General features: G+C 49.8%; 2 long non-coding RNA genes across 2 annotated transcripts; one reads left to right on the top strand and one right to left on the bottom strand.

The window, feature by feature from the left end:
• Positions 1-2,828: 2,828 nt before the first annotated feature.
• Positions 2,829-34,250, bottom strand: LOC128097319 (uncharacterized). The gene is made up of 3 exons (XR_008213838.1): positions 33,807-34,250; positions 5,579-5,813; positions 2,829-5,090 (listed from the first exon to the last, which is right to left on the bottom strand). It is a non-coding gene; the product is annotated as an uncharacterized LOC128097319 (long non-coding RNA).
• A 12,479-nt stretch (positions 34,251-46,729) lies between these two features.
• Positions 46,730-49,898, top strand: LOC128096867 (uncharacterized). The gene is made up of 3 exons (XR_008213761.1): positions 46,730-47,074; positions 47,502-48,409; positions 48,544-49,898. It is a non-coding gene; the product is annotated as an uncharacterized LOC128096867 (long non-coding RNA).
• The last annotated feature ends 11,050 nt before the right edge of the window (positions 49,899-60,948 follow it).

Genomic DNA, 60,948 nt, shown 5'->3' with positions numbered 1-60,948 from the left:
TTTGGAGTTTAGAATGACCCCACAGGGCTGGAGAGACGGCTCAGTGGACAAAGTGCTTGCTGTGCAAGCATGGGGACCTGAATTCAAATCCTCAGCACCCATGTGAAAAGTCAAGCTTGACAGTGCATCTGTCACCCCAGCTCTGAGGCTACACAGAGACAGGAGGGTCCAGCTCAGCGGTTCTCAACCTCCCTAATGCTGCGACCCTTTAGTACAGTTCCTCATGTTGTGGTGACCCCAACCATAAAGTTATTTCATTGCTACTTCATAACTGCTTTTGCTACTGTTGTGAATCATAATGAAATATCTGATAATCGACCCCCAAAGGTGTCTCGAACCACAGGTTGAGAACCACTGGTCTGACTAAATCTGTGAGCTCCAGGTTCAGTGAGAGACGCTGTCTCAAAAAATAAGGTGGAAGACTCCTGATGTCAGTTCCACATGCACACACATGTACGTGCCCCTGCTTATACATATGCACACATACTAGTTTGTAAACACACACGCACACACACACAACCTTAGGGAATGCTAAAAGTGGACCATTCTGATCTCTACTCATGTTGACTCCCAGGTCTGGGAGGCCAAGTTTTCTGCAGACTGACTCTTGGTTGTTCTAGAAAGCCTGTCCTGGGCAAGGTGGCCCCTTCCTCCTACACTTATGAGGGCATGCTCTGTGGCCTCCCGAAGGGCGCCTCTGCAGAGGGGCACCAAAACAGCTAGGCTGGCCTCTCCAGGGCCACATCACTCCTGTTTTCTCCGTAAACATTGCTCTGTCCAAGACCGACGAGGACACCTGACCCGGCCGAGGTTACCCCGGTCTTTAGAGCTCTGTCGGCTGCCAGCTTATTTTTACGAGCTGTTTAATCTGCTCACTGTCCTCTGTTCCCAGTAGATGAGGACACGCATTCCAGGATGGCCTCGAATGATAACAGCAGCTGTCTAGACAGAGGCTGGCCCCGACACCACCATAAATAAAAGTAGCTTTGTGCTCCAGGCTCTCGCCTGAGCCCAGGGAGGGGTGAGCAGGCCCCCAGCGGGCTGGCTGCCACAGGGCTCACCCAGCTGCCGTCTGCCCCTGCCCCACACCCTGGGAGTCTCATAGAGTGCTTAAGCCCCACACGATGGCAGAAAATGGCCTGCTGGCCCTGGAGTGCCCTTGGAGCGATGAGGCGCTGAACATTGACGCTATCTCAGCTCTGTCTGTCCGTGTGGTCTGAGGGCTGCTTAGACAGGGAACACAGGCAGTCATTTGCTGATGTGACCTTGGTCTCCAGAGTTCCCATTCTGCTCCCCAGACCCAGACCTCCAACTAGTCCGGTCAACCCAGGGGCAGCGGGAAGTTTCAGTTCCCAGCCCTCACCCTTTATTATCCACCTGCTCCACGGAGCCCTTGCTTCCTGCGTGTGGCATTCATTCGCTGTTTTGTTTTCTTCTGAATGCTAGCTGAGACCTGTTAGCACAGAGCCAGGCGAGGCTGGACTCAGGTCTGAGAGGAGCTGGCAAGTAGAGAGACCTTAGGATGCCCTGTGAGTTCAGAGAGCTGGGCACTGCTGACCCATGGATCAGGTGTGCCAAGAGTGTTCTGCAGCATCCACAAGTGTGTTCAGGCCAGCATGGAGGTATGCACACAAGTCCACTATTCCAGGTTCGGTCACAGTTCCAGGTCCCCAAATCATCCTCACGCCCCCATGTAGATTAGTCAATGTCTTCACTGAGAACAGCATCCTCCTGGGCAAGGTGCCTTTGTATACAACCTACCCTGTGCTGCTTCTCCCCCCGCCCCGCCCCCCCCCCCCCCCCCCCCCCCCGCCAGGGGAATTAAGTCTCTGGAATAAAATATTGGCTCTTCTCTAGGTCAGTGGCATGTTCGTTTGACTCCTCCTATGAGATAGGGGAGCGATGGGGCACAGTGGGAGATTTACGGAGAACAAAGACTGTTCTTAAACAGAATCTGGCTATTGGGGATGGCTGGAGGTGGGACGGAGACCGTGGGCTAGATTCCACAAAGACAGCGTCAGTGAGACTCAGTATGTGGTACACATGCCTATGCCCTGCTGTGGGAATTCTATCTGTTCAACCAATGGGATTGGGGTGACAAGCCCTAGGGCGTGGTCTTCTCTGCGTAGGTGACTGCTTAAGAACTGAGGATCGGTGTCACGTGCTCTCTTGGGTGGTCAGAGCAGGAGCAAGTGGCGGAGAACATGGCTTGGTTGGTCCCCATCGCCCTTGGGCAGCACGGCAGGACAACAGCAGCTGGATCAGCAGCAGCGTCTACTTCATTTTATATTCCTGAGTGTGTGATCCCCATTTCATCCCTTAATAAATAAGTCTTCTTCCCAGTCATCTGTGGGTCTCTCATTAGATCTGGTACCGAATGTGTGGATTTCTCATTATAATGCCCTGTGCATGGGATGGACCTTGTTTTCATTACTAATGACTTGGGGACTAGATCTAGGTGCTCAGGTGCCAAACACACCTTCTTGGGAGCACAGCTTCCCCCAGGGGTTTGGCAAACCCATGCTGACCTCCCGATCCTGAGCTCATAGGTCTCCACAAAACACAGGTCCTCAGAGAGTGGGGCCCCAGGACAGCAGAAGGCGCAGCACGCAGACAGAGCACAAGTGCAATGTACTACTGGGCCTTCCCAGCAACAGCCAGCACAGACCTGTTTTAAATCTTTGTCGACCTATTTGATCTAAATGAATGGCGTCTTACAGCCGAAGTGTCCAGTAAGGAATTCCAAAATCACACCAAGCAGAAAAAGCAACTTTCTAAACAACGTTTATTCTTCTCTCATACATTACATCCCTTATTTTCCCTCCCTTCACTCCTCAGCCCCTCCCCGACTCCCCTCTCTCCCAGTCAGCTCCTGTTTCCCTGTCTTTATCCCACCCTCACACCCACAGAGGGTCCAAAATCAGGAGAGATTTCGCTGACCTGGGGATAAAGTAGCAGTGAGTGAGAGGAAGGCTGTGAGATTCTCCAGATAACCATGATAGACTCCAGCCACCAGGCCAGGAGCTCCCTTCCTCACCCATGTACCCAAGCAACTTTGGTCCACCCCATCCTCAAGGCACGCCGCCATTCTGGCTACAGGAAAGAGAACCAGAGGCTCCTGAGAGGCCAGGGCAAGTCAGGCAAGGGTGACCGTGCTCTGACCCTTTGGACACTGGTTCATATACCTGACTCTTAAAGGTAGAGAAGAGAGTCCGGGAGAGATGGTAGGTGGGGATGGGGCTGGCTGGGAACAAATGAATGCTGTGGGGTCCATGCGAAAGGGCGTGAGGGCAGCAAGGAAATCGGCCACTTCCCAGGAACAGGGGACGAGGGGAAAGACAGAAGATGGGGACTAGAGAGGACCAGGGCAGGACGGGCCCTGTGTCTTATCACCTGTCACCTCACTCACCTGACAAACACATCTCACAGGAGCAGAAGGGACGTGCGAGGAAGGGAGCAGGGAATTTCCTCTGTTTCTGTTGTGAGATACGGTCTCATGGAGTCCAGGATAGTAATCTCTAGCTCACTATGTGACAGAGGATGACCTCGATCCCTGACTCTCCTGCCGCCTCCTCACAAGGGTTAGAAGGACGAACAGGCACCACCATGCTGGGTTCTTGTAGTGCTAAAGTTGACCTGGGACATGATGCATGCCTGGCCAGCACTCTACCAACTGAGGGGCATCTCTAGCCCAAGGATTTACACGTTACATGTATAGGAGTTTTATAACGGAACATGAACAAACATCTGTGTGACAAGCAGCAGGAAAGGCCAGCGAGAACTTAAGGCTGTGTCTGTGCCCCCAAGCCTGTTGGAAAGCACCAGGGTGCTCTATCTGAACCCCACTGTGATTCTGGAAGATTGGACTCCCATCTTATTTTACAGGGGAGGAAACTGAGGCACAGGGGCAGGGGAGTCTTGACCCAAGTGTGCCTCACAGCTGGCAAGAACCGAGTCAGGATTCCAGACAGAGATGGCTCTGATTCTCCATCGTCTTGGCCTCTCTGTGTCCTTCACCGCCTGGCAGTGAGCTGGCACCAGGCTTGTTTATTCAGTGCGTGGCCGGGAGAGCTCCGAGCCCTCCCCGCCTTGCTCAGAGCAGAGCTTCACACGGCAGCTTACCAAACAAGGGTCTGTTGAGGATACGGAGGAAACAAGGGGAGCATTGGACCGGCCACCATGCCTTCAGGGGCCTCTGGCTGGGCTGGACCAAGGGAGACATCCAAAGTCAGGAGCCAGGGGATGTGAAATGGGGACATGACCCATCCTGACCATCTTTGGAGCCTATCAAAGTCTCCTCTCAAAAAGGAACAGGAAACCAAGGTCCAGGATGGAAAAGGGCAGTGATGTGTGAGGATGACGTAGATCCTTCCTGTTATGGTATTAGACCCTTGGTGAGCTCAGGATGCCAGTCAGGTCTGCTCAGAGTCTAAGCCACCATCCCTGTGGGAGGGTTTGTGGTGTTGAGATACCTGGGGTGTCTTAAATCTGACACAGGACATCAAAGAGCACCTTGCCCCCTCCCCACAGCCTCTGACCACCCTCTCCTTTAGCCTCTCTGGCCAGGGAGGACCCTACAGTATAGAAGATGAAACCCAATGGCCTATGTTCTCTCAACACTACAGTTGACCCAAGAAGCTTCCCTTCCCCAGTGGGACCTATGCAGCCTAGCTCCACCCACTTTCCCCTCAAGTCTCATTGGCACTCAAGTTTCACTTTGGGGAAGCTAACTGCCCAGCATATGACCCTATGCACAAGCATCTCCCCTAAGACAATTGTCAACGCCATTGAGAAAGAAGCCTGCTTCCCAGGGGAAGCCTAGTTGGATGGATCCCCTTGACCAGCCTTCTGGGAGCCATCTCAGACCCACCCAGTAGAGCTGCTGAGAGTGTCTGGAAAAGCATCGGAGTACTGGAAACAGGGAGGTGTGCCAGCTTTAGGCCATCATTTGCATGCCTGAATCCACAGGCACCCCAAGCCAGGCCTCCTCAGAACTCTCCAAGCTTCTTTTGCTGAAACTGGTGGGAGCTGGGCCTCTGTCACCCACAGCTGCGTCTCCATACCATAAGCAGGGGGCTTTCCCTGGGAACCTGAAAAAAGAGGGGAAAGGTTGTTGTCTGAGGCAGTGAGGCCCATCAGGAGCACAGCCCTGAGGCAGACCTTGGCCAGGCTCAGCCTCCTGATTTTAGGCAGTGACTCAGACCAACGCCTTTGGGTTACTGAGATAGCCTCCACCCCTGCCAGGTCCCCAGTTCCTGTTCAGTGGGAAGGGGAACAGAAGGAGACTACTGTAGATATGCTTAGTACTGACACTGTGTCTTGGTGTCCCAACAGGAGACAGATAGCACCTCAGAGAAGGTTTGCTCACGTGGAATGTGTAGGACCGGGGAGCCTCAGAGAAAAAAGTGGGGGGTGAGGGCACCTGGGGTGGGGACCAATAAGTGAAGCCCAGGACAGCAGCCACTCTACAGGTAGCGGCAGCTCTCAGTCATGGACACCGGCAGCTCACAGGGTCTGGCAGAGGTCTAAACTGAACCCCAACTGTCATGCCCACCCTGACCTCAGAATGTGAACTCACTTAAAAGCGGGCGCTCTCTCTCCACACGGAGCAAGGTAAGTACCACCAGGTGAAGTCATCACTCAGTGACTGGTGTCCCCACTGGAAGACAACATGGCAGATATGCAGAGCTGAAGGAGGCAACGATGGCAGAGATGTTTCTCCAAGCCAAGGAAGACAAGCCACCCGAAGTGGGGAGAGGTCCAGACAGATGCTCCCAGAGCCTGGGGAGGGCCCTGGGCTTGGACACTTGGAACTGTGAGAGAGTGCATGTGTATTGTTAGCTCCAGGAAATCATCACAGGCCCCCTTCCATCTGGCCTGCCTTGAGTCTAGCCCTAAGGCAGAGGGCATGAAAGTCTCTTGGTATGACCTACAGAATGCAGCCTCCAGACAGGAAGGAAGGGAAAGGGGGAGCCAGGCCCTGGAGGGTAAGAGGGAGACTAGAGCAGACAGCTGCTCTCACAGGGGCAGCTGACTCAGACAGCAAGACCTGCCTCACTGGGGTGAGCAGCCGCTCACCCACCGTGATTCCAGTGGCCATGCTGCCGACGATGACTGTGATCATGTTAACACCGTGGTCTGTTTTCTCGTGGATGCCTACCATGTGGGCATCAACTAGACCTCTTCAGAGAGCCCCACGTGCCTGCTCTGCATCAGAGGAAGTCATGAAGAAGGAACAGAGTCCCTGTAGCCGGGGGGACATCACAGGACACTTGGATTCACTGATCCATTGCGTGTGTGTGTGTGTGTGTGTGTGTGTGTGTGTGTGTGTGCGCGTGTGTGTTCTTCAGTGTAAGTACACTCATGGGAAGCCACAGGTAAACCTCGGCAGCTGTCCCTTAGACCAACATCCACTTTGCTTTTTTGACACAGGGCCTTTCACCAGCCTGGAACTCAACAATTCAGCGAGGTTGGCTGAGCAGCCGTTCCCAGGGACCCATGTGTCTCCACCACCTCCCAACAACACTAGAATTAGAAGTGTGAAGGGTGCACACCACCCCTTACTTTCTTCTTGGATTCTGAGACTTGAACTCAGGGTTCCCCTACTTGTAAGACAAGCACTGTACCGACTGAGCCCTCTCTCCAGCCCTGCGTGGGTATTCGTGTCTAGTTGGACATCTGCAAGAGGAATGTGGAATTAAGCACAAGGCCAGGGTCTGGGCATCTATTTGGACTGAACAGAGGGACAGACAGATGCAGCGAAGGCCAGGTAGGTCCAGCACTGGAGATGGAAGCAAACTAAAGTCCCAGGGGCGGCAGGGAAGTGTCTGCCTCTGGGTCCCTTGACACACACCCTGGGTAGTCAGATGACAGTGTGTGGGACTGTTTCCATCACAGCGGTAAGTGTCCTCCACTTTCTGGAGTCCAGAAGTGGGTGTCACACCCTCAGTCTGTGTTCAGTCGGTTGTTAGCCCGGTTCCCCTGGTATTTTAGTTCATCCGTGTGCCCATATGTTCCCAGTCTATTTTGACAAGTTTTGAACTGTTCGTTTCTTACTTCTAGGAGGTAGCTATGAGTCAGTGCTTCATGGTTGCTGCTGGACGGGGAGTCACCTCCACACGCACAGGATGCAGAGTTCTCCTGTCTGCATTTGCGCTGAAAACGGAACCAAGTTCTGGTGTAAAACGGGGTCACCTGAAAGCCACAGAGGGGTCCCAGAAGAACCTAGGGGCTTCTGACAGGAGGGGAAGGCACACCAGGCAATCCCTGCGAGTTTCCTGTGACAAGGGACCAATGTGACAAGTGACCACAGACACACTGACGTGTGACTTCACAGCTCTGGAGGCCAGACGTGATAGAAGCAGGTTTCAGGAGAGCTGACTCCTCCAGAACCTCAGGGAAGACTGTTTATATTAATTTCCTAGCTTCAAGCAATGCCTCTGTTCCTGGCTCACTCGCAGCCTCCTGCTCCATCTTCAGAGCCATAGGTGGTAGCAGCTCTGTGTCTCTTCCTGGTTCTATGTGAGTGTGTCATCTCTTCCTGTTTCTGTCTGTCTGTCTGTCTGTCTCTCCCTTTCTCTGACATTTCCTGTCTCTGTGTCTCTATCTCTCCACCTCTGACTCTGTCTCTGAAGCTCCCTCCTGTCTCTTTGTGAGGATTCTTTTGCTATCACCACACCTGCCTGGGTAATTCAGGTTGATCTCACCACTTGGAAGTCCTTAATGCCGTCTTCAAAGCCCCTTTGTCCTGTCAAATCGTGAAGATGACCTAAACATCTTCATGCGGCTGTGATTCTGCCCACCACACCACCTCTACCTAGCATCAGAACCAGCCACACATGCTTATGCCGCAGTTTTCCCTTACTCAGGGTCAGTTATCAGGCCTCCTCCCAGGGCCGCTGATGAGTCAGCCTCTTGTAGTTGAGGATGCTCCAGCTGACCTTCAACCTGGGCACATGGGTGTCTGCAGCCAGTCCAATGGCAAACAGAGAACCCTCCCCAAAAGTCAACAGGAGTTTTGGGGCAGAGGCCCAGTAGCCAAACACAAAGGGACCTTGTCATTGTAGACCACTCGCTGTCTTAGCATCCTGGGAAGTCTCCAGAAGGTAGAGGAGGGAGGCCAGGAATGCAGGCACTTCTTAAAGCTGGAACCCCCCCCCAAAAAAAAAAAAAAACTGTTTTTTCTCTTAGGGCCCCAGAAGGAGTCAGCCCTATTTACACCTGCTTCAATCACTGTCTGCAAAGGAGATAAAAGGCCACCACTGTCCTTAGCGACGCCTGTGAGGGCTCTAAGGAGTAAATTCCAGCTGGACCCAGTAAAGGCTTTTAAGGTTAAAAGAAAGAAAGAAAAAAGTCTGATGTCCCGATTCATGCCTGTAATCCCAGCATTCTTTTTTTTTTAAATTTATTTATTATGTATACAGAAGAGGGCGCCAGATCTCATCACAGATGGTTGTGAGCCACCATGTGGGTGCTGGGAATTGAACTCAGGACCTCTGAAAGAACAGTCAGTGCTCTTAACCTCTGAGCCATCTCTCCAGCCCAGTCCCAGCATTCTTGGGAGGTGGAAGTAGGAAGGATTTTGGCTACGTAGCAAATTCAAGGTCATCCTGAGCTACATGAAGGCCTGTGTCAAAAGACTAAAGAAAAAAGAAAGGAATAAAGGAAGGGGAGACAACTGAAGAGAGAAAACACAGGTAAATTCTTTGTGGTAGGAGAATGGTGGTCCCTGGGCAGAGCTGGCATCCGTGGGGTTGACCACACCCTGGGAACCTGGCCTTGAGGGTTATCGAAGTAGTGCTGGACTTCCCATGGAAGAGGCACCAGTGGACAAGAGGCTAGGCTTACCGACAGGTCCTGGAATGTTCTCAGCAACTGCTCAGAAGAGGACAGTAAGGAAAGGGCAGTGTTGGCGTCCCCAAGGCTAACCTCACAAAAGCCCAGGACCTCGCTGAGCCCTGTGGAACTGGGCTCCAGTGGATAGAAGCCTCCCCTAAGTGGACCTGTGGACTGGTTGTCATCAGTCAGGCTTCTCCCTGGGACGGATTCCAGAGCCCCATGCTCTCTCCAGACCTCGAATCCTAGCCAGACGAGAAATGGTTCTCAATTAAGCCAGGGGGGCTCAAAGCACCCTTGAACACAGTGCACAAGCCAGGGCCCTCCGATAACTACACTGTTGGCACAGGGCCCCTGGCTGAGGCCTGCCAGGCACACCCTTGGATAAGCCAGGTTTTTCCTGAGTGGAAGTAAGGTTCAGATCCATGTGCCCTGCAGGCTTGAGCAACTGGGCAGGCCATCCGGGTCCCACAGAAAAGGTGGGGAATTCTGGCTACCAGCCGGGGAGGGGACAACAGAGAATTCTGAGAAGCTTCCAGGCTTCATCTCCACCCTCCAGAGTCACACGGGAATGTCTGAGACCAGGAGGCAGGTGGGTGGGGGTAGGGAGCCTTTCCACAGCCCCTTTCAGGGTCATGGTCGGGGCACCACATAGGGAGAGCAGGCCAGACCTGTGAACAACTGCTGTGGAGAAGCAGGCAGAGGATACAGCTGCAGCCTCAGGCTAGACACCACTTCCTCCCCTCAGCCCGCCCTCCTTCCCAGAGATGCAGCCCACCAAAGATCTCATGTTCTGGAAACACTGGCTGATCCCATCCCTGAGTATGGGGGGGGAGGATCTGAGGTTCCTGTTTCCAGCTGATCCAGGGAGGCCCACGGCCTTGACTCACACGCTCCCTTCATTCCCCACCCCTCCCCCTTCCACTGTCCTGTCTCCACCTGCAGCTTCTAGGGTGCAACTTCTCCCCTCATTCTAACCCCCAAAGTCCAGCACCGGTGCCAGCATACACAGGGCTCAGTAAACACCCGCCGTCTCTCCTCAGCATCCCCACCCTGAAGTCCGCTGCATGTCACTTTGCCCAGCAGACTGTGCAGCACACTGCAGATGAGGAGCTAGATCATTGGCAGCAACTGGTAGAAACTACTGAGCATGGCAGGACCACTTCATACTGGGGCCCTCCCTCCACCCCAGGGATGTACTGATGACAACTTGACTGTGACTGACACCTGATGCCATCCCCAGCCCCACTCCTGAGGAGGAGGCTAGCCATCATCCTCACTGGGTCTGGAAGAGCATCCCCAGCTGCTTCAAATAAGTGGAGCTGTGTGTTGCTGGCTGCCCACTGGTAGCTCCGTCCAGCTTGCAGGTGGAGGCCTCAGTCTGTTTCAGCTAATAGCCCTTCTCTGGGCTTCTGGTTTAGGGACATGCATCTTCCAAGCTCTGTAAAGAAAAGCCCTCTTTCCTGAGGCTACCCCACGGGACTGGGCCTGGAGGAAACTACTGCACACGCATCTTGGGGCTTGAGAGAGTGGTTTTCCGCACACTGGCCTTGAAGTTGTGGGGGGCATCCAAGATGTCAAGGTGCCCAGCGACCTCCATCTCTGCCTGAGCAGAAGCTGGAACAGGAAGCATTATGCCAAGTGCTCCCCTCACACCAGGGATTGAAGACCCAGCAGCTGGGGTTCCTTAGAGATTCCAAATGAGTCCTCAGCCAGCTCAGCCATGGGGGTGCTCTCCAAGTAGAAAGCTTGGTCCACACTGGGCCAGAAGTTGGTGTATGTACTGGAATCAACCTGGTCCACTTGGCCAGAGACAACACAGGTCCAGACCACACCAGCCTTGAGGAGTCCAGTAGGAAAAAGTTGGCTTCACTGTCTCAGGCTCCAGGGTTAAAGCCTCCTGCCAGAGCCGGCTCCAGAGGGATTCGGGTAGCTCTGATCCAATGGCCCGGAAAACATCTCTGAACACAGCTTTGTGCAAAGTGCACAGTGGGTGCCCTGCCCTATGGGATCCTGAGGCAGACAGGTAAAATCAGGTCAACATGACATGTCTGAGCTGACGTAGCAGAAGTCAAGGAAAATGGCTGGCGGTCTGCTACCCACAAGAGGGTCCCTGGGGCTGTCCAGATGACTCTGACTTTGCAGGGAATAATAAGCAAGGATGTTGAGGAGCTCAGAGGCAGCAGCCAGGTCCTGGCCCTTGGGGGTCCTTCCATTCCACGGTGTCCTCCTGGTACTTGGTGTGCCAGGCCTGGGAGTACCAGGCTTGCTTGGGAAGCCCCGGGCTCTGTGCCTTGGAAGACTCAGCTGCACCTGCCTGGCCTCGAGCCACAGGAAGTGCTTGCCTATGAGGTTCCTACAGGCAGCATCTCCCAGAAGCACAGAGGAAAGAGCTCGCGTGGTTTATGGCCACTGAAGTCAGGCTAGGTTCTGGAGGGTGCGAGCCAATCCTGCTGGTTCTGATTAGAGGACTGGGCTGCTCAAATGGCCGAAGGGGCTAGGGGCTATGGGAGGTTTGCAGAGCAGATGGCAGTGTATCGTAGTGTCTCCCAGCAACAGGGGGACAGTAATAAGGAAAGGGGTACCCCAGGAGCTAGGGAGCCCAGCAGCTAGTTTCACTGCGAGGCCTGTGAATAGCCTGGCCGGGGCACCTGTCCTGGGCTGAACCTGGGTGGCTCACTCGTGCTGTCTTGTCCCTCAGGGAGTACATATGGAACCTGTATTTTGACTGAAACCTGAATGGAAACTGCTGGCTCCCAGCCAGGGCTGGTACTGCTAGGATCCCAAGGTCCTGAGGCCGGAGCCTGGCTGTGCACCTCACCTGAGCATCCTGAAACCAACCAAAAGCAGAGAAGTGAACCTAAAATCTAGATTAAGCAATGCCTTGTCCCCAGTCGGTCCCCAGACTAAAAATAACCACAGTCCACGAACGGAACGCAGCCCGGGGTACAGTGGGATCTCAGTATATGTGTTTAACTGATGAAGACCCAAACTAAGGAACAGCTGGCAGGCAGTGTCCTGTGGGCACCTGTGCATGTGCTGTGCTATCCCCGGCCCCAGGGCTTCCAGGCTCCGGTCCTGGTGCAAGGCACAGGGATGCGGGTGGGGTGGCAGGCACGGGTCAGACAGTGTGTGTCTGGCCTTTGAATGCTTTTCCCGGCAGTTCCTCTGATTCACAGCTGTCCCAGGAACAGTCATGGCTGTGTCAATAAATATTGGTGACACCAAGTGACCTCTCCGTCTCGCAGGGCTGCTTGGGCCTTCCTGCCCCTCCAAAAGCCTGTCCCGGCCATTGTTATTCTAGTCAGCGTGTGAGTCTCTAAGCCATGAGAGGTCCTGAGGGAGAGAATGACCCCTGCAGGCTGATAACCCAGAAAGCTGTGGCTGCGTCCTAGATTGGGGTCCCGTTTTAAGAAGAAGCTCCAGCCCTCTGAGAGTTCACATCTCTGGGTACATGAGGATGAATGACGTCAGGGGGTCCTGACTCAGAAAGGGCTAGAAAGACACCCAATGTTGACCCTGCCCTGTCCCCACAGCCCACCTCAGGGACCCTGTTCCTCCATGTTAGTGAAGGGACAGATGCATGTTGGGAACTAACACAAATACCAAGCTGGGACAAGCGGTCTCCCTCCCCACTTCAATCTCTCCACAGCGCACACTGAGCGAATCCCCTTCTGGGGATGACAGGTTTTTAGTGTGAGAGGAAAAGAAATTTCGAGCGTACAGGGTCCATCCCACTCCAAAAACATTATTATTTCAGCTTTCTCGGGGACAGGCACTCTGGGAGTGTGACAAGCCTGAGCCCATGTCCTCTCTCCTAACGGGAGCTCGCAGCAAGAGGGAAAGATGTACCAGGGCAGGTATGGGGCTCTGGTGGGGAAGCTCAGGGGGCTGCCAGGGTAGCTAACGAAGACTAAAGGGACAAGTAACCAAGTCCCAGGGGTGGGGGGCTCTTGGCAAAACTGGGGGTAACAGCTAGTTCTCGGAGCTGTTGGAGAAATTAATTGTGGGGAGCATGTTAACTGGTATTCCTGAAACAAGGTCACATTTCTGGCTGTGAAAATAGACTCTGGGACATGCAAGAGACTGCTCTGGGTCCTCCAAGGTACTCGCTACGGGTCAAAGAGGGAGGGGTGGCTGACTCTGCAAATGTCTTTGGAATGCTTAGGAGTCTACGGATGGGGACGTGCCTGGCTAAGTCCCAAGTCACTGTGCAAAGCTGAGAAGGATTCACTGGGCTTTTTGGAGCTGAACCAGGGAAAGGGCGGAGAGGCTGACTGCAAACGGCCAGCAGCAACGGTAGTTCACTTCTCTAGAGCATGGTGGTCAGGTCTTCAGAGGTAGAATCTACAGGTATAAGGGATGGCATGGGAGGGGAGAGAATGTCTGGCTTCTGATGTAGACCCAGGGGAACAGAAATGGCGCTGGTATGAACAGAAGACTCCGGGCCAGTGAGATGGCTCAGTGGTTAAAGGTGCTTGCCACCAAGTCCGACACCCACGTGGAAGAAAGGGAGAGCTGAGTCCCTAAGTTGTCCTCTGACCTCCACACACGCCACGACATGGATGTGCCATCTCCACACATAATAAAATACAAATTAAATTGTTTTTATAATTTAAAATTATAAATAATTTATAAATTTAAATTGTTTTTAAAAACTCACTTTCAAAATATCTATGGCAATGGGACATCTCAGAGCTCCAGGAATTTGGAGGTGCATTGGTCCAAAGAACCGTGGAGTCTGAGTTCTGTCCTCAGGCATGGCTGTGGGGGCACAATGTCCTTCAGCAATGCCAGCTAAACATGCTGGATATTCCAGATGTGGAGCTCAGTGAGGACAGAGGTTATATCCTTTCTTCATCCTGATCTTATTTCCCAGTCCCATCTCTGCTCCATGGGATAGATGAGGACACTGTCCCTTTCCACAGGCCCTTGTGTGAGTCAGAATCCACAGACATCCCCAGAGGCCCTCCACCTCCTCTCCCAGGTAAGAAAGAAACAGATATCCCAGAATTCAGCTGAAGGGAAGCCACAACTTGGGCTTGCTACATTCCCAATTATCTTGTTTATTTATCATGAGGGTCATCAGGATGGCTTAGACAGGTAGGGGTGAGTTGAGCCTACCTCAGGGGTTCTGGGGATCTGCTCCCTTACTGGCTACCTGCAGCTAAACCTGTTCTGAGGTCACCTGTTCACTCAGCACATAATTATTAAGCTGCTGTGTTCCAGGCACCATCTTAGATGCCAGAGAGATAAGCACAAACAATACAAGGAGTATAGTAATAGTAATGCAAATAACCGTGCAGGAATGCATAAATATAGGCTGGTTCCTTGAGCCCTCGGCAGTACATCCAGCACTACACCAGAGGCCCTGTGTCTCCTGTAACCTAAATAGCCAGCTGTATGGAATATCATTATCCTCAGTTGAGTTAGGACAATAGGGACTCAGAGAAAGGATCCGAGTGCCTGTCCAAGGTTGTGATTTACAGGTATCAAGGTCAGGATATGAACTTTGACCTGGAGCCTGTGATCCTTCAATCTTGGTCTGCTTCCTCCTGGGGCCTCAACTTCCTTTGCTTGGTGGCAGTTAAGAATCTTGGTCAAGTCCAGTTCCGTCCTTGGGAGCTTGAATCTTGGACTCACTCCTTCTGTTGGTTCTAACCCTGGACCTCTCCTTTCATGCCAGAATCAGCCAGTGGTAGCAGCAGCCAGTCCATTCCGGGTGTACAGGAGAGAGGAGCCACAGCCTGAAGCCCAGTTCAGGCTGGCTAAGGAATAGAGTTACCTCGTTCTGCACAGGACATGCATGCATACATTAAAAAAGGAAGCAAGTCCTTGGGTGTGTCTGTAGGAGTGATACATTATCCCCCTAGCATCTGCCTTCCCTTCTTCCTACTCTCTCTCTCTCTCTCTCTCTCTCTCTCTCTCTCTCTCTCTCTCTCTCTCTCTCTCTCTCATTCACATGAAGTTCAAATTTAGGGGTGTTGAGATAACAGTTGCACAGGCTTTTGATGGGGATGCCAGGGCTTGAGCACAGACTGTGCTGTAGACACTAGGAGAGAACCCATTGCTCTGTTAGCTGTCAGTCATTCTTGCTGCTGTAACAAAATACCTAAGAAAATCAAAAGAGGAAAACAAAGATTGTGGCTCACAGTTTCGGGGGCTTCAGATGTTACGCACATTTTTATTTATGATGTATTCAAGTCTTTCACTTTACTTTATAGAGTGTTTTGTCTGCATGTATGACGGTGTACCACATACAGGAAATACCTGTGGAGTTAGAAGAGTGTGCATCAGTTCCCAGGGAACTGGAGTTTTGGATGGCTGTGAGCTACCATGTGAATGCTCAGACTTGAACCCGGGGCCTCTGGAAGACCAGCTGGTACTCTTAACGGCTGAGTGAGCTTTCCAGCCCTAACCCCCTTTCCTGGACAGGGCCTCTTACTGGTCTGAGATTCTCTGAGTAGGGTTTCCTGCTTAGCTAGCAAGCTCTAGGGCTCTGCCTTTCTTCCCCGCCTCAGCACTGGAGTTACCAGGGATGCCAAACACCTTCTGTTTGTTTGTTTGTTTGTTGTTAACATGGGCTCTAGGATGAAAGGTTTGAGAGGCAAACACAGCCTACGTGTCACTCCCTAGGCTCATTTCTTAGTCTTTAACCACATATTGTATTTTATCTTTGTTTTGGCTTGAGTTTTGGTTTTTCAAGACAGGGTTTCTCTGTGTAGTTGTGGTGCCTGTCCTGGATCTTGCTGTGTAGACCAGGCTGGCCTCAAACTCACAGAGATCCACCTGGCTCTGCGGCCCAAGGATCATGAGTTCGAGACCAGCCTGGGCCAGAATTAAGGTTTGGTTATCATATAAACATTGTCTTTGTATTTCAGCGTATTGGCCTTCTTCAAGAAGCTGATCCTAGGAAATTTCCACACCTCTAGCTCTACATTGATTTTCTATTGTCTTAGCCTCATCTCTATACCAAGTATGCCATTATTGCCTTCCTGTTCTGCCTTTTCATTGGCTCTAAGCCCAGCCACATCACTGCTTGTCTATACAGACCTCCAGGTCTCTATGGTTGGTACTGGGATTAAAGGCGTGTGTCACGATGCTTGGCTGTGTCCTTGAAGACACAGAGACTCTGCCTGCCATGTGATCGGATTAAGGGCGTGTGCTACCATTGCCTGACTTCTGTTTATAGCTCGCTATGACCTCTGATCTCCAGGCAAACTTTATTAACATACAAATAAAATATCACATTTCAGTACAAATAAAATATCACCACAGCCGCCCAGATAACCACATAGTTTAAAGTCCCTCTTGTGTGAAGATTCCAGGATGATCACAGCTTAAGAAGCTAGGACAGGGAGGCCGTTATCCTGTCTACCACCCTGGTTGTGGATGTGAGTGCCAATGAGTTGGGGATCATAAGGATGTTGAAGGAATCTAAGACACCTTATTATCATGTCTAGATATAAGAACTCAGCTTGAAAGGCTGGAGGGATGGCTCAGTGGTTAAGATCACTTGCTGCTCTTGCAGAGGACCTGGGTTCAGTTTCTAGCACCCACCTGGTGGCTCACAACCACCAGTAAGTCCAGTTCTGGGGGATCTGACTTCCTCTTCTTACCTCTGCAGGTACAAGGCTGGAAGGAATGGAGGGATTCTACCAGCTTGTTTCAGGAAAGCTCGGAACTGAGTCAACCTCAGCTTCTGAGACATAAAGATCCCAGAGTTCACATGATGTCTTCAGGCCTCCATTTTCCTGCACAGCAAGAGGGCCATCTAAAGTCGGAAGCTTCTTTCTCAGGAAAAAAAAAAAAAATGCAGCTGCTCAGCAACCTGGTGGAAAAGGGTCCTGGGAGTGTTCTGTGAGCCAGCCTGCACCATGAGCTTGTTAACTAAGGCAGCCCTTGCAGTCAGAGCTACAGCTATGTCTGCTGTTAGCTATTTCTGAATGGGCGTGAGAAAAGAGAGGAAACTGGGCCCTGGTTATTCTCATGGAAGTATCGATGCCCGTTGGCTGAGCCCCATCCATACAAGCGTTAGCCCCACATTTATCCTTCCAGCACACCCCATTCCCTTGTCTCTGAGGAGACTGAGCAGGCCTTCTGTCCCTGAGATCACAGGGATCTAACTATAACAAATGGCTGGGCCCTTGCTTTCTCACCTGCCTTCTCCTTGTCAAGCAACTATTGCATGGTGTTGCTAGAGTTTTCCTGCCTGGCCCACAGTCAGGACAAATCTCTCTCACCTGCCAGTCCCACAGCTGCTCAGACCCAACCAAGTAAACACAGAGACTTATATTGGTTACAAACTGTATGGCTGTGGCAGGCTTCTTGCTAACTGTTCTTACAGCTTAAATTAATCCATTTCCATTAATCTATACCTTGCCACGTGGCTTGTGGCTTACCGGTACTTTACATCTTCCTTGTCCTGATGGCGGCTGGCAGTGTCTCCCTGACTCAGCCTTCCACTTACCAGTTTTTTCTCCTCCTTGTCCCGCCTACACTTCCTGCCTGGCCACTGACCAATCAGTGATTTATTCATTGACCAATCAGCAACACATTTGACATACAGAACATCCCACAGCAGCATGGCTTCAGTTTTGTAGGACCATGGCGTCTGAAGGCCCTCATGACCTTAACCATGACTTTTATAAAGTTCCATCTCAACTTAAAACCAAGGCTTGTTGGGAATGAGGGGGTACAGCCGAGGAAACCCACTTAACTTCCCCAGGCCAGAGCCAGTGCATTCTCTCTCTCTCTCTCTCTCTCTCTCTCTCTCTCTCTCTCTCTCCCTCCCTCCCTCTCCTTCCTCATCTCCCTCTCCTCCCCACCACATACACACAATAAAAGGAAATACAATAAAGGTGATGTTTTAAATTAAAAATAGCAATTAAGACATATTGTATACACAATGGTTCCTAGGAGATGCTCTTTTTTGGAGGGGGTGGATTTAGGCTCTTAGAGAAGAGAGTAAGTACTCCTTCCCATCACTGAATAACAAAAACTGAGCATATTTTTGTGCCATCCCCTGGGGACTTAGGGCAGAGAGGGACTAGCCTGTGGATGCTGTGAGTGGCTCCTCAGATGGCCATCCCAGAGCTCCCAGCTCCACCCACCCACTTCTGGCCTGGTCGCCAGGCCGGCCTCCCCTACCCATGTCCTCACCCTGACCCAGCAAGGAGGGCCTGACCAGCCTGACCTGTTTTGCCTTCTAAGTGAAAAAGCCACCTCTGGACAGACCCCGGTGACTCCTGATTCATGCTCACCTCTGACCAAAAAAGAAACAGCTGCGGCTACAGAGAACTGCTGGGGGTGGGGTGGGCAGGAGGCAGGGTACAGGCAGGCAGGGACACAGAAAGTCTGAATCACAGCACTGTACTGGGGGCAGAGGCAGTCATGGGAGCCGAGGGGGATGAAACCAGAGAAAGGGAGTCACTGTTGCAGCCTGAGGACAGGCCAGCAGAAACAGGTCTGGGGAGTCCCCTTCCCCACTTCTCCAACCTCAGAATGAGTAGTAGCATTTCCTAGGAATCAAAGGGAGATATCCCAGGACCTTGAGGGGAGCTGCCTTGGCCTGGAGGGGTGAATGAGTCAGTCACCGTGTAGAGCCCCTGGTACCAGCATATTCTCAGTCCCAACAGAGCCCTGTGACATTGTCCCCACCTGGACAGGGCAGGCACCAGCAGGCCCATCACACACCCTAGGCCCAAACCTGCTTTTCTTTTCTTTTGTCTTTCTTTTTTTCTTTTTAAATAAAATCTCACTTTGTAGCCCAGGCTAGTCTTACAGCAATTCTCTTGCCTGCCTTGGGATCACAGGTATGAGCCACCAAAGCCAGCCTAATCTGTTGATTGCCCGACCCAGTGAGTCCAGATAATAAAGCTTTCAGGGGAGCCGACAGGTACCCAAACCACTGGGTAGAAAAGTCACTGGTTAGAGTCTGCCGAGTCTGGAGTAGTTAATAAACGGATTGCACAGAAATTGCAGAAGAGGCAGGAGCAGAACCTGAGGCTAGGCCGGGGAAGCTGAGCTTGAGGACAGCTTCCTGGCCCAGGGTCCTGAGGTGGTGGGCCCACGTTGGCCAGGAGCCTGAGTTAACAGCAGACCCTATCCCAGAAGCCTGGACCAGCAACCAGACTTCCCAGGCTGCAGGGAACTCCCAGGGAATGGGAACCTCAGAGCCAGGCAGAGTGCCTCCAAGATTCCTTGGGATTTTTCTTCCCTAGTCAAAAGAGTCTCTATTTTTAGTCGTGGAAATAGACACGCAGAAAGGGCTGGATGGAAACACACAAAATGTGAACATGTTTGTGTTCTTCTTTTCCTTGTTTGTATTGTTTTTACTAAAAATAGGACATTCGAGATAAAAAAATATTTTTAAAGTATAATTCATCTTGATAGAAGTTATTCTTACTTGGGATTTGAAAAAGTGAAAAAGAGAGCTTATCAGCTCCCAGGGTCAGTTAATCAGGCTGCTTTGCCGGTCTGCTTTGTTTTCACCCTCTCCTCCGCAGAGTCTTGGAGAGAGAGTGGTCCTTTCAACAGTGCGGTCGTGTTTTCTGTGACTGCAAGATTTTCTGTTACCAGAGCCATTTTCTTACAGTGTCTACCTAGGGAGATGGGGAGCTGGCCCAGCGGGGAAAGTGCTGGCATTGCAACCGTGAGGGCCTGATTCTGGACCCTCAGCACCCACCCACATGAGAAGCGGTGAGGTACTGTACACCTGCCACTTAGGGCTCAGGACCCGGAGATGAGGATCCCTGGGGCTCGCTGGCAGGCTGGTCTTGCTGAATTGGTGAACTCCAAGTTCACTGAGAAACCCTGTCCCAAAAACTAAGGAGGGGCTGGAAAGATGGCTCCGTGATTTAGAACATGTGCTGCTCTCTCAGAGGCCCCAGGTTTAATTCCCAGAATCCACGTGGTGGCTCACAGCCATCCATAATTCCAGTCCCAGAGGATCTGATGCCCTTTTCTGGCATCTGTGGGCAGTCAGGCACACACATGCTCATATACATAAAACATTTTTTTAAAGAAAATGAAGTCATGCGACCTAAAGCATAGGGTGGGTACTGGCAAGACAGCTTAATGGAAAGCCAGCTGCAGCCCCCCCTCGGTCCTCCTCCTTCGCTCCCTCGACCTTCTGCTTTCTCCCAGGGGACAGTGCAGTGCAAAGGCCCTGGCCAAAAGCAACTTGCTGTGTCCTTGATTTCCAGGAGCCAAAGGAATGCCTACTGTTTAGAATCTACCCAGCCAGTGGGATGCTACTACAGCAGCAGAAACAGACTAAGACACAGAGTTAGTTTAAACCCAAAGTCCCCATCTTGTGAGCACAGTGGCGCATGCCTGTAATCCCAGCATTTGGGAGGCTGGGACAGGAAGATCATGTAGTCCAGGCCAGCCCGGATCATACTTCGAGAGCCCATCTAAAACAGCAATAACAACATAAGTCCCCATTTTTAATCCTGCCCAGTGTTATTAAAAGAAATGTGGGGGCTATCAAGATGGCTGAGCAGGTAAGGCACTTGCAAGCCTGGGGACCCGAGTGCAAGCCCCAGAACCCATGTAAAAGGGAGACGGGAAGAGCGCACTCTACGAAGTTGCCCTCCGACATTCGTAAGAGTGCTGTGACTCTCATCCAGGGTGGGCATCTAAGGCCCATCCAGAGCATGACAGCCGAGCTGCATTGCCAACTTGACTGCATTTAGAATCTCGCAGGGGACTCACACTGGCCATGTCTATGAGGGCATATCCAAAGAAGTTTCAACTAAAGAGGAAGGACCCATCCTTAGAGTGGGCAGTGTCATCCCATGGGCTGGGGCCTAGTGAATAAAACTGAGAAAGCGGACTGAGCGCCAGGCTGATCTCTCTCTGGTTCCTGACTACCCGTTCAGTGTGAGCAGCTCCCTTCCCCCGTCTGCCGCTGCCACCTCTTCTGTGTCAAGACGGCCTGTTCCCTCCAACTATGAACCATATAAACCTTCCTTAAACTGCTTGTGTGAGGGGGAGGTACGTGTGGAGGTGCACGTATGTTTGCACGTGTAGAGGTTAACCTCCGGTGTGGTTCCTCGGGCACACTCCCCTTGGGGTCTGTTTTGCCTTGTTTGAGACACAGTTCTTGTTTGGCCTGGAGCTCACTGACTGGACTCTCCTGACTAAGCAGAGGGCCTCAGTGGCCCATGGGCCTTTGCCTCCCAGTGCTGGCATTACAAGCACGCACCACCGTGTCCAGAGCCTTGGCTGTTGTTCTGAAATAAGGGCATATGGAAGCCAGGCCTTGGTGTTTGCACAACGAGAGCTTTACGGACTCGGCCGTCTTTCCGCCCTTCAGTTGCTTTTTTTTTTTTTTGGTTTTGGTTTTTGTTTTGTTTTGTTTTGTTTTTGAGACAGGGGTTTCTCTGTGTAGGAGCCCTGGCTGTCCTGGAACTCACTCTGTAGACCAGGCTGGCCTCGAACTCACAGAGATCCTCCTGGAGTGCTGGGATCAAAGGCATGCACCACCTCCGCCCCGCCCTTCAGTTTCTTTTGTCTGGGATTTTATCACAGCCATCAGACAAGCAACTAAGAACCCAGGAAGGAGGTCAGCAGTGACAGGGTGGGCCATGGCTCCAGAGGGTAGCAGGCAGCCTCTGAGGAAAATGGCCCACCTTTCTTCACTGAGTTCCCAGCCTCCAACTCCAGCCTGACTGGGCCTTCTGTGCACAAATGGGAAGCCCTGTCCCAGCAGCCATGATGCCCAGAGCCTCCTGCACTGCCCACAGTGTTTAAAATTCACTTTGCTGGGCTGAGGGTATAGCTGAGTGGTCCACTGCAGAGCCCTGGCTTTGATCCCACATCCAAAGCAAGACAGTCTTGCTCAAGCTAGTTCGTCTACCTTGTAGCTGGGTATTATAAATTCAGTGCCACAAAAAGAGAAATATAAGTGCACCCCTCTCCACTTTGAATAGGCAGGAAATCTGAGTTTGGGGACAGAGAGTCCTGAGTTTGAGGCCCAGCCACGCCTCTTGACAAGTGGTTTTAACCCCTCCGAGCCTGATTTTCCTTATGTATGTCATGGGGATTATCCGACAGCTAACTCCTAGGAATGAGAAAATTGAGCCCAAGCTTGTCAAACTAATTATGAGATGGGCACTCCAAGAGTCTCATGGCAGAAGAATCAGGGGCTTTTGGCACCGCCAGGTGCCACAGTTGACAGCGTAGGGACTAGACATTACCCAGGCCGGCATGCTTCTAAGCGACTCGGGGAAGGAAGAGATTATGTCAAGAGCTTCAGATCTTTAAGCCGGAGGTTGAGTGGGGAGCTGAGGATCCTCACCAAGACAACCTACCCCCCTCCCCTTTTTTTCTTGTTGGTTTGGGTTTTTTCTTTCTTTTCTTTTTTTTTTTTTTAATGAAACAGTTTTGTTGATATCACTTCAGGTCAGTTTCACCAAGGGACTGGGCTGTCAACCCTGGGTGAAGGACCATGGTGACTGGCTGATTTTCAAGGCTGGCAGAGGGGGAGGTCACATCCAGCTACTGCAAGAAGAATTCTGCTCCTCCCGCTTCCAAGGGAGGTGTTCTCTTCCTTCCCTCATCCCCGTCTCCTCCAAGACATTCAGGCAGCAGATATGTGGGTGGCCCGACCTCACAGGACTGTCTGAGAGTGGTAGAGGAATAGCCATGTTTCTCTTGTATTTCCCCATTCCTACCTCTGCCTGGCAGAATTAGGCATGTGTTCTAATTTGCCTCTACTGCTATGATAAAACGCTTTGACCAAAAGCAACTTGGGGAGGAAAGGGTTTATTTCATCTTACACTTCCAGGTCACAGTCCATCACTGGGAGAAGTTAAGACTGGACCTAACCATAGGACTACATGCTATCCCATACCACATTGCCTCTGACTGGGTAACTCACTCACAGTTAAGGAACCACAGCAGAAACCATGCAGGACACTGCTTTCTACTTGGCTCACTCACAGGCTCATACTTAACCAGCTTTCTTATACAGCCCACGACCACCTGCCTAGGGAATGGTGCTTCCCACGGTGGGCTGGGCCCTTCTGCATCAATTAATAATAAACACAGTCCCCCACAAGCAAGTCCACAGGTCAATCCTCAATGGAGGCTTTCTTTCCAGATGACTCTAGGTTGTGTTAAGTAGACAATACTAACTAAGACATCATGATAAAGGCTAACCCCAACCTATACACCCTGGATCTTTTGTTTATATATTGTTGACATAAAATATTGCTTTGAAGGAAACAAGATGGTTCATTCTGAGATAAATATGCATGACCAGGGCCAGGGAATACAAACTTTATCACCCTGCATGGTATATATCACCACAGAAAAGCAGCATGGACTTTTATGATCAAAAGTAAAGAAAGTAGATGGGGTTATCAGGCTACTATAGAATGCAGGAACTCCCTTTGTAGATGTTAGCTTTGCCTTGTTGGTAAGTGAACCCAGAGTCTTATGCATGCTAACATGTTAGTCACATGCTAACATGCTAATCACATGCTGTGCCATCGAACCATCTTTCCAACCCTCTTTTTTCCTTCTTAAACATTGTTTTAATTTTGAGACAGAGTCTTACTAAGTTTTCTAGGATGAGATTGAACTTGGGGCCCTCCTGCTTCAGCCTCTTGAGAAAGGATTGCAGGTCTGTGCCTCCCGGCTCAGGTGCTACCTTTAGGTCATTTTCAGCTGCAGGGTTGGTGGAAACTGGACATCTGTCAGGCTTAGCAAAGCCTTCCGAGAGTAGTCAGGACACAACAGGTCAAACGCAGAGGTGACAGTACATGTCTGTTGTCCTGGCTGGTCTGTGTCAACTTGACACAAGCTGGAGTCATCAGAGAGGACAGGCTCTCAACTGAAAAAAATGCCTCCGTAAGATCGGGCTGTAGGCAGGCCTTTAGAACGTTTTCTTAATTAGTGATGGATATGGGAGGGCTCAGTCCATAGTGGGTGGTGCCATCCTGGGTCAGTGGTCCTGGGTTCTATGAGAAAGCCACGATGAGAAGGCCAATAAGCAGCACCCCTCCATGGCCTCTGCATCAGCTCCTGCCTCCAGATTCCTGCCCTGCTTGAGTTTCTGCCCTCACCGCTTTTGAGGATGAACTGTTTTGTGGAACTGTGAGTGAAATGAACCCTTTCCTCCAGCAGTTGCTTTTGGTCGTGGTGTCTCCTGACAGCAATGGTAACGAACTAACCAGCTATTAGAAAGGACTGGAGTTGGCCCGACCTACTTCAGCTGTTTATCTGCAGCATTCCATCTCCCCATAATCTTGATGTTCTAGCCAAGGTCAAATGTGGGCTCTTAAATATAAAAAAAGCTTTGTCACAGAACTTCAGCTCATAATAAACACAAACATGTTTTTCTTTTATCATTATCATTATTATTGCTACAGGGTCTTGCTATATCACCCAGGCTGGTCATACACTTTCAGACTGAAGTCCTTCTACCTTGGCCTCCCAAGTAGCTGGGAGTACAGGCAGGCACTACTACATATAGATGGCCTTGATATCCATATTCAAGGGTTTGTTTATTATTTCATTTGTATATATGCATGCCTGGTTGTGTGGACATATACGTGCATGCAGCTGCCCAAAGAGACCAGAGTAGGGCATCAGAACTAGAACTGAAGTCACAGTTGGTTGTGAGCCACCCAACTGGGTCTTGGGGACTGAACCTGTGTCCTTTTCTAAGAGCAATAAAGATCCCAAGCACTAAATCATCTCCCCAGCCCCAGATTTTATTCGAGACAGGGATTCTCCATGTAGTTTTGGTGCCTGTCCTGGATCTTGCTCTGTAGACCAGGCTGGCCTCAAACTCACAGAGATCTGCCTGGCTCTGACTCACGAGTGCTGGGATTAAAGGCATGCGCCACCACTGCCCGGCTCAGATTTCATATTTGTAAAAGATGTGGACATCTGTGAAGCCAACACAAGGCCAACATCAAATCTATTTGCTGTTCCCTTTGAGGGCAACCTGTTTATTTTAGTCATGGTATTTTAATTGGCATGGGGCAGGAATTCACATCTAGGTAAAAAGGGGGAATATTGGGTTGTATAACTGTAAAACACAGGGAATAGTCCTGCCTCAGGGGTATCTGGGTCCAGGAATCCAAGTGATGCCATGAATGACCCCTACACACACACACACACACACACACACACACACACACACACACACACACACCTTCCCTCTAAAGCCAGCAAGATGGCTACCAGCAGCCCTCGGCCACCATCCTGTCTAGATGGCAAGGCTAAAGGAAAAAACCAGTTCTGACAGCCAGAAGAGTCTAACAGGACACCTTTGGTTATATCCCTACCTTGGATGAGGGAGAATACCCACCATAATGTGCTTATATCTCCCCAACCCCATGCTCACTGGTGGCTGGTACAGGGATTATTCGTGGTGGGATGTGGTGGTATTGTGTTCCCCAAAATATTGTGTACCTTAATAAACTTATCTGGGGTCAGAGAACAGAACAGCCACTAGATACAGAGGCTAGAAAATGGTGGCACTCACGCCTTTAATCCTAGCATTCCAGAGACAGAAATCCCTCTGGATCTCTGTGAGTTCAAGGCCGCTTTGGAAACAGCCAGGCATGGTGACTCACGCCTTTAATCCCAGAAAGCAGCCTTTAATCCCAGGGAGTGGTGGTAGAAAGCAGAAAGGTTTATAAGGTGTGAGGACCAGAAACTAGAAGCATTTGACTGGTTAAGCATTTTGGCTGGTTAAGCATTCAGGCTTCTAGCAGCAGTTCAGCTGAGAGCCATTGGGATGAGGACACAGAGGCTTCCAGTCTGAGGAATTGGCAAGGTGAGATAGCTGGAGCTTGTTCTGTATCTCTGATCTTCCAGTTCACCCCATTACCTGGCTCAGGTTTGATTTTATTAATAAGACTCTCTAAGATTCCTGCTACAGTGGGAGGTTTGGAATTTGACAGAGCCATCTGGGAACTCACAGACTTTGAGTGAGCTCATCCCAAACCAACAGAGTGGGAAGAGCCTATTCTCTCACCAAGAGATGGAGGCTGGACAGGAAGAAAGAAAGATGGAGGCTGGACAGGAGGAGAAAGATGGAGGATGGACAGGAGGAGAAAGATGGAGGATGGACAGGAGGAGAAAGATGGAGGCCGGACAGGAGGAGAAAGATGGAGGGTGGACAGGAGGAGAAAGATGGAGGCTGGACAGGAGGAGAAAGATGGAGGGTGGACAGGAGGAGAAAGATGGAGGCTGGACAGGAGGAGAAAGATGGAGGCTGGACAGGAAGAAAGAAAGATGGAGGCTGGACAGGAGGAGAAAGAAAGATGGAGGCTGGACAGGAGGAGAAAGATGGAGGATGGACAGGAGGAGAAAGAAAGATGGAGGCTGGACAGGAGGAGAAAGATGGAGGCTGGACAGGAGGAGAAAGATGGAGGCTGGACAGGAGGAGAAAGATGGAGGCTGGACAGGAGGAGAAAGATGGAGGATGGACAGGAGGAGAAAGATGGAGGATGGACAGGAGGAGAAAGATGGAGGCTGGACAGGAGGAGAGGTGCTCGGGTCTGCTGAGTGTGAACCTGCCTACAGAGGCTCTTAAAATGAATCTGGGGGCTAGGATGACGGCTCACTGAGTAAAACGTCTCCCTTGCAAAGGTGTGGACCTGAGTTTAGATCCCAGCACCATGTAGAAAGTGGGACGAAGCACTGGGTACCTGTAACCCCAATGCAGTGGAGGTGGAGATGGGGTTCACAGTTTCATCTCCTTTGCTGTGGTAAAAAACCCTGAACCAAAAACAACAGAAACAGCTTGGTGGAAAACAGGAGAGATGACTTGCTGATAAAGAAGATTTGCTGTTCTCACAGGGGACCTGGGGTTCAGTTTCAGCACCGACATGGCTGACAGTAATCTATAATTCAAGCTGGGCATGGTGACACACATCTTTGATCCTAGCACTGGGAAGGCAGAGGCTGGCAGGTCTCTGAGTTCAAGGCCAGCCTGGTCTACAGAGTGAGTTCCAGTACAGCCAGGGTTACACAGTGAGACTGAGCTGGCTCTGTCTCTGCTCTGTCTCTATCTATCTATATATCTATAGATATAGATATAGATAGATAGGTATTTCATATATGATCTCAACTCCAGAGAACCTAATGTCTCCTTGTCCCCTTTTCGGCCTCTCAAGGCCCCAGGCTCATGTGTGGTACACATACATACATACATACATACAGGCAAACATATAATAAAAACAAATCTTTTTAAAAATGAGGGGAGGAAAGGTTTATTTTGCTCACAATCCCAGGGTCCAGTCCATCATCACACCCACAGTCAAGGTGGGCGGGTCGGAGTCAAGAGCAACGACAGATGGGCACACGAGTGCCCGCCTCTGAGCTCACCGTCTCCACTGGTACGCAGTCCGTCCGGGACCCAAACTCGGGATAAGATGCCGCCCACAGCGGACTGGGCCTTCCCTGTTAGTCACCAGTCAAGACAGTCCTCCCCAGATCAGCTGATTTAGACAGTCCTCACTGACCCTCTTCCTGGATTGCTTCTAGACTGTGTCCAGTTGATAAGCCTAACTTACAATTTCAGGAAGTAGATGACTCCTGAGAGCTGTCCTCGTGTGCAACACACACACTATAGTTAAACAGAAAAACTATCATACAAAGGGACTTACTGGCAGTCAGTCTAGCAAACTGATGAGCTCCAAGTTCAAAGTTCAGTGAGAAAGCCTATCTCAAAAAAAAAAAATGGAGAGTGATGGGACTTTAGCCTCTGGCCTTCATGAATATGTGTGTGCATGTGTGCACACATACATGCACATGTATCACATATACATGAACACATGTCTAACATACATGAACATATATCATACACACACGAACATGTATCTCTCTATCTCTCTCTCTCACACACACACACCCACACACACACCCACACACACACACACACACACACACACACACACACACAAATTCTGCCATGATCTCTTCCCATTCCCAAATCCCAAGGAGACAGATCCACCCAAGGTTGAACCAACTACAAAGACAATCTAGCCAATATGGAACCTAAGAGTGGCCCATATTTTCCTCTCCCTGACAGTCCACCTCCCCTCCCACGCCTTAATTCTCGCCCTCAACCTCTACCAGTCTCATTCTATGGAAAAATCAAGAGCTTCCTGTGCCAGGCTGCTTGCCTCAGAGCCTTCCAGCAAGCCAGCCCAGGCTTTTCAGCTTGTTCAGCTATTTTAAAACAACCCTTCGCAAGCAGCCCAGAAGTGGGGGTTGCGGCTTGATTCGAGGTTAAACAAATAAGTTCCATTTCTCCACTGACAATCTAGGAATGAAAGATTTCTTAAGACAAATTCCCAAGCTATGTGCTCCATTTAAAAAAAAACATGCTGCCCCAAATTGCAGGGTTCCAGTCCAGCCTTCTCCATTTTCGAAGATATCTAGATTGGTTTTGGCTGAGCTCTGTATAGAGCACGGGACCAATGGCAGTGGTGGGCGGCCAGGCACAAGACTTTGGGCTCTGTGTAGCCCCGAGCTGGGCTTTCTCGGCAGGCAACCTCCTAGCCCAGACCCACAGGAGCTCAGAGGGCCTGGTGCATTTCTTGGCATGCTGAGAAATGTTCATCCCTTCCTTGGAAGGCCTAGGCGAGGTGACCAGGTGTTTGGCTGGCTTTGGGGACTGCTTGAAACAGAGTGCCTTTCTCCTCATGTCTTGAGGGTAGGCAAGAAAAATGTGGAGGAGGGAAGGAGAGGAGGAAGAGGATGCAACAAACACATGTTAAAATAAGTAAAATGTCAGAATCTCCTGGAATGTAGAATGCAGGAACTACCCAAAGGTAGAGTTTTCCTTTTCTCTCTAAGAACCAACAATCCTTGTGCTGGAAATCTAGACCAAGAGTTTTTAGCTAGCTGTGGTGACATGTACCTGTAATTCTAACACCTGGGAGGCTGAAGCAGGAGGATTTCAAAGTGGAGGCCAGCCTACACTACATAGCAAGTTCCAGGTCAGCCTGGGCCACAGCCGAACTGTCCTCCTCACTCCTGGAACTATCTTGAGAGTAGAAAAGATGATGCCCAGGGAAAGTTCACGTCCCCCTGTGTGTGCCTGCTGTGGTTTGCGAAGAGTCTGGCCAATAAAGTATGGGAGATGTGTGTTCTCAAACGCCCCATCTGCCTGCGACTGCCTTTTCTCAGCCACTGCCCCTGCAGAGGGTTTTCCAGAAAGGATAGCTTCCAGGACTAGGGTGATAGCCAGGTCAGCAAAGTGCTTGTCCTGCAAGCCTGAGGACCTGAGTTCAATCCCCAGAACCCACAGCAAAAGCCAGGCACACGCCTGGAGTCTGAGCACTGGAGAGGTGAGGACGGAGATCCCTGGGGCTTGCTGGTTAACCAGGCTAGTGTAATGGGTGAGCCCTCAATAGTCAGAGAACCTATCTCAAAAAAAACAGACCGAGGCTGGAGAGATGGCTCAGTGGTTAAGAGCACTGTGCTCTTGCCAGGGACCCAGCTCCTCTTCCCAGCATACACATGGTGGCTCGCAACTGCCTATAACTCCAGTACCAGGGGATCCAACACCCTTTTCTGGCCTCTGCAGACATGCACATGCACACACATACATGTACTGGCTCCCTCAGGGAGGCTGTGGAGGAAAACTGTCTGCTGACCCAATGGAACTTATAACGGGGCGGGGGTCTGTTAATGTGTCTAGCCACCCAGCCCCAGGGGCTGTTTGTTACTGCAGAATTGCCTTACATTCTCTGACTGATTCAGCTTGTGGCACACTCTGGGATGTCTGCCACATCATTCACTGGGAGAGAGATCGGCTTACACGAAAAATAAACAATCCACTTCCTTTTCCTCTGGCCAACAGCCTTCACCCCAAGAGTGGTTTCCAGCTCACACCTAGGAGCCCCAGTGATTTCTGGAACACCTCTGAGGCTTGGGCCCAATCCTGTGTCTTCCTTTGTGTTTCCTTGCAGCAGTGAACATTAAACAGTGCAGAGAATATGAGACAGGCGGAAGGGACCTAGTTTATCTTTTTGAAATAGGGCTTCATGCATCCCAGGCGGGCCTCAAACTCACTATGTGGCCAATTGAGGCAATTAATTGTCATTTATCCTTTACCGTGTGCTCACATATTCCCATGTTACTGTGTCTGGATGCTTTGGACACATCATTTAATCTTCCCAGCTTCCCTACCATTTGCTTATTATTTTACTAAAAGGAAGAGCAGAGGCAGAAGACGTGAACTCACCCAACACTGCACAGGTAAATGTCAGAGACGACACTGAGGCAGTATCCTAATGTCGTGGATACCTCATCTCATTGAGAGGGGTACAGGAGAAGAACAGGCCTACAGGGCCTGCTGGAGGAGGGGCCCTTGGCAAGGGACTCTGCCACTGGGTTCCAACGTTTACTGAACAGTAGCTGTAGTAACTAAAGACAATCACTGGTGATTAGTAAGGACACTGAGCCACACTCACCCCATCCTAACCTCCCTCCACAGCCAGAGGAGGTCACTGGGAGCTTCCTATAGAGCCCAGAGACCCAGAATGGCACGACGACACCCCCACAGACAATAGTACTCTTGCTGGATATCCTGTGCCACAGGCAGGTGTCCTGCAACCATCATGCCAGCTGTTGCCTGCCCCACCGCTTGCTCTGTAGCCTCTCCCTAGATAAACTGCAGCGTTGCTAGGAGAGGGTGGGAGCCAGCACTGCTGAGCAGCTGCTATGGGCACAATGTGTCAAGCAAATACTTGCACCACGTCTCAAGAGACCTTGGCACCCCCTAGGAAGCAGTATCGATTGCACAGATTAAGAGTCAGGCCCGTGGCTCTCAATGGCTTGCACTCAGGAGACCAACAGCACAGCACCACCTCGAACCCTTGTCTCTTAAAATCCAAAGCTGCAAACGAACTGTGGTGCTAAGCCGGGGCATTTGGAGCTGACTCTGAGACACAGATGTCCTATCTTCATCTATTCCTCCAGATGTTGAGTGGTTTGGTTTATTACTTGTAACTTAGTGGGGTGTGTATGTATGTGAGTGTGTGTGTGTGTGTGTGTGTGTGTGTGTGTGTGTGTGTGTATGTAGTGTATGCACGTGTGTGTGGGTGTGTGTGTGTAGTGTATGCAGATGTGTGTGGTATGCACGTGTGTGCTTGCTTGTGTGGGTGCATATGGAGGCCAGAGGTTGACACTGAGACGTCTTTCCTCAATTGCTTCTCCATCGTATTTCATTCATTGAGATAGTCTCTCAGTGAACCTGAAACTCACTGTTTCAGCTAGACTGAGTAGCCAGTGAGCTTCTAGGATCCTCCCCCTTACACACACCATCGGCCCAGTGGTGGAGTTAGAGGTGCACACCATCATGCCCAGCCTTTATGTGAGTTCTGGGAGCAAAAACCCGGGTTCCCATTCGTGTGCTGCCAGAATTTCCCTCACTAAGTTCTCCCAGCCCCTCTTCTAGTACAGAAACAGGGTCTTGCTGCTTGAAACCTGGTCTCAAATTCCTGGGTTCTAGCAATCCTCCTGCCTCAGCCTTCTGAGTACTGGGACCACAGGCATATACTACCATGCCTGCCTGCAATGGTTGAGTGTTTTTCGAGTGTCTGCTCCATTCCAGGCTCTGGCCTGGAGTCTGAAGCAACCTGGCCTTGACCTCCTTCTATTCACCAGGAATGGCCCTCCAAATTAATGGCGTGCTTAGAGTGTTTTCCATTGTCCCCAGGTCCTAAGAGGGCCAGCCAGCAGCCTGTGGCTTCTCCTCGGGGCAGGGGGATTGGAGGTCTTTCTGGGAGAGTCCAGGTCTGAGTGTTTCAGGAAATCTCTGATCTGCCAGATTTCTGTGTAACTGATCAGTCAGAGATGGGGGAAGGTTTCCCGTCAGCCCGGCTTTTGTCTCTCACATGAGCCCGAGACAGACAAACCACAGCCACAGACTCAACCAGCTGTGGAAGCATCGAACAGGAAACCCAGAACATCTGGTGCTCCACTTCCTCTGAAGGTTGCGCACGTCTGGGTGCCTGTGTGTGGTTGCCTGTGTCCGCGTCTGCTTTCTCTCCCGCTGTTGGTTAGTGGGACTCAGATGCAGACAGAGTTGGAAACCACAGGCCTTGTGGTGACAAGGAGTCAGACACGGGCTCCCAGACCCTGACAGCACATGGCTGCTCCTCAGAGAGGATCCCAGGCAGGACCCAACCCAGGCTCCAGGCCACCCTCCAACTCCCAGCCATAGTCAGCTGCAAGTCACCGTGCAAGCAAAGGGAAGGCATTCTTTCGCTTCTGGACTTAGGTGGTTTTTCAAGCCACCACTGTCTGGAGATGAGGCGGGAGGCGCTCTGCCTAAACAGAACTTGGCCTCCTGTGCAGACTCACAAAATGCAGTGTCTGGATAAAGCTGCTTTTACGGTAATTTGGGAATCTGTGGGTGACCACTGGAGCCCTGTGCTGAACAGGGGACTGATTTCCCTTTAGTGATGGCGGCCACCTGTAAGGACTGGGTTTGTTGGGGCCCACACCCCCTTCCTTTTTTTTTGAGATGGTGTTTTTTGGTAGTTGGTTTTTTTTTATTATTATTCTTTTTTTTTTTTTTTTTTTGAGACAGGGCCTTATTATGTAGCTCTGGCTGGCCTGCATCTTGCTATGTAAAGCAGGCTGGCCTTGAATGTACAACACTTTCCATTTTTTGAAGGAAATACATATAAGGAAATGGAAAAGTTCCCAGTAACCTTAGGAGGTAGACATTATGGAAATGTTTAAAAATCATGAAATTGACATACAGAGAGGGTCTTAGCTCACCCAGGACCACACAGCAAGTAAGAAGTAGAAGGTATTTTGCTTATATATTATAGCTTCTGATTTTGCACTTTTATGGGATTTCTGTGTGTGTGGATGTGTGCGTCTCTGCATCTGTATGTGTTTCTTGTGCTTTTTTTTTTTTTTTTTTTTTTTGGTTTTTCGAGACAGGGTTTCTCTGTGTAGCTTTGCGCCTTTCCTGGGACTCACGTGGTAGCCCAGGCTGGCCTCGAATTCACAGAGATCCGCCTGGCTCTGCCTCCCGAGTGCTGGGATTAAAGGCGTGCGTCACCACCGCCCAGCTTCTTGTGCTTTTTGTGTGTGTGTGTGTGTGTGTTGTCCCTATTCTGGTCTGTTTGTTTTAATTCTATTTTATTTTTATGTACCTGGTTGGTTTCTTTTTTCTAATGAGAGAAAAAAAAAGGGTATGAATTTGGGTGGATGGGTAGGATCTGGAAGGGGCCGGAGGAGGGGAAGTGAGATCAGAATATATTGTATGAAAAATAATCTATTTTCAATTTAAAAAAAAGAAGAAGTAGGGCTAAGATTCAAATGCAAGTCAGTTCCTAGCTCCCTGCCAGGTCCTGGATGACACTTTTTCGGCTCAGTAGAAATAAACTGCCCAGCACACAGCTGGTGCTCAATAAATATTTCTTGACTTACTCAACCAACTGCGCTATCATTTGTGACAGAGACAGTGCCACCGAACAGGAGACACACACACAGCACTCTCTGCACAAATGCACAACACAGAATGGATGCTCTTTTGTTACTGGCACTGTCAGAGTCAGAGCCTGGGTCCTGGCAGCCCTGACAGTCTAGACTCAGCATCCTGTTCTCAATAAGCCACTTACAGAAACAAATAATAGTGAAAAGCAGAAAAAGGAGATTCATTCAACGTGGCCACATCGGCAAGAGGAACAAAGAGGTCCTGTGACCCTCTAAGTCCATCTTGAGGGTTCAAACGTGAGGTTTCTGTTTAAACAAGAGGCGAGAGGTATGCATAACTAAGCAGTCCCCAAGAAAGTGTGGTCCCACCCGTGATCCTCTCCAGTCTCTTCCGCAAGGCCATCTGCGAGGCGTTAGAGCTGTGTGGACTCTCTCTCTGGGAGACAATGGCCCCCTCTGGCCGGCACCAGTGTCTCTTTAGAATATCCTCATTCCTGCCAGGACCACTACATAGCCAAGGTTCTCAGTGTTACCTGTGACTCTAGAAAGCCTGGCGGTGGCTCTCCTCAGCCCACACGTTAGGAAGCACGTTAGGAAGACGGCCTGCAAAAGAAAGCTTGCTGGCAACAGTGATTTGTGAATTCATCCAGCAGTCAGACGGGCTAGGCATGATGGAGGCGCGCCAAGAGATGGAAGCGATAAGATGAGCAGAGCACTCATCAGTTAATCGGGTATCGCCCGCAGGCGGCTCAAAGCAAGCCAGAGAGAGGCTGCAGCATCTTGGGTGATTTCTGCAGCTAAGATTAAAGGAGTCAGCTCCCCTCAGCAGACGCGCTCGCCCTAGACTGCGAACTGAAGCTCAGCGCGCACCGACCTGAGGCGGCACATGCGCAGTGTCCCGGGCCATGTTCTTTCACACCTGCGGAGTCCCGCTCCTGAGGATAAGCTTAAGTCACCCAAGCGGCGTGGGGTGATGGCATCATCGGGAAGCGCCAGGAGCAAAGTCGTTGCCGTGGAGATGACGCAAGCGTCTAACCCCGCCCCCGTGACAGGAAAGCTGAAGATTCAAAAAGCCCGCTGGAGCTTCTAGGGCCCCGATTCTCAACCTGTGGGTCTTGATCCCTTGAAGGGGAATCGAGCATCAGATATCCTAGTATAAAATATATACATTATGATTCATAACAGTAGCAAAATTACAGTTATGAAGTAGCGACAAAAATAATATTATAGTTGGGGACCCCCACAACATGAGGAACTGTGTTAAAGGGTCGCAGCATCAGGAAGGTTGAGAAACCACTGCCTTAGGACACATTGTGCTCAGGTTCCACGGTGACTTATTTTGCATAGAGTGTAAGGATGATTCCAGGAACTTACAGACCCAGGTTGAGAATACCAAAATCTATGTGAGGGGTGTGGTGGCACATGCCTCTAATCCCAGTACTCAGGAAACAGAGGCTCGCTGATCTCTGTGAGTCTAAGACCAGTCTGGTCTAGACAATGAGACTGTCTTTAAAAAAAAAAACAAAAACGATTTTAGGTGCTGGGGAGATGGCTCAGTGGTTGAGAGCACTTCCTGCACATGCAGAGGACACGGGTTAGTTAGTTACTGTCTTAGCCACTGCTCTGTTGCTGGAAGGAGACATCATGACTCAGCCACTTTCATCAAAGAACGTGTTTAACTGGGGGCTTGCTTGCAGTTGCAGAGGTTTAACCTTGGGAGGGAGGCGGCCTGGCAGCACACAGGCAGACATGGTGCTGGAGAAATAGCTGACAGTTCTTCATCCTGACACACAGGAAGCAGGGAGAAACACTGGGCCAGGCATGGGTTTTTGAAACTTCGGAGCCCACCCTGAGTACACCCTTCCTCCAACAAGACCACACCTCCTAATCCTTCTAATCCTATCGAAGGGTTCTTTCCACTCCCTGGTGACTGTGATGGTTTGAATGGAAATGGCCCCCATTGGCTCATAGGGAGTGGCATTATTTGAAAGGATTAGGATGTTAGAGTAGGTGTGGCCTTATCAGAGGAAGTGTGTCACTGGGGTGGGGCTTTGAGGTTTCAAAAGCTCAAGCCAGGCCCAGTGTCTCTCTCTCTCTTCCTGCTGCCTGCTGTGGAATAATGCTTTTGTACACTGGTTTATTAAAATGCTTATTGGCCAGTAGCTAGGCAGGAAGTATAGGCAGAATAAGCAGATGAGGAGAATTCTGGGAAGAGGAAGGCTGAGTCAGGAGATTCCATCCCACCATCCAGGGAGCAGCATGTAATGGCACACAGGTAAAGCCACAGAACATGTGGCAACATATAGATTAACAGAAATGGACTGAGTTTAAGTGTAAGAGCTAGTCAGTCATAAGCCTGAGTTAATGGCTCAACAGTTTTAATTAATATAAGCCTCTGTGTGTTTACTTAGGGGATGAGCTGACCCCATAACTCTATGACAAGGATAACAGCAAAAAAAGCCCAACAGTCAAGCATCATGTCCTTGAAAACAGCTGAAAGGTAAACCATTTCCAACAAACACCAGTATTGTTTATCCCATGATATGAAAGTGCCTGCAGTGAGAGAGAGAAGCCAGAAATTCTGCCTTGGGGAGTTCAGCCATGGAGAGAAAGCTCTACCAGGAACTCCTAGATCTGATAGACATATGAGCACCAATTTGATGATAGTTTGCTGTTTACTCTTTTACTTTGGCTTGCCGTACTTAAGAAACTCATTCGGAATGGAGAGCACAATTATCAGAATCATCCCCCAGACCATACAGAACATGGAGCCTTAGTGTTTTCATGACAGGATTTCCCTCTCAGGATGGAAATGTGCTGTTTCTACCTCCCCAAAGCATTCTTTGGTGACCCCATTTCTCTCCCCATCATTTTCTTGGCTATCATGACTCCTTGAAAATACCTATATTGCTCTTCCAGCTTCCACCTCCTACTCAGTTAAACCCTCTTCTGTCTCTTCTACATTCTTGCCTTCTCTTCTCTTTAGGAATATTCTCTGTAGGCATAATTTTCTGTCCCACCAGCCAGCTCCCAAATAACCACACAGAGATTTATTATTAATAATAAGTGCTTGGCTGATAGCTTAGGCTTGTTACTAACGAGTTCTAACAACTTAAACTAACCCATATTTCTTATCTACATTCTGTCACATGGCTCGGTACCATTCTTTAACATGGCATGTTCATCTTCCTTCTCCCAGAGTCTCTTGGCGACTCAGCCCTTCTTCATCCCAGAGCTCTCTCCCTGTTCGCAAGTCCCACCTAACCTCTTCCTGCCTATCTATTGGCCATTTAGATCTTTGTTAAGCCAGTGAGAGCAACACATCTTCACAGTGTACAGAAAGACTATTCCACAACAACTCTTTGTGAAATTTTCTGTGCTCGGCTTTTGGCATGGCACACCTGACTTTGTTCCTCCATTCCTGGTCCTCCTCCATCTCACTTGTTGGCTCCGACTCTTTCCTCTGACTTCTAAACGTAGCTGATGTGGCACACATCAGACAGACCTGTAACAGTTCATCTTTGTGCTTCCTTCCTCCTTTGCCCTCATGATGGCCTCATCTACTTTGGTGTATAAAGACCATTTTTCATACTGATGACTGGTCTATATTCCTCCAGCCTAGAATGCTACTCAGGCTCCAAACCTTGACAGCTCCTTCATCCCACACCCCATCTGCTGGCAAATCCTATTGGCTTTTTCTTCAAAATAGATACAGAAATCAAGGCTGGAGTGTAATTCAGTGGGAAAGCACTTGCCTAGCATTCGTGAGTCTCTGGGGCTGATCCCCAGCACAGATGTAGATGTCATTCTTCAAACACCAACTTTCCCTGACACAGACTTAGAAGACACCACCCTTGTCTCTCACCTGGACGGAAATCATGGTCCTGCTTCTATGTTTACCCCTATCCCTTCCCCCCATGTATGTTCATGTAACCCCAGTAATTCTGCTCAAAGGCATATCCTGCAGCATCTCTGTGTAAATCTTTCCAGAGGTGCCCATCTTGCTTGGAATAAAAATTTTGTCATGGACAGCCTCCACGCACATTGCCAGGTCTCTTTGTTCTTGATCCCCTGTGCTCCTCTAGCTCCAGCCATGCTGGACATTTGTACGTGTGTGTGTGCATATGTATGAGTGTGTATATGTGTGTGTTTGTGTGTGTACATGTGTACGACACCACACATATGTGCAGATCAGAGGACACCTCTGGGGAGTTGGTTATCTTCTTCCACAATGGATTCCAGGGGTTAAGCTTAGGTTTTCAGGCTTATTCAGTGCTCTTTACTTACTGAACCATCTCTCTGGTTTAATAAAACAAAAAACCTTATTTTATTATTTTATTTTTGTGGTGCTGGGGACTGAGCCCAAGGCTTTGTTCATGCTAGTCAAACACACTACCACTGAGGGATATCCCAGCCTGATGTGAAATTGCACATCTGATTGGCTCCAACCCACATTCCTATTCTGTTCCCTTCTGGTTCATTATATTTAATTCCCTTACACACACACACACACACACACACACACACACACACACACACACACACACATACGAGTCATGTGACACTATATGAAGGAAATACATCTGACAGACTCATCTTTAGGCCACTTTGTCATTGTTCAGACATCACAGAGTATGCACACACAAACTACGATGAGCAATTAAAGCTTATGGACTACGGTCATCTATGAGGCCCACCATTAGTTAAAAGGTTTTTATGTCCAGTCTGACTGTGACTCATATACACAAAATACATATGACGTATATAATGTATGTATCCTATTGGATCCCTCTCCACACAAAGGCAAGGTTTTGACAGTGTGTCATGGCTCTTGACCCCAGGTCCTTTGTAGAACTTAGGTCCGAAGGATCTGTGGAGAAAATGAATTCCAAAATGGGAGGGGTAAGAACTGGCTATGAGCTTTAGGGGTTCCCATCCTCCTTTGCCACTTAGCTGCTTCATGGTGGCTATGGTGGTTTGAATGAGAATGGCCTCCACAGGCTCATATAGCTGACAGCTTGGTCACTAGGGAATGAAACTGTTTGGGAAGGATTAGGAGATGTGGCCTTGTTGGAGGAGGTGTGTCACTAGGGTGGCCTTTGACCCAGTGTCTCTGTCTGCCTGTTGCCTGTGGATCAGGATGTAAAGCTCTCAGCTTCTGCTGCAGTGCCGTGCCTGTCTGCTTCCCAGCATGATGATTATGGACTTATCCTCCAAAACTGTAAGAGTTGCTTTGGTCATCTCCTCATGGCAATAGAAGAGTAACTAAGCCAGTGACCTTTGAAACATTTCTTTTCCTTATTGAATATGAGCAGTGACTATCGCAGCTTTTCATTTTACAATCTCAAGACCTCCCTGAATAGGCAGCTGCTTTACCAGCACCACAGCAGCAGCCCTGGACGCAGGTTCTTCCCCATTCCCCGGGACCTCTGCATTGAGGAGCTTGTGACAGATGCTGCACTATGGTCACACAAATGTTTGTTTACAAAGCATGACACGTGCAATACGGGAAAAGCAAGTAGACATGAAGGGACAAGGAGAGGGAGAGCTTCCTGGACGGCTCTACCTTGTGTGGAATTGCAGCGCTAGAATCCAGCTTCTGCCTAGGCCACAGTATCTGCAGCAGCCTCCCTCGCTCACAGGGCCACACATGTTGTCTCCTACTCCATGCCCTGCCCCCTGCCTGGGAATCAGAGCCTGCAGCTGCAGGGTGTGGACCAGAGGCTCCCTTCTCTGCCATCCTCTTGTCTCTCTGTCTGTCTGTGCTGCTAATAACATTCCTAATAAACTCACTTCCCAGCAATCTGCCTCAGTGTCCCTCTTGGAACTCCCCTCCCCCAAAACCTTTCACTGTTGTTTGAAGTGTTTTCTGCCTGAAGAGGGAAGGTTTAGAACAATGCAAGAGCCCCTGTGTCTGTCTTCTGAAAGCCCAGACACAGTGGGAGACTGGATGTGAGAGGAACACTGTGTGTGTGTGTGTGTGTGTGTGTGTGTGTGTGTGTGTGTGTGTGTGTGTGTGTCATGCTGGGGATGGAACCCAGAGCCTTGCGAATGCTGAGCAAGCTCTGCCACTGAATCATGGTCATGTCTCTAACCCTCTATTTGTTTTCTTTGCTTTAGTTTCAGTTAAACAGCTCCTTTAGGCTCTCTTCTTTCTCTCTTTCTTTCTTTTCTTTCTTTCTTTCTTTCTTTCTTTCTTTCTTTCTTTCTTTCTTTCTTTCTTTCTTTCTTTCTTTCTTTCTTTTTTTTTTGAGAAAGGGTTTCTCTGTGAGAAGCCCTGGCTGTCCTGAAACTCTCTCTATAGACTGGAAAAGCCTAGATCTCACAGAGATCTGCCTGCATCTGCCTTCCAAGTGCTGGGATTAAAGGTGTGTGGGTGCTCAGTCACCACCACCACCTGGCTCCCTTAGGTTGTCTGTCATGGTGGCTCCACCCATCCCCATGGCCTGCCCTCTGGCTTCCCCTCTTCAGGTAAGGACTCTAGATTCTCATCACAATCTACCTATCTGCCACAGACTGCCCTGTGGCTTCCCCACTCCAGGTAAGGATCCTAGATTCTTGTGGTGGTTTAAAAGAAAGTGGCCCCCGGAGGGAGTGGCACTATTAGGAGATGTGGCCTTGTTGGAATAGGTGTAGCTTTGTTGGAGGACGTGTGTCGTCATGGGGTGGGCTTTGAGGTCTCCTATGCTCAAGCCACTCCCAGCGTCACAGTCCACTTCCTGTTTGCCTTCTGATCAAGATGCAGCCAGCACCACATCTGCCTACACACCGCCATGTTCCCACCATGATGATAATGGACTAAACCTCTGAAACTTAAGTGAGCCACTGCAAGCATTACAGCTTTAATGGAAAGGTATCCTGGCAGCCGGGAGCCAAGAAATACCACAAAGTCACACCACACAGCAAACCTCACACGAGAACTTTATTGGAGGGAAAAAACAGAAGACTGGCTGCCTCTGCTTGATTGAGAAACAGCAGCAAACTGAGCAGGATACAGGGCTTATATAGAGTTTTCTTGGGAATGAGGTGGAACTTTTCGGGGTGGAGCTTTCCAGAGTGGAGATATGTGGGATTTCATGTCCAAAGAATGGGCTTTTTTCTCTGTAGAGTGGGGGCAGGTTCCAGCAGTTAGGGCAGTTAGAGTATTCTGTAAGTGGAACCTGGCAGTTAGAGGTCCTCGGGGGAGGGGCTTGGCCACTCATGTGGCTTGAGGGGCTTACAGCCACCCCCAATTAAATGTTTCCTTTATAAGAGTCTCCGTAGTCATGGTGTCTGTTCACAGCAATAGAAACCCTAACTAAGACAATTCTCATCACTCACCCACCCATCACCAAAGCCTGGATTCTTTGCCCATCCTCTAGCCCCTCAACTCCAGGTGGGGACCCCAGGTTCACATTACCATCTGATCCACCTATTCCCCACAACCTGCTCTCTGGCCCCTCGCCCCAGGTAGGTACCCCAGACTCACACTGCCAACTCTACCCACCTCCACTGCTTGAGAAGTCTTAGCATTTCTTTCAGACTCCCAACGCTTGGCTATGAGAATCTTCTCACTCAGCAGATATCTTCTAGGCTTAGAATCTACACCAAGTCAGCTAAGCCAGAACTGCTACTGATTTTCCATTTTAACATCAACTCTGAATTACCCCAAGACTCAAGCCTATGCCCCATCCAGATAATCTACAACCTGACAAGTTGGGGTAACAGATCTAAACATGTACTCAACAAAGGAAAGACCAGATTTCCATATCAAGAGATACCACCAATGACCTAACCCTGATGCCCAGGTCCCATCACAAAACCACAGGGGTGAATAACTAGGTTTACTGTCATGGTGCTGATACGCAGAAGACCTCCTAAAAGATCAGGGGCAGGAATAAGAGACGGGGGTTACCTTCTGCAGGCTCCTAGTGCTTCGGGGCAGTAGAAGTCTTCTCATTCCATCAATAAAATAAAGTGTCCAGATGTGTGGCCTCTTGTGAACTCTCACCTAGCCTCTCCCCTATCCCCACACCTTGATTGACAGCTCTACTTCAAGCCATTTCACACAGAAATGTCTCGGTGCCTGCTCCTGTTAGAAAGACCATACAAGCATTTCAGCCCAATAGCTAAGAAATTCTTGGGCTGGTCATGTAGCTCAGTTGGTAGAGTGTTTACCTACCATGCACAGAGTCCTAAGTTTGATCCTAAGCACCCCATAAATCTGGGGGTGAAATGCATGCCTATAATTCAGGACTTGGGAGGCTGAGGCAGGAACATCAGAATATCAAGGTCATTCTCAGCTACATGGGAAAAAACAGAAACAAAACTCTGGCTGTCCCTGTTAGAAATAAGTTTTAGGTCTCAAAGAGAGACGGTAGTGACATGTCTTGACAAACTACTCTTACCTAAGAGGTGCGGTTATTCACAAAAGCTAGAGAGCAAGGCACTGGGACTTCCGGTGGTGGCTGGATCTGTTCACCATTGACTGGGATCTTACCTCACAGTCTTCACAATTGGCTAATTTAAAAATTGGCACACAATGAAAGCAGAAGGGTTGTCCACTTAGGTCCCTTAAGTTTGGAGAATGTAGCAAGACTTTTGTGTATACAAAGGTTTTTCTGGGTGGGGGCATAGAAACATTGGCATACAGGTGGGGGAGATACAATTTCTTTTATTTTTTTCGGGGGGGGGGGGGCGCGTTCAAGACAGGGTTTCTTTGTGTGTAGCCCTGGGTGTCCTAAAACTCATTCCGTAGACCAGGCTGGCCTTGAACTCAGAACTACACCTGCCTCTGCCTCCCAAGTGCTGGAATTAAAGGTGTGAGCCACCACCACCTGGTGATACACAAAAATTTTAATTCCTTGTCACAAACACAAGTTTTACAGTATTTGATAGAAAAAAAAATCGTGTTTAATGTTTCTTACAGTCCCCTTCATCCCCTTGACAGAAAAGTGTCCAAGGCAATCATCCTGATTCGAGATAGAATTAACTTATGGAATGTGCTTTGTGTTGTTCAGCCAAAGAGATGTCTCCTAAATCCCACCGGGCTCACTTGGCTCTACAGGGATGCTGACTGTCTCTGCAAGGCGTGGAGCATTTGGCAGTAGCTCTGTGGTACCCTTCTACAGCCTCCATGTCCTCTGTTCCCAAACTGAACGCCTCTCCCTCTTCCAAAATAGTTTTCTTTTCTTAATGGTGCTTTTGAGGAATATCTTGGTACATAAATCTTTCCCAGCTTGTCTTTAGATGCATTTCTATAAATGAGACTTTCAGGGAAAAGACTTTCTGCTTGCTGCAAGTTTCCTAATTACCTTCCAGAGAGGGTGCTCTGGTGTGCAAGCCCATGAGCAACTGACAAGATCGCGTGTAGTCTTCCCCCGCCCCAACAACTCCAGGAATTCTCCTCCTTTTAATCACTGCCAATCTGATAAAGGGAAATGGTTATCTCGTGGCTGCTTTCATTTGCATTTCTTTGATTACCAGTGAAACTGGACTCCTTTCCAGACACTTCCTACACTTCTTCAGTCAAGTTTTAGAGCTAAATGCGGGACCTTGCATGTATTCCTGTTCAATTTTATCTCGTTGGGATTAACCGAACATTCCTTCCCGTTGAGATAATTTTGGATCTCAGTGTTGCAATTCCAACAGATTGGCCATCCTTCCCAGTCTGAGGCTGTTTGCACAGTCGATAAGCAGCTATCTTTGGTCCCATCCAAGTTGTTGATAGAATGCTAAAGAGATTAAAGCCAAGGACAGAATTTCTTGGCATGTCGCTAGAGAATTCTTTGGACTGACACTGTCCCATCTGTTGGTACAATTCCACATCACCACGTTCTAGAGTCCCAGTAATGTAAGGAGCCTTTACCTTGGACATGGGGCCTGGGCACAAATTCCAATTCTGTGACATGGTGTCACCTTCCATGGAGATATGCCTCAAGCTTCAGGAGGCTTTCTGTCACTGTTTTTGGTCCATGGGAATTTCGTGAGTAGTGAAACTATTGTGAGCATCATGGATGCACAGTACATTCATTTCACTTAGCAAAACTATAAAGGCAGCGGGGTGGTGGTGGCACACAACTTTAATCCCAGCACTCCGGAGGCAGAGGCAGGCAGATCTCTGTGAGTTTGAGGCCAGCCTGGTCTACGGGATGAATTCCAGGACAGGCACCAAAACTACAACAGAGAAATCCTGTCTCGAAAAAAAAAAAAAACTATAAAGGCATCCCTGTGGGCATCAGCATCGACACATCGACCCTATCATCACCCTTCTGTATGCCAGCCAACCAGGCACTTGACTTTTGCCTAGAATCAACCCTAAACTCACTGACCTTTCATTGGTCTCACTTGTGATTTTAAAATTTTACTTTGTGAGGATATGGCTTAGTTGTTAGGATGCTTACCCAGCATTCAGAAGGCCCTGGGTTGGATCCCCAGCACTGCATGAACTGGGAGTGATGGTACAGTTGCCAGTCCTGGGGAGGGGACGCAGCGGGAGCAGAAGTTCAGGGCTGTCTTCGGCTATGTGGATGTGCTGGCTAGTTTATGTCCCTTTGACACAGGCTGTAGTCACCTGAGAGGAGGGAGCGTCAATTGAGAAGACGCCTCCAAAGACCAGGCTGTGGGAAAGCCTGTAGAGCACTTTCTCAGTGATTGATGTGGGAGGGCCCAGTCCACGGTGGCCTGGGCTGATGGGTGTGGCCATCGCTGGGCTGATGGTCCTGGGTTCTCTAAGAAAACAGATTGAGCAAGCCATAGGGAGCAAGCCAGTAAGCAGGACCCCTCCATAGCCTCTGCATCAGCTCCTGCCTCCAGGTTCCTGCTGTTTTGAGTTCCTGCCCTGACTTCCTCCAGTGATGGACTACAATATGGAAGTGTAAGCCAAACAAACCCTTTCCTGCCCAAGTTGCTTTGTTCTTCACAGCAATAGAGACCCTGACAAAGACATTAGAGTTTGAGGACAGCCTGAGATACATGAGATCCTGCCTCAAAAATAAACATTCCAACAAATCCAGCTTTGTTGCCTTTGGCCTTCATGGTTCCTCACAGCACCCTGACATATCAGTAACCTTGCCAAGGCTTGTCCGTCCTAAGCCCTCGTGCAAATCATGGATGAGAAAGCCTCTGGGAATACCTCCTCTCTTCCGGGCGGACAGGGGTCAGGATGATGGGAGAAAGGTGCAAAGGGAAATGGGAGTGGTGGTTCATGCCTGTAATGCTAGCACTTGGGAAGCTGAAAGTTCAAGGCCAGCCTGGGCTACAAAGTGAAGCCTTGTCAAATGGTTTCATCTGAGGGAGAGAAAGGTCTTTTTGAGGCCAACAAGCAATTGAAACCACGAGAAGTCGTGACAAAACAGCTTCCACAGCCCTGTATGAGACAATACTATTGTCATTCTGTGTCAACAATATCATCCCATGTGGTTTTGCACCCTGAGTTACTTCAGTATCAAGGCCAGACACGATTATTCTCGGGGAAGAACAGGAAACATTCACTCCATATAACAGACCGAGAATTAGGGGGGAAATTAGGTTCCTGATTTAGCTGACATAATGGCACCATCACGCTGGTCTCTTGGCTTCTTCTTTTTTAAATTATTTATTCCTATTTTATGTATTTGAATGTTTGGCCTAAATGTATGTATGTGCATACCTGGTGTATGCCTGGTGCCCACAGAAGCCACACGAGGGTGTCAGATCCCCTGGAGCTTGAGTTACAGACAGTGGTGAGCTGCTATGTGGGTGCTGGGAACTGAACCTGGGTCCTCTGAAGAGCAGCCAATGACCCTAACTGCTGAGTCATCTCTCCAGCCCTGTCTTTTGGATTCTTATCATGATACCTGGAAAGCAGTTACTGGCTTGCAGTGAAGTGTGCAATCTGAGGCCTCAAATGGCCCGGGATAGCTAGAAGTGCTGTCTAAAGCAACATTGTAAACTTGCTCAAAACATGCTGTTTTTCTGGTCACTTTTGTCTGCTTGCTTGTTTTCATGACTCAGTTGCAGGTGGCAACATCATGCTGCAATGTCCAAAGACTGGACACGTGGTGCGGACAGCCACCTTGTATACTTAGCAGTACAAGATGTCTGTCCAACATTCCTTTATTGTGTCTGTTCTAGTTCACTGGTGGCAGTGGCAATAAAGAAGGTTGCCCTGCCCTGAGGGACAGTGTCCCTCCTAAAAGTCACGTGAGATTTACCCCTGCGGTGTGGTAAGGCCTTTGGGAGGCAGTGGAGTCATCAGAGGCCATAGAGAAGGCCTGGAGGACCTGCGTTAGATGTCCTCTCCCTCCCGCCTCCTGTCTCGTTGGGAAGCAGCAGGAAGGCTTGCAGCAGAGTCAAATGCTGCACTCTGACCTCCGATTCCCTGCTCCCAGGACTAGGAGAAACGGATTTCTAACGTTTATCAATTCCTCAGTCTGTGATAGTTTGTCACAGCAGACAAGCAGACTGTGACCGAGGCTAATCATGCCTGTTCAATGTTCGGCTGTGCCCTGGAAGAGCTCTACATGCTGTGTGTGAATTAACCCTTTAGTCCCCAGGCACAGAAGAGAGTGGCCCGCCCAAGCCCACCCTTCTTACAAAAGGTAGGGCTGAACTCAAGCAGTCTGGCTCCAAGCTGCAGGCCTGACTGAATGACAGCATCCCACAGGAAGGAATAATTAGGAATTATTTCTCAGGGCTGGAGAGATAGCTCAGGGGTTAAGGGCACATACTGCTCTTGCAGAGAACCCAAGTTTGGTTCCCAGCACCCATGATGGGCAGCTTACAACCACCCATAACTCTCGCTCCCAAGGGACTCGGTGACGTCTTCTGGCCTCTGAGGTAACTTGTACACGAATACAATTTTTTAAAATAAATCTTTAAAACAAAAGAAATTATTTCTCTCCCAGATTATGAAAGTGCATGCAAAGTGGCCTCAGATACACAGTGAAGCACAGACCAGCTCTCATCTCCTGAACAAAACACACAGAATGAGTAAGGGAATGAAGAGCATGAATAGCCCACAGCCTCTGACGAACCAAGGGGAGTGTGGACATCTACAGCGGGTGTCTATGACCGAAAAGCAGGATATACCAACACCGGGCCCCAGATCCCAGCCTGGACTACATCATCATGAGACAGGCCTACGCTCTACGGCCCCTGTCCCAGGAACATCTGGGGACACACAGCTACAGATGTGGCCAGGACTCAGCGGCAACCGGTGGGTTCCCAGTACGGTCTTCCAGTTGCTAGCCTGCACAGCTTCCCAGGACGATATTTGGAGTCTCCGAACTACAATGCAAGTAAAACATTTTAATACAAATCATTTCAACCAGAGCAAGGCGATTGGCTTCCGACGAAGCTGGCAAGAGACACTCATGAACTCATTCCAATTGACATCTTTCGAGGGGCTCTCGCCAAGTGCAATTGGCCGCTTCGTAATTATGAAAAGATCTGAGCTGTTTCCACCCCACCAGGGTTAGGCCCACTGGTATCTGATTCAGTGTTTACTTCATGAATGAGGTCAGTTCCCAGCACAGCTGGGGCTCAGGCGCGGAGACTGGTCATCAGACCACGTCCAGGTTACAATTCCACCCTCGGGTATTAGCCTTAGGGCAGCCAGCTTGCGGCTCAGTTGGTTTAGCCACACCCCTGCATGTTTCTGGGGTCTGACTCTGTGTCTGCTCCCTGGAGAAGCAGACCCCAGCCTGATGCAGCCTCCGCATAATGAAGTCACAGCCAAGTTTCCCACACACAGTGCTTCCTGCTGCAGCCTGTCTCTTTGGTGTCGCCACACTGTGCTCCTGGCCACCCCCTCAGGAGCTGCAGAACTGCAGGAAACAGGGTAGGTTTATTTTTGGTTTTTTTTTTTTTTTCAGGATAGCTCTACATGGGTGGTAGGAGAGTGACTCAGTGTCTTGGAAGCCACCTCCAAAGGTAAAGAAGTCCCACAGGCCAGAGTGTCCTTTCTGCCTGTGCCCCACAGAGACAAGAACAAACACAAAAGCTCAAAAGGTTTGAAATGTACCTCTTTTAAAGGGCACCCATTGGGCTGGGTTGGGACATCACTTGCCTATCATGCTCAAAACCTGGGATGGGACCCCAGTACCAGGCCTGTAGTCCGAGCACTCAGAGTGCAGAGGCAGGAGGACCACTGGCTACACAGTAAGTCTGAGGCAGCCTGGGATACACTAGACCTTGTCTAAATAAAATAGTCAAGGAGAGACACAGACAGCGCTCGGACCGTCCTTCTTCTTCTCCTTCTTTTTCAGGGTCTCACTCTGTAGTCCTGGCTGGCAGATATCTGCTTTCCAAGCGCTAGCATCAAAGGCGCGTGCCACCCTGCCTGGCCCAGATTCCTCTGGATTCCATTTTAAAAGTACCCAATCTCCCAGTGACAGCATTAATCCATCCATGAGGGAGGAACACTCATAACCTAATCACTCTTAAAAACCCTACTCTAACTGGATGTGGTGAGACACTCCTGTAACCCCAGAATTTAGGAGGTTGAGAAAGGAGGATTGTGCATTTAAGGTCAGCGTGGGCCTCGTAGCAAGATCCTGTCTCAAAACTTGGACTATCCCACCCTCTGACACTTCGGCATTGAAGGTCAAATTTCCAACGCGTGATTTGGGGGGATGTGTTTCAAACTCTAGTGAGCCCTAGACAAGGCTTGTGCCTTTGACCTCTTCAGCCTCGTGGCCATTGTCCTCTGCCAGCTTGCCTATGTCAATGCACACAGCCCTGCTGAAGTTTGCACACACCAAACACACACAAACACCCTTCTGTTGGGGCCGTGGCCCAGGCTGCTCCCTGCCCCTGTAGTACTTTGAGGGGTCATCCACCCATCTCGTTTCTTGTCCTCAGCACTTACGTGAATGTTCCCTTACCACAGAGTCCTTCCTCTCGTACTCTCTCCCAGAGAACTTCCTTTTGCTTTGATCACTATTTTGAATCGCGAATATTGTTTTTTTCTTTCCCCATCTGCACCTCCACCACCCGCTTCATGCCAGCTCGGCCTGGGCAGGGAGTTTCTATCCTCCCCACTACTTCACAGTTTAATGCCCAGCACGGCCTGGCACAGCAGCTCCACACACCAGGCACTGGCCTAGACTCTGGGCGCTTCTGCGAGAGGTTTTCAACAGTTGAGGAGTTTGTTCTACTTCAAAGGCCTAAGTTGGTAAGTTCAAGGCAGCCTGTGTCTTCTGCTTTCTTGGAGATTTGCAGAGTGGTTAAGGACCACGTCCATCAGTGTGCCTCTCTCTCTCCACCTCACCGCTCCTCTGGCTTGGTGTGGGACTGTTTTCCCAACAGGTGCAGGCAAGTGAGGCCATCCGGGGAAACAGGGTGTCCTGGCCCTCTCCGGCCCATTGATCCTGCCCCAGGGAAGAAACACATCTGTGATGCTGTGCCCTCTCCCCGACTCCTTAACAGAGCTGCTAAGCGGGCGACCAGGTCTGCAGTCTGAGAGGCCCTGCCTGGCCTTTCATTTAGGACCAGCAAATTGACTGTTTTGAAGGGAAAATATTTCCAGATCTGAGTGGCTGCAGGGCCAGACTCGGCATCTATGAGTCCTTCGTTGTGTGACCTTAGCCGCATCCAGCTGCTGCCAGCCTGATTGCAGAAATGAACTAGAAGCAAAGACATTGGAAAAAAAAAATCAAGAGGTCTGAAATTTGCCCCATCAAGTCTTTTGAAAGCAAACTGTCCGGCTTTTTAAGGGTTTGATGTCCTAACATTCCCAAGTAAGGCTATATTTTGAAAAACAATGGTTGTGATATGTGTGTGTGTGTGTGTGTGTGTGTGTGTGTGTGTGTGTGTGTGTGTACACGCACATTGGAATGTGAGAGGTTTAGCATAGTTCTTAGGAAATCAGCTCTTAAACTCGAAATTTGAGATGCGTGGACAAAATGGGCCACGAGGCTATGCTTGCCCCAGTGAACTCATGTGATGTTGAGACTGCCTGGAATTGTCTGGAAGTTAAATGTTAGCCTCTGAAAAAGGCCGTCCTCAGAGAGCAGCTGCTGTTATTCTAAGTGCACTGTAAGCAACGTTCTATTTACAGTCCTCACACCTGGTGCTTGAACATTTCTTGGTTTCCAGTGGGTGCCCTGGAGCCCTGGGCTTCTTTCCCAACATCAGTCCCCTTTTCCGCGTCCAGGCAGTTTCACTCTGCATTCTAACTAGAAAGGAAAGACCATTATAAAAAAACAGCAAGGCCAGAGCTTTTGCCTCTATTGCTGAAACTGATCTCAAGTAAAGACTAGATGACCCTACGAAGGAGGATAGGGTTTGGGACAGAGGGGCCAGGAGACTGGACGAGGAGTGTCCCTGTTGTCATATCAGAGAGAAAGCCAGATACACTCACCCAGTGCTCGGTATCCCATCATGCCTGTCTAAATAAACCCAGGCCCGTAACCTTCAGTGGCAGCTGGAAAAGCAGGTCCCGAGAAAGGAAGGAAACCCTGAAACGGCTCTGCAGGTAAGGCCCTTGCCCTCAAACCTGGAGATCCGAGTTCAATTCCCAGGACCCACACAGAGTAGAAGGAGCGAACCGAGTCCCACAAGTTGTTCTCTGATTGCCACATACGACCGCAAGTTGTCCAGTTGTCCTCTGACCTCTACACACACACACACACACACACACACACACACACACACACACACACTAAAGAAGCGTATTTTTTAGAAAACTTGAAAAAAGAAAGGAAACTTGGAGAGACCAGTTAAAGACAGGCAGGGGTTGTACGCAGTGGCACCAGCTGTCACCCCAGCACTGAGAAAGCAGAAGCAGGAGGACCAGGAGTTCAAGGTCACCCTGGGCTGTTACAGAAGACCCTGTCTAAATAGAACCAAGACTGGGGAGCAAGAAGGGGAGGGGGGAGGAAGAGACGAGACAGGGAAAACAGTCAGAAGTGTTAGAGGACTCCGGCTCAGCATCCCAGATCTCCCTCCATTTCTCCAGGTCTCCTTCCCTCTTCCTGCCCAGCCTCTCACCCTTGGGGGCTCCGAAGAGCAAGGGTGACTGAATGACATAGCAGGGCCACCAGGTGCCTGGACTGGCTGTGGTGCCCAGCTCGAACAAGGCTGTGGTTGTGGGCTGTGCATGGGGCTCTTCACGGTGGTCTCGCAGAGACATTCCAGAGATTTTTCACGTGCAAGCAGATATTTCCTTTGTGAATTTCTAGACTAAATAACACTCCCTGTGTCTAAGGATTGGTGTACGCTGCTGACCTGGCCCTGTTCTCTGCCAGTGGGAGGAGAGGGGAGCCCTCAGCTGCCCACAGACCTGGAGGCTGAGAAGAAGAAGTCAAGAAAAACGGTGTCCTTGTAAGAACACCCATGCTGTCCCTCCTCTGCTGTCCCAGGTCCTCTTCAAACATGGAGAAAATTGGTTGGCAGGCCTTGGGGACAAAACGGGACTTTTCTAAGACAGTGGACCTAGCCCTCTGTCTCCATCATCCACTTTCCCTCATCTGTGTACAAACACACTTAAGTCAAGTTGACTTTTTGAGGGGAGGGAGGGTCTCATGTATCCCAGGCTGACCTCCAACTCTATCGCTATGTGGCTGAGGGTGACCCTGAACTTCTGGATCTATCTTCCTCTACCTCCCAAGTGCTGGTGTTACAGGCATGTACCACCACATAGGGTTGATGTGATGTGGTGCTGGGGGTGGAGCCTAGGACTTCATACACTCTAGGGAAGCACTCCTTGCCACCTAGAGCACTTTCAGGGTCACAGGCAAATGGAGCGGACAGTAGCAATTTCGATTACCCACCCCGCACACAGCCACCCTGGCCATCAACACCCTGCACCTGCTGGGACATCCCTTGCCCACGAAACCATGCGGCCACACTGTTACCACCTGAAGTCTCTACACGTCAGAGTTGCACAGTCCATGAATAACGTACTTCTGCTTTTATTTTATCCTACAAGGGAGTTTCAATGACCAATAACTTGTGTGAGCTGAGGCTCTGTCCCAACCCTGGCCACTCCTAATCTGTTTCCACAGTTGTGTCTGTTCCAGAAAGTCAGAGTAGGGATTAGACAGTGAGTATCCTTTCCAGACCGGCTTCTGCCGCTAGTAACGTGTGTCTTTCATCTTCTTTACCTTATCTTCTCTCTTTTTAAGACAAAGTCTTACTGTGTAGTCTTGGCTGACCTAGAACTCACTATGTAGACCAGACTGGCCCCAAAATCGCAGAGATCTGCCTGCCTCTGCCTCCCAAGTTCTGGGGTCAAAGGCGTCTGCCATCACACCTGGCTTCCTCCTCATTTTTTCATGGCTGGACCTCTGACTTTGCTGTAGCAATGCATAATAATTCCATTGTCTAGATGTAGTGATTTTCATATATTTTTAAGAAGTTAGGGTTTTTTCCTTTCTTTCTTTTAGTTTATTAACAAGGAAAGCATCCTAAGAGTGGCAGTGAGGTGGGGAGCATAAAGCAAAGCAAAAAAAAAAATTCAAAAAGTTGCATTTTGAATGAGTTTCATAATTTATTAATAATAATACTTTTATTATAAATAAAATAACATTTAATATTAAATATTTAAAATAGTATTGTAAGAAAAGCTGTGATAAAATAAAAACAATATTTTGCTTAAATAGAATAACTTTTAAATGACATTTTCTTTTTTTTTCTTTCATTTTACATACCAACCTCAGATCCCCCTTTCCTCCCTCCTCCCACCCCTCAGCCTTTCCCCCTAACGCATCCCCCATTAAATGACATTTTCAAATTTATTATGTGAGTATGTGTTTGTGTGCATGTGTGGGCACACACAAGCCACAGTGCGCATGTGGACATCAGAGGGTACCTTGTAGGAGTCAGTGTCCTCCTCCTAGCCTGAGAGTCCTGGAGCCCGAGCCAGGGTGTTCAGGCTTGGCATCAGCACCTTTACCCCTGAGCTGTCTCGCTGGCTCTACTTACCGACACCATCAGCAGGAAAGCTCTTCTCAGCCTCTACGGCGTCGATGAGTAAATTAAGGCACAGAGAGAGCCTGACTCACTTGGGTACACAAGTCTGTGCTACGTTCACCATAAGAAGAGTAGAGTGGAGCTGAGTTGTGGGTGAGCTCACCTCACACTGAAAAGCTAAGCTTCCCGCCGCCCCTCCTCTCCTTTCTATGCTATTTTATTTGTTTGTCTGCTATTGTTGGGAGGTGCAGGTATGCATGTACAGGTCAGAGGACAACTAGGTGTGGTTTGTCTCGCCCATCTGTATACAGGTCCTAAGGATCAAGCTCAGGTGGCCAGGCTCGCAAGGCAAAAGCCTCTACCCACTGAGCCATCTTGCCTCTCTCCTTTTGCTCCACTTACTAACTGGGAATATGGGAAGGAACTGGGCATGCATCCCAGTTAGCATCCTGGAAGCAGAAAGGAGAGGTAAAAGTTTGAGACCCACCTGGGCTACATAGGAAGTATGTCTGTCAGAGGCCACACAGCAAGACAGTGTCTCTAATTAACTCATCAATCAATTAGTTAGAACCAGTGCAAAGCCAGAAGAGCTCTGCAGTGAATGCAGTGGCCCACACACGTAATTTCAGCACTTAGGAGGCTGAGGCAGGAGGATGTCTGTTTGAGGCCAAACTGGGTGACAGTGAAACTCTTTCTCAAAATCAAAAATGGTAACTACCAAAAAAAAAAATCTGTCTAGAAAGGTCTGCATAGAATAACTGAAACCAGAGTTCAGTTTCCATGAAACGGGAGTTGGCATCCAAGAGACCTCAAGTATTCAGCAGGTATTTCAGAGACTGTCCTGCTGACGTGTCTAATCTTGCACGCCTCGTCCTACCCCTGTGATTGCTCAGTGCTATCTGGATTTCCGGAGCCAAGGCTGAAATCCCACCACAGCAACACCCAACGCAACAGTGGAGCTTACAAACGTGTCCACACAGAGGCTCGACAAGAAAAGGAAACACTCTTCAGAATAGAGCGGCGCCTGCCTGTGTTCAGTACATCCCACGGGGCGTCCCACGGGGCGTCCCACGGGGCGTCCCACGGGCATCGTACATGAGAACTCCTTAACACTCGTTGATAAAGACAAGGAGGGTGGTAATGACGATGGGAAAGGGTGCCCAGGGAGCATCTCCAGCCTGGTTCCTGTGGGTCGTCCAATGAGATTGACGTGTTGCTCAACAAACAAGCACATCATCTCTCTACCTCCTCCTCCCTTGCCCATCCCCACTGAGAGGCTGGGAAAGCCAAGTCCACCTGGCCAAGTCCTACCAAAGATCCTAGAAGGGGCTTTCCTCTTCTTCCATAGAGACAGACCAGAGGAGGCTGGGGAGACAGCTAAAGCATTTGCCACGCGAGCAGGAGACCCGAGTTCCATCTCCCGGAACCTACGTGGAAAAGCCGGACACCACGTACCCGCAATAGCGACTCTGGGGAGGCGCAAACTGGAGGCTACCTAGAGCTGCCACCAGCCAGTCTAGACTGATCGTGAGCTCTAAGTTCAGTGAGAGATTCTGCCTCAAAAAATAAGATGGCGAGTAATGGAGGAAGGCCTGATACTGACTCTGGCTTCCACACTCTCATGCACACATGTAAACATGCACCCACACACATGTGCACACACAACTACATACACACAAAAAATAAGGTGGAGGATGATTGAAGGAGACACAGATGTTGACCTCTGGCCTCTACACACGTGTTCCCCCTAAAATAAACAAATGAATAAATGGGCTGGAAGATCCTCTTTTACCTGTGTCTGTCTTGACTGTGGGCACAATATTTGGAACAACAGCAACCGTGTATGACCATGAGGTGAACCTAAAGCCACCGGTAGGCTTGTGCCACCTGCCACCCTTCTCTCCTCAGGTGTAACTATCAGGTGTGGGGAACGCCTGGAACACCAGGAAGCCAAAGGAGACATCCTGTGCCATTAAAACTACCTGCGGGCTCCTGCCCTCAGCAAGTAGAAACAAAACAAGATGTTACAAAGGAACCGCTCCCGCTTCAATTCCCGCCAAGGTCTTGAAGCAGAGAGCAAGCCCGCAGAGGCCAGTGATGTTCCAATGCAGAGCGCCTGGGCAGAGCTGGCCAAGAGATGTCTGTACTGGTGACTGCCCACAGTGGAGAGCGGCAAGGCTAGGAGGGAGACGCTGGGTGAGACTATCCTGCATAAGACGGTGGGAAGAAGCCATTGAAAGATGTGGCAGTACACCAGGAGCACAGGGCCCAGTGACTGCTGTTGGCTTTAAGAGCAGGAGGTCCTGAAGTTGGAAGGAGGGAAGGTGAAGGGCAGCTGCACCGGCTGGGGCCCCCAGGGACCAGCAAGTGGAAGCGGTGGGGTGGGGTAATGACATAGGATGCAGGAGTGTTTTCTGTGGGCCTTGAGGAAGCGCTGACCCAAGCAGCCCACCAGGATGAAGGTAAGGAAGCCTAGAAGAGAGTAAGAGGGAGGAAGAGGCAGAAAGTGTGAGCAAAGTCGGTTCCTGGGGCTGGATGCTCAGCGGTTCAGAGCCCACACTGCTCCTGCAGAGGACCTGGGTTTGGTTCCCAGTACGTGGCAGCTCACAACTGCCGGTAACTCCAACCTCAGGCAATCCTGTACCCTCTTCTGGCCTCTGGGGGCATTGCATACACTGTGCACAGACATACAGGCAAGCCAAGAACCCACACAAATAAATGCATTTTTTAATGATAAAGGAATCAGACTATTCTCTGAATGTGGGCTAGCCGCTTTCCAATTAGCTCCATGCTGTTCACACATCTGTCTCAAACTGCATTTGTGTTTTTAGACAGAACCTGATTCCTTCCCAGGTCACTCTGGAGAATTCTGCAGGTTCACAGCAAAGCACTGTATGGCATTTGGGGCTAACGAATTCCCTAAGGAGTCATAGAGCATTTGTTCTATGACAATGATCGTTGTTTGTTTAGGTTTGATTGGTCTTACATAACCCAGGCTAGCCCTTGAACTACATGTCTGAGTTTGGCCTTAAACCCCTGATCCTCCTGCCTCAACCTCTCCAGTGCTGAGATTTCAGGTTTGTGCCACTATCCCCTAGCACAAACCTCTCCTGGGCTCGTTCTGAAGTATTTTGTGCTTTCGTGCTGTTTGGTTTTGGTTTTTGGTTTTTGAGACAGGGTTTCTTCCTTGTAGCCTGGGCTGGTCAAAACTCACTAGGTAGCTCAACCCCTTTCTTGGGGCAATCCTCCTGCCTCGGTCTCCTAAGTGTTGGGATTACAGTACCAACCACATTTGCTAGGATTCCTTTTTAGATATGAATAAAAGCCGCTCCTTCCAGGTCGTTTCCCATCCTGCAGGAATCCAGCTGGAAGCAGAGGCTTGGCTCCCACTGAGCCTCACTGCCGTCCTGGGCACTGAGAGCTGACTGGTCTGCACTAGACGGTGTGCTAACCACCACCAGGGCGGGAGGGCTGCTGGTCATCTGTCTGCCAGATTCCTAGGAATACTGCAGGGTTTCCTAGCCCGTGGGAAGCAGAGCCAGCCTGTGCCTGGAGGCTGAGAGGAGGGAAGTTGGGTAATGTGTCTCCCTCCCACTGCCCACACAGCTCAGGGCTCCGGCTTCCCAAGTTCCCCAGATCCCTGTGCCAAGGCCTGGGGTATTTATAGTGCTGGCACATGCCGGGGAGCCAGTGGAACAGCTGTTTTCTGATATGGGAAAAGGGAGCTATTTCTACTGGGAACTGTAAGAAAATGAGCCAGAAGATGATGTCTGTCACCCAGTGCTGGCCGCTCTGGGGAGAGGGCTTCCAGTCCCCTAGTGACAGCATTTCCCACCCTCACTACCTAGACAGTTCATTCAGCTGGTGCCCCGAGAGCCAGATGCTGAGTGGGCCCTGGGGCCTGTAGGATGAGGCCTCGTTCCTCACGGTGGCCAGGAGGGACAACGTCGTGGAAACCGTGAGCGGCCATCCAGTCCTTCCATTGCTGCCGGATGGGTGAGGGGACACGAGCACGAAAGAGTCATGTGAGGGAGGCAGCTGCTCCCGGAGGCTGATGGTGGAGTGTCGGGGGGAAGGAAATATTGGGGTGACCTCAGGACTAGCCAAAGCTTACCTGGCTTTTCAGGACAGACAGGAGGAGTCCGTGTGAGAAGGGCAGGTGGGATGGAGATTAGGAGGCCTCCCGCGAACCTACCCATCACCTCCTGGTGATAAAGGTTGGATGCTTCTTCCTGGTGGCATCATCATGTACATGTGAAGATGGTACAGCCAAGCCAGCTGCCTCCTGGAGAGCTGGAAACAACACACACACACACACACACACACACACACACACACACACACACACACCACCACCACCACCACCAACAACAACAACAACAACAATAACAATGAGGATCAGAACAAGAATTAGGGTCAGGATTGAGGTCACGGTTCAAGGGCCAAGCATGTAGATTCTCCCAAGATAGAGCTTCTGTAGGGGGAATGTAAACTCTACATTGCAGACAACATCTGATCCAGAACCTCCCACTCTGCAACACACAGCTATGCATGAACACACTAACACTTCCCACACACTCAAACACACACACACACACACACACACACACACACACACACACACACACGTCTATGTGTGACATTTCTACCCCTCACACACCAGATGAAGGAATCGGGATGCCACCTTTCTGCCACCTAACAACTAACAGTGACCAAAAAGAAGACTATCTCACGTTGTTTCACGAGAGAAGTTGCCACAGCGTCAGGAGGGCAGCTTGTAGCAGCCTGATGGAAAGTGGTTCCCAGCAGCTTTCTGCCAGAACCATGTCTTAGAGGGTTTTTATTTGGGGGGAGGCTTTATCTTGTTTTAATTTTTGGTGGGTTTTTGTCTCATGTAGCCCAGGCTGGCCTCAAACTTGCTATGTAGCTGAGGATAAGCTTGAACTCCCGATCTTCCTGCCTCCACTTGCTAGGATCCCAGGCATACGCCATCATGCCTGACTCACCGGGAATGTCTTCAGCACTGCAGAGTAATGAGACCCATACTGTCCTTGGGCAGGGGCTGGGGGCTAGTTTTAGACATAAATTGAAGTGGAAATCCAGGAGGTTCAGTTCATAGCACACTGGTATTGGAGCTGTTGCTAAACTCAAAAATGGATCATTTTATCAAAGAAAAGCCATTTTCCCGATAAGATCATTTGGCTCTGTGGTAGGACTGGTGAGGGCTAGTGGTTGGCTTCCTGGTAGTGGAATTGTGAGGATCTCCAGTGAAGGTGTGCCTCACCTCTTGAGCCTATGAAATTCGGACGGAGGCCAGGACAGCAATAAAGGAGGGTTGTGGCGCCCTCTGGTGAGAGTAAGACCAAATGCACCCAGCAGACATCTCTCTGAGGGACGGCCCTTGCCCCACCATGGGAAGTACAAGACTCATAGTTCCTCGTGTGGCCGCTCAGAGCTCACACCTTCCAGTCATGTGGAGCTAATGGCGTCCACTTAGATGTGATTATAGATTCCATCCAAGAAAGAGGGGAGGTGTCCATCCTAGAGAGAAATGAACACACCCTAGAAGGGCTGAGGCCAAGTGAAAGTCAGGCCACTAACGGCCTCTTGTTCCCAGGAAGTGCCCATAGTCACAGGGAGAGCACTAAGGGCCTCTTGTTCCCAGAAGTGCCCATAGTCACAGGGAGAGTCCCCGCCTGTGTCCTACCCAGACATCACCACAGGGGCCATGGGTCTTCCCACCGAGCTGCATCTGCACAGACCTCTCAAAGCTTCTGAGTTGAACCCGAATTTGCACATTCATAATAAGGACACTTAAGTAGGACGACAGAATGGTCCCCAGGAGACTGAGAAGTTCTGAATACTTGAGAAGGAGGGTGGCCTCTGCACACCAACACCAGGGCTTTCCCAGGGCTCAGAAGAAATGTGCATGAGAGGCAAAAACAGAGGGATATGGTCTTTTCATGACCCAGGGTGATGTCCAGAGGAAGTCACTGGGAGTTCTGTACACATCACAGATGATTCTGGAATCTCTCCAGACACAGATTTGCATGCCTTTCCATGTCTTCGCGAGTCAACCTCCACCAATGACACCTGTCACTGCATAGCCTTGGTATGGGGTGTTCCTGGTGGGAACTGAGAGCCACTGGAGGAGATCTTCTATGTGCATTGTGCAGGTGATGGGTTCCTCAGCATACCCCCCCACACACCAATGGGCAGCCTGAGATTTCTGAAGGGGTCAGCCTTTATTGCTGCAAGGATTAGGCTAGACAGACCTCAATATGTACTGATGCTCACAGCTGGGGGAGGCCATCACTCCATCCTCTGCAGAGAGTTTGAACGGCCATAAGACAACTCTCAGAAGGCCCAGTGAGAATCCTGAGAAATCAGAAGGTTCTGCCCTGGCATCATTGACTCACAGGAAGGAAGGAAGGAAGGAAGGAAGGAAGGAAGGAAGGAAGGGGAAGGGAAGGGGAGAAAGAAAAGAAAGAACAAGAAAGAAGGCAATATCTGTGGTGGTTAAACTGGAGCATCCATCTGCTGGGACTTAGCATCCATCACCTTGGAAACGACCCTCTGGGCAGGACTGTAAGGGAGTTTGTAGGCTGTGTTAGTCTCCAGGCTTCCCTGACATGATGACTGTAACCCGCAAACTGTGAGCCAACACAAACCTTCCTCTTTTAAACTGCATCTTGTCAAGAACTTTGTCACATCGATGAGAAAAGTAACTGATATCAAATCCTTCTAGGTTTCCTGGAAACGGTAAAGCTGGGGCCTTCGTGAACTTGGAGAGACAGGAACCAACATCTACTTGCTCAAGCCTAGTCTGGTGAACCAACAAGATTGTTGGGCTTACTTACAGGACCACGAGTGACGGGTTACCTAACAGACTGTGGATGAGGCTCAGATAACCACGACAGAAATTCTCACAACACGGATGATGACTTCCGCACAGCTGCATAGATGGCATTTCCACTTCAGGAACCTTCCACCGACATCTCCGAAGATAAGTTGAAGCTGGGACAGAATGACATACAACTGGGGAGGGCTGGCCTCTCAGGTAAGTCTAATGACCCTCCCCCTTCCCTCTACTAGAGTCTCTTGCAGGTCCCCAAGCTAATCTGGTTAAGATGGGAACGGCTGTTATGAAGAGGAAACACAGCACCCCACAACACTGAGGGTGTCAGCCCCCCCCCCCCAATTATACACATGGATGAGACAGAGGTGGAGACCATGTGGCGGTTCTGGGACCTTTTCCTCACTGGAGCCTTTGTCCTTCAGCCTGAGATTCAAAGTTCCACCACACTCACTTATTTATTGTATGTGTGCATGCATACATACACGCAAGTCAGAGAGCAGCTTGTAAGAGCTGATTCTTGGGGCTGGAGAGATGGCTCAGTGGTTAAGAGCACTGACTGCTCCTCCAGAGGACCCAGGTTCAATTCCCAGCACCCACATGGCAGATCATATCTGTCTGTAATTCCAGTTCCAGGGGGCTCAACACCCATGAAAAAAACAATGCACATAAAATAAAATTTAAAATTTTTTTTAAAAAAAGAGTCCATTCTCTCCTTCTACCGTGTGGGTCCTGGGAACCAAACTCAGGTCATCAGACTTGGTGGCAAGCACTCTTTTTTTTATTTTTTATTTTTTTTTGGTTTTTTTCGAGACAGGGTTTCTCTGTGTAGCTTTGTGCCTTTCCTGGAACTCACTCTGTAGACCAGGCTGGCCTTGAACTCACAGAGATCCACCTGGCTCTGCCTCCCGAGTGCTGGGATTAAAGGCGTGCGCCACCACCGCCCGGCATGTGGTGGTGGCAAGCACTCTTACCTGTGAGCCACCTCCACAGTCTCCACTCGCTTTTTTCATCTTACTTTTGCAGCCCACATTTTTTTAAGTTAATAATTCACATGCCACAAAAATCTCCCTACTAAAGGACTAACAGTCCCCTAACTTACCATAGTCCAAGTTAGAATTTTTTCAAGTTTATGATGCTGTAAAAGAAATTTGCATTTGGTAGAAACTACATTTTGAACTTTGAACTCTCATCTTTCCCCAGGTTATGATACATAATAATGGTCTCTCAGGATGCTGGTGAGCCTTCAGACTGACTCCAGCTCCTCCAAAGAGGACCACTGACATTCACAGTGTGCCACGTTGCCGAGTTCGGTGGGGGAAACTTAAGATGTTTCCCACTTAGATGAGTTTGTCAGGACCAAAACTCAAGGAGTGCCTGCACACAGAGCTAAGCAACCTTGGAACCATCCATTTTAGAGCATCTTCATCACCTCAAACAGGGATTCTGCAATTTTACTCAGCTTCGATTCTGCCTCTGTTCATCCCGGAAACTGCTAATCCATACCTCCTTGGATCTGCCCACTCTTCACATGTCACGTGATGCAATCTTACTTTCCTGCCTCCATTAGCTTCAACTGCCACCACACCTGGCCACCTCAGTGCTTCCTCACAGCATCTGAAAGGACACCAGGACAGTATCTTTTGTGCCTGGTTTCTCTCCACTGCCACCACATCTGTAAATGCCGTTCCTGCTGCACGCTGTGTCCACTCTCCCTCTATAGAGTTGAGTAAGTGTCTACTGTACAATAGAATTCATTAACTTATTGCTTCATTGGCTGATGGACAGTGAGGTTGTCACCGCTTTCTGGCTCTTATTTGAACAATGTCACTATGAACACTGTGTACACAGTTTCCTTCAGGCGTCTGTTGTCTTTCCCTTGGATGCATGCCTAGGAGTGTGATTCTGGGATGCTAACTCTGTTTAACTTGTGGAGGAACTGC

This window comes from Peromyscus californicus, unplaced genomic scaffold, assembly GCF_007827085.1.
Source record: "Peromyscus californicus insignis strain IS unplaced genomic scaffold, ASM782708v3 Scaffold_5__1_contigs__length_169319896, whole genome shotgun sequence".
NCBI classification, from domain to species: Eukaryota; Metazoa; Chordata; class Mammalia; order Rodentia; family Cricetidae; genus Peromyscus; species Peromyscus californicus.
Note: the sequence above shows the minus strand (reverse complement) of the source record. Positions and strands in the feature narration are given on the sequence as shown.